The sequence below is a fragment of the Ambystoma mexicanum genome, chromosome 5q (assembly GCF_040938575.1).
Source record: "Ambystoma mexicanum isolate Mex_15411 chromosome 5q, UKY_AmexF1_1, whole genome shotgun sequence".
NCBI lineage: Eukaryota > Metazoa > Chordata > Amphibia > Caudata > Ambystomatidae > Ambystoma > Ambystoma mexicanum.
This window is the reverse complement of record NC_090933.1, coordinates 650798050-650870138: the sequence shown is the minus strand read 5'-3', so window position 1 is coordinate 650870138 and position 72089 is coordinate 650798050.

The window sequence follows — 72089 nt, the reverse complement described above, 5'->3', positions numbered from 1 at the left end:
ATTACATTATGCTCCCCAATTGTATTTTACAGAATGTAATGAATACGTGTTGATTGTAACCCAGTGAGGGGGATAATTTGTTGGAATTCCCTTTTGATCATGATGATATTTTGAGGATCATTATCAAACTGAATGCCTCTAGAGCACCGGGACCCGATGGACCGTTGAATGCAGTCCTAAAATGCAACTCAAACAAATAGGCAAAACTGGTATTGAAATTGTTCACCTCTATTTGTTTAAGTGGTGAAATACATGATAGTTGGCATGAAGCTATTTTAATCCCGATTTTTAAAAAGGGCACAGGATCAACCCCATCTAACTATTGATTATGGGCTACGTCAGATTCTTACTACAAGATATCACACTTTTATTGAAAATTATTAACGGGTGTATAAGGGATCACAAAAACTGTTGTCCTCTCAGCAAACCGTGTTTAGGTCTGGATTTAGCACCCTGGACACTATCTTCACTGTGAACTACATTATAGATGATACTCTCATTTGTAAGGATCGTAGTTTGTATGTGTGTTACATTGATTATGCTAGATCCTTAGACTTTGTTAATAGGAATAGACTCTGTGGTAAAATGCAGGGTTGGGGGATTTGTCCAAAAGTGTTGTACTTTATAAGAACAGTGTATATGAATTCATCTGTGACCATATGCTCGGATAGGGGCACTACTATCACACCCTCAGTTGTACCTAATAAGGGATTAAAACAGGGATGTTTCATCTCCCTTGTATGGTATAGTCTTTATATAACCGATATGAAGGATTCCCTAAGTAAGGTACATTACTAGCGATCTAAGATTGGAAATACAGGGATTAGAAATACAGGGATTAGATGGATTACATATGCAGATGATACTGTCATTATGTATAAGACGCCATTTGGTCTGCAGAGGTTGATAAATGCCCTGCATTCATTTGCCTTAGATAACAACCTGACTATTAATATTAAGAAAAATAAGGCCATGATAATAGGGGCCAAGGCATGAAGAAGAGAAAGAAGACATTGGGCCTCATTACACGGAAGGCGGTAATCCAGGGTGCTATTAGCACCCTGGACCATGCCGGTAAATTACCGGCACCGCCTTGGCGGAAAGGGGATTTACCGCCCCATTCCAAGGTTGGAGGGGCGGTAAATCCCCCTTCTGCCATTGCCCTTCCCCATTCCCATTTCTGCCCCATAGGGCTCTATGGGAATGGGGAAGGCGCTAATTACGGCACCGCAATTTTGCGGTGCCGTAATTAGCTCCGAGGTCCCTTAGCGGGTTGGTTTTTAACGCCTGCAAGAAGCAGGCGTTAATTCCTCCAACCCGCAAAGGGACCTCGTAGTACGGCGGTAAGGGTTAACGGTCACCGTTGCCATTAACGGTGACCGTTAACCCTTACCGCCGTCCGTGTAATGAGGCCCATTCTCCTGGAATGTCAATGATGAGGAATTGGAGTTGGCAGATATTTATCCCTATTTAGGCATTCCGATGGTGAATAATCCTTCTAAACTATTTTATGAAAACAGTTTAATTGATAAAATGGTTAACAATGGTTAACAAATGGAATGTTATTACGAGATACCTGGCAAAAGGTGGTGGATATTCCATTGAAGGCGTCTTGGAGATTTATAAAAGTAGCATTGTACCTGGAATATTATATGCTTTCGAAATCTTAGAGGCTAAATATGTGACTTGATTCAACAAATTGGAGGGAAAACTCTGGAGAACTGTCTTAAGAATACCCAAGGCTGTACCAGAAGAAGCCATTTGATGTGTCTTCCCTTACCACTTTGTGGGAGATACGATGTACTAAATTGTATGTTAACCCCTTAAGTGCTAGGGATGAGTATGCTCGTCCTAAGTGCATGGGAATCTCCATTAGCAGCATTTTCCTGAGCAGTTAACTGTTTAAGATAATGCATACCCAGAAGAACCAGGAACATCTCCTGGGCATTATCAGCAAGGCTGCTCATTGTAGGAAACAAAATCATCTTATGTGGAAACTGCAATCTACAGTACAAGATATCAGTCTGATCATGCACAGGATGAGACGGCTATCTCTAGCTTTCATGTCCAGATGAAAAGAAAGGCATTAGAGTGAGATATATTTAATACTTTGGAGATTTTAAGTGGAAAGAAACGATATGCACTTTATATTAGGCAAGGTATTAAGAAAGCGGATCCCCATACTTATTTATTGAAATTTTGAAATCAGGATTTTAATAGATTTCTTATGTGTCTTCGATTTAATATATTACCCTGCTATGAGTACACTGGGGCTTGGACTTCGGTACAATATGAAAATAGAATCTGTTGATTTAGTCAGCAAGAAATAGAAACAGCTACTGTTTACAGGAATTCTATCAAAGGGGATATAAGAACCTGGGCTGTGACATCAGAATGATTACTACGGACCCATTTGGGCTGTTATTTTTGCTGCAGAAACATTGATGCATGTCGGGGCAGCATATTATATTTGGAAAATAGTTTGCTTACCTGGACAATGATGTATTAAGATTAAGGATGATTGTATTTTAATTGGATGATTTTTATGAGATATAATCTTTGTATTAGGATCTCTGTGATGAATTTGTATAACTTTTTATGAACATTGTTGGCTTTATATGTTATGATTATGTGATTTTAATTATTGTGCATAAGGTTTTAATTAACCAATTGGCACGTTAAATAAATAAATATATATATATATATATATATATATATAGTTTTTCTAAAAGAGCTTGGCTGCTGCGGTTTGGTCTAACATGGCGACATGGTTAGATTTATTATCAATAATTATCAAGAAGAATCCGTTCAGTGTAGATGGTCACATCCCACCAGGTTTTAGGTTTGGACAAGAACAAACCCTCTTAGTCATATGAATAAAAGTTGAATAACGGGAATGAGACTGCGCCCAATGTGCAAGGGTGTAATTTATTTAACAAAATGCCCTTTTACAATTCCTTAGTTTTCTTAGTTTAACTTCATCCTGGTAATTCTTTAGGATATCATACATAGTATTATAATTTTTCTCTTTCGTCACTTCCTGTGATTTTTTCTCTCCAATTTCTTTTTTGGTTTTCTCTATTAGTTCTATTGTTCTTTTATGCTCTTGTGTTGCGTGTTCAATCAACAGTTCAACCATTTTGTTTGAGCTTCCATTCAGGTTTTTCTCCCACATCTCTGCCAAGTCATTGTCTAAGTCATTGTGAAAATTCGGGAAGATCAAGATACGCAACCCTCTGGGAATTAGATCATTTTTTAGATAGTTTTCTAGGGATACTATCTCCCAGTATTTGTCAATTTCTTTTTTGGAAAATCTTTCTAATTTGAAAAACAGTGCTCTCAGGTCCTCCTGCCTCCTGCTTTTGTATAGGGTTAAAGAATGCATGTTTGTTGTTTCCTTTTGGTGTGAATAGGTTGGCAGTTTCTTCCTGCCTGTTCCTTAGGTACTCTGCCATTTTCTCCTGTTGTATGTCTGCCGTTGACCACAACCAAAAATACATTTTTCTAAAAGAGCTTGGCTGCTGCGGTTTGGTCTAAAATGGCGACATGGTTAGATTGATTATCAATAATTATCAAGAAGAGTCCGTTCAGTGTAGATGGTCGCGCCCCACCAGGTTTTAGGTTTGGCCAAGAACAAACCCTCTTAGTCATATGGATAAAAGTTGAATAACCGGGAATGAGACTGCGCCCAATGTGCAAGGGTGTAATTTATTTAACAAAATGCCCTTTTACAATTCCTTAGTTTTCTTAGTTTAACTTCATCCTGGTAATTCTTTAGGATATCATACATAGTATTATAATTTTTCTCTTTCGTCGCTTCCTGTGATTTTTTCTCTCCAATTTCTTTTTTGGTTTTGTCTATTAGTTCTATTGTTCTTTTATGCTCTCGTGTTGCGTGTTCAATCAACAGTTCAACCATTTTGTTTGAGCTTCCATTCAGGTTTTTCTCCCACATCTCTGCTCGTAGTAGAATATTAACCATGTATGTCAGATTGAATTGCATTATCAGCAGAGGGTTGACCCCAGGAGGAGTTATTAGTTGTAGAAGAACCAATCATAAAATGGTTCACTTATAGATAACTATATGTTCTATTCTCTACTAACGAATCATGTATGACAATATGGGTTGATATGATTGTATTAACCATGAGATCAATTATGACGATTTCTTCCATTAAAAATGTATTGTTCCTAACGCCATTTTGAGATTGTCTTTTGTGCACTCTTCCAGCGACCGTCTGTATCCGGAATTAATCTGGATTTTCTCGTGCACCAGGGACTACTCCTTTTATCATGGTTTTTCTCTGGTTTATCTGGGCCTATCATAACATTTGGAGGTACTGCTGAGATACCCAGTGTCTGGCAAAGGGTCGCAGATGAGGACAGACTGAGATGGGAGAGCAACACAATAGAAGAGAGACATAGAGAGCGGGCTAAGTTGGTACAATAAATATTGTCAATGGTAACAATGGAATGAGCAGTGATAATGAACATTAAGGACAAAGATTATGAGCAAGAATATCAATGGCAAGGGACAAGCAAATATATGGGGGGAAGAGGAGAATGTAACTATTACCCCAGAGGGAGGCGATATGCACAGAGGGGAAGAGGATTTGGAGGAGAATATGGAGAAGGTTTTGGTGGGACAGGAGAGCATTTATCCACAAAAAGACAGCCCACAGAGACGCTTGATGGTCCAGTGCTATCAGTAACTCCCAACCCGGAAGAGAAACACCGGGTGGGGCTGACATTAGGGTATGTAAGAGAAGGAGGTTTTCCACTGTCACAAATAACGATGAATGTGCAAGGGTTCTCAGGGGATATGACAAAGGTTCCATTCACAGAAGAGATACCTATACAAGTGGGAGCAGATACAATGGCTGTGCCACTGTTGTATTCTCAAAAGACATTGTTTAACATATTGCGAAGAGACTGAATGAGTAAGTTAAACATCACAATTCCATTTACTGAGGAAATAATTCTATATTCAACACCAGGCATTCATTATGCAAATGCAAGTGAGTTCCTTTGGGAATTCTATGGCTGGAAAGCATTACAGGGGATACCCTTAAATTCAGAACTATTCGTTTAGCGTGGGGACAAGTGTTGTTAGGATGGCTTCTACGAATATAGTATGTTTTCCTTTTGGTTGACACCAGGGCGACAAGAGCGTGTGTAAGGGAAGGAGGTTTTCCACTGTCACAAATAACGATGGATGTGCAAGAGTTATCTGGGGATATGACAAAGGTTCCATTCACAGAAGAGCTACCTATACAAGTGGGAGCAGATACAATGGCTGCGCCATTGTCATATTCTCAAAAGGCATCGGTTAACATATTGCAAAAAGACTGAATGAGTAAGTTAAACATCACAATTCCATTTACTGAGGAACGAATTCTATGTTCAACACCAGGCATTCATTATGCAAATGCAAGTGAATTACTATGGGAATTATATGGCTGGAAAGCATTACAGGGGAGGGATACCCTTAAATTCAGAACTATTCCTTTAGGGGGACAAGTATTGTTAGGATGGCTAGAGCGAATACAGGGTAAATTGTCACGATTACCCACAGAATGGCAGGCAGAGAACTGGGGAGCAAGAGTGCAAGGCACAATGAACTACGGAGTGCATTCAGATGCATCCGTATGCTCTGAACCCAGCGGTTAAATGCACTGCGGTGTAAGCGTCATTGCCATTGTGCCACCTGATGCTGCCTTTACTGCGCATGTGCGAGTGACCAGCATTGGGTCCTCGCGCTCGCCCGCTAGCAGCAACATGGGTGTGCTCTGTATCAGGATGCTGAGGAAACGCCGGACAGCGTTCCGGACCTGGAGACTTGGTGCCCATCGAACTGCATATCGCCCCGTTATTCGGTGGCCGAAGAAAAAATGCATTGTTGCCAGGAAGAAGTATTATATTTGGGCCAGATAATATCAAAATAAGGGAGGAGAACCTGACAGAGAAGAGGCAATTGGAAACACGCCCTGCCCAGTGACAGCGAAAGGCCTATAGCAAATCCTGGGGCTATGTAACTATTGTGGCGTGTGGGTTTTCGACTACAGCACGTACATTCAGCATATTTTAGAAAGACTGAAGGAAGCACAGAAGGAGAAGAGCCCCACAATGTGGACAGACAAGATGATAAATGTATTTGAGGCTCTGAAGGAAGCAATAAGTACAGCCCCCATTTTGGGAGTACCAGATCACAAGGAACAATTGTATTTATTCTCACATTCAAATGGATAGGTGATGACGGCTATCCTCATGCAGAAAACGTCACTGGGGCACAAACGCTTGGCATATAACAGTGGAATTTTGGATCCGGTGATGAATGGACTTTTTCCATGTTACCAAGCATTGGCTGCATCAGGATTTGCAATAGAGAAGTCATAAGCAATAACCAGTGGTCGAAGTGTACGAAAAGAAGTAGTGGAACTATGTTCCCTGTTGGCCTGCCCCTGCTCTCCACAAACCCCATCGCCACACCCTCTCCGACACACAACCCAAACCCCCAAACAAACCTGCTCTTTATGAGAATGTTCAGTGCAGCGCACTGAAGTGCAAACTTCAACTTCTTCCTACACTTTTATTTTAAAACTAAACAATTCCAGAATGGTTTCTTTTTAAAATAAGAGTATAGGAACGGTGAAACTTAAAAATAAAAACTATAGGAGCACCGCTCCCGACCGCTCCCGCCCACTTCGACCTCTGGCAATAACAATGGACTGTGCAGTAATATTGTATGTGGAACACGCCCTGTTTGCAGTCCATGAGAAACTGAAGTCCACTCTCACTACTCAGTGGGCATCGCGATATGAGATTATATTGTCCAATCCATCAATACACATTGCTAGGTGTCGCACGGTGATCCCTGCAAGATTTATGGCTGAACCAGTAGAGGAATGGGAATGGGTTTACAACTGTTCTACATATACTGGCATATATGACAATGTTCCCCCAGTAAAAGAACCAAAGCTAGAGGGAGGAGAGGTGGTCTTTGTTAAAGGTTCATCACTGATTGATCAGAGCATGGGATTGAGGCATTCCGTAGCAGCAGTGATAAGGAGTAAGGGTGAGGCTTGTGAGATTGCGGCATGCATCAGATTACCAGCACCTTTTTCTGCATGGGCAGCTCAGTTAGTAGCGATGATATTCACATTTAAGGAGTATGAGGACCACGTAGGGATGATGTTTTATGACCCTGCCTATGTGACATCTACAGTACACTCAGGACTGTCACAGTGGAGTAGGCGGGACTTCCAGCACACAGATGGCACACCAGAACAGTGCAGTGAAGGTACTGATCCAACGCTGTCCAGGGGGGCCTACCTACCAGCTGTGGGAATGATGGGAGCGGGATGGGGCACCCCTAGACAGGACATTATCTCATTGACAGCTGTAATTAAGGTGTCTGAGGCACACATGCAGCTCGAGAAGTCTGGAGACAATATCAGGGTGGGGTGCTCAAGGGGGATATGACGGGGCATTGGGAGTGTGGGATAGGAGCACGAGATAAATATTGTAACATAATACAAGTGGAACCACCTAGCCACAATTATGAGGTCATAACCACAGGTAAATAAATCACTTCAGTTAAGCACTGACAGGCCCTGCATGGCAGGCAGACATAAAATTGCATGAGCGCTCTGAGGTAACGGGGTGCTGGAGGAATGATGACAGCTCATTGTTTCCAGGAGGCAGTAGTCGCTGGGAACAGGGACCAGCAGATACATACAAGGTCAGCGAGCCAGGCTCTTGGGCGCTCTCTGAGAACAGGGAGAATTACATTAATAAAAACATGTTTGGGGAGGCACAGCCACAGTCTGATCAGCAGTTTCAAATTGTCCCTTCGCAGGTGAGCCTGGGAAGAAGCATGTGGGACAAGGGGATGATATGAGAATGAGCCAATCAGAAGGTAAGTTTTGGTGTCACTGAAAGGCAACAAGTATATTGTGTTCTCTCTGATGTCTGCGAGGCATCTCATTGGTTGGATGCCGTGTGAATGTTTTGCTTCCCACAGACTTAGGATATCTCATGGTATGGTATGTGTGTTGACCAATGGCAGAATAATAAAGTCCCAAAGGTCAGCACAATTCAGTATTCCAAATAAACAATTATTCTTGGGGCAGAGTGGGAAAGAATGTGGCACCACAGGGAGGTGATGAATAGAGGGGTCAAGATTGTTTGCTCCAATTATCTTTCATTAAAATATGTCTAGCTATAGGGGACTGAGTCCTGCCAATCAGCTTAGTAGGATGTCTAATATTTTGCAACATTAATCACAACTATCTCACTATGCAAATAATGTTTCAACCATATTGAAGATCTGACCGCAGTGGGTGGTGTTGTCAGCTCCTATCAATCAGCTTTGTTCCACTGTGCTGTCTGATTTGTGTTTGCTAAACTGTAATAAACAGAATTACTTCTTGCCTGGTGCATGCTCCTTTTTCGATTACTACTAATATCATATTGACTACGTGATCGTGGCGGACCCCTGTTATTACAGCATGTCCCATTATTAGGAAGATTAGCATATCCCACAGTGGCTGCCTTGGTGAAGTGCACAGCCCACAGCAGGGGCACAGATTTAGTTTCTCGTGGTAACAATGCGGCAGGCACAGAAGCCAAAAGAGCATCATATTTCCCACAGATAGCAGAAATTACAATTGCCCCACACAAATGTATGCTCAATATGAAGATAACAGAGAGCTACATTGCATTACCATTAACATAATTAGTGGAAATACAGGGACGAGCACCACAGACAGAGCAGTATCTGTGGATACAAAGGGGGTTGTTCATTTTCTCCATCAGACCTGGTGTGGAGACAGAACAGCAGAGGGAAGCCTGTAATTCAATGCCCCTTGACTTGCTTATAGTTTTTTTTTAGAACAGCTGGACCATCCAGCGCAAACCACGAGAGAGTATGTGGCAGCCGATGTTTCAGAGAAGTGGTTGATTGCGAACCTGCATGAGCATGTTGTCAATTTTGTTGTCAATTATGCCACGTGGCAGCAATACCACTGACTTACTTTGAGAACGGTGAGAGGAGCAATATCCTGCCCTACAGGCCCATTTCAGCATTTGCGCATCAACTATGTTGATATGCTGGAACATTGGAATGGATACCAACATATGATAGTTGTGGTGTGTCCCTTCTCATGATGGATAGAAACAGGACCATGAACCCATGCAGATGCCAAGTCAGCTGTTATGTTCCTCGTACATGAGGTGTTCCCCCAATGGGGGTGTGCAAAGTGCTGCAATCAGATAATTGACCACAATTTGTAAACAAGCTATTTAATGAAGAAACATTCTTGCTCGACATCAAGCATAGGTTTTGTACTGTTTACCACCCACAGGTTATATGCTTATGGAACTCCTCAAGATCCTCTTAAAGGAATGCATTGCAGAATTGCAAGATACCCTGTAGAAAACACGTGCACAGCAAGAAAGCGGGGGTGCATATAGGTGATGTCAAGAAGTTTGTAGGCATGGCCCCCCTGCTGAACAAAGAGGAGTCAGAAGAAGAAGAGGTGACCAGACCACAGATGAGGGTGAGAATGAGAGCTGAACAACAACGCGAGAAGTGACACTGCACTACCAACATTGTATTTTTCCAGGGCTACAGACTCTATTGCTTTGATATCTCAACATGTAAAAAGAAGGAGATATCTGGAGAAGGTGGACTCCATGCCCATTATGATTGGCACTTTTTCTTTTCCTTTTGCTGCTTCTGGTTCGCGTACCAAATATCAGTACTTTGTTTTAGTGGTAATGCTATTAATGCCGCAGCTAATATGAGTGAAGGGATGGCAGGAGTTAAGCGAGCACTGGTCATTGACAAAAATCGCTTAAGACAAACATTCCAAGGTCCTACACAGAAAATAAATAATCTTTGGTATTGTCATATAACCATGGTGTGAAGGGAGATATTGGATGAAAACTGGTTTGTTTACTCACTTCTTCCGAATGCTTTGAGGGTCTCCAGATTGTTTGTGACCGAGGAAATACCAGAAACAGGGCACATTGTCCGACTCACATTGCATTATGCAGGACAAGGGGACAGTGCCAAGTAAGTTTGGCTTCCTTAAAATGGATTACAAATGCAGATTCCCTATATGAAGACAACTTTATTAAGTAAAAGACATTGGTGAATATGGTGATGGAAAGTACACTGTAAGGGCCACAAAGGGGAGCAGTAACAATAATTACCCATCCAATATTGCGTTTTACTAATGAGAAAGGACAGGAAATACCCTTTTGTTGGAAAAGAAAGCAGTTACACATAGCTGGGGAGGTATTTACCTCTCTGGGTTGGGTAGAAGGAATAATGGGATGTAGAGCAGAGGCGCTTATAGGATTCTCATGTTATTCTAAGGAAAATGCTAAAACAAAAGGTGTAGAAGAATGGAAACAATATGCCAGACTGTTGACATGGGTGGAGGATGAAGAAAAGCCAGTACACATAATAAAATTACAAAACCCATTTCTGTGTTTTAGAAATAATGGTACAATGCAGATTGGGCAACATGTGGTATTTAAATGCATCATGGACCTGCCAGGTATGAAAGTACTAATGAACCATTTTTGGGCCTGAGGTTTACAGGCTTTTATGCAGGTCCCACTGAATTGGGGTGGCATCTGCTCACTAGCAATATTACATGCACTGGCACTAGTGGTTCCCCAGTGTGACATGGTGCAAATAGTAGATTACCCTCTGCTAAAAAAATGATAGAGAGGAGTAAGAACACAAGAGGTCACAATGCCCAAAAGAGACAATTATCTTTCAAAAGCATCTAATGAACACAGGCTGTTTAGCAAAGCGCAGTGTTTGTTACGTCTTTCCTCGCCTCTGGTGTTCAAAAGGCTGCAAATGCCAAATGGTTGCAGATAAAAAGATGGGAGTTATTGCACACCATTCAAATAACAAGGGTGGGGTCCTGGGAGACTCTCTGCCAGACATTAGTCCTGGTTTCAAGAGTCTTACCCAGAGTCTTTAGCGCACTTCTCTTTTACAGAAGAGAAATATCCCAAACATATCAGTCTTTGTCCTGGCCTGGGGCAGTACAGCACCAAAATGCTAGGCAATTCTCTTTGAATAAGAGTACCAACAGCAACCCCAGACACTTGTTTTGGTCTGGTTGAACCTCATCAGTAGGGTGTAGCTGTGCCTTTCTAAGAATAGTGAGCAAGGGGTCCACGTCTGGATTACCCTAGTAACTTAGGGTGAGACCCAAAGTTAATTGAAATATGCAAATATCAAGGGGGGGTCCTGGGAGACTCTCTGCCAGACATACGTCCTGATTTCAAGAGTCTTACCCAGAGTCTTTAGCTCACTATCTTTTACAGAAGAGATATATTCCAAACATATCAGTCTTGTCCTACTCTGGAGCAGTCCATGCTAGGCAATTCTCTTCTGAACAAGAGTACCAACAGCAACCCCAGACACTTGTTTCGGTCTGGTTGAACCTCATTAGTAGGGTGTAGCTGTGCCTCTCTAAGAATAGTGAGCAAGGGGTCCACGTCTGGATTCCCCTAGTAACTTAGGGTGAAACCAAAAGTTACTTGAAATATGCAAATAACCAGGAGGGTCCTGGGAGACTCTCTGCCAGACACGAGTCCTGGTTACAAGAACCTTACCCAGAGTCTTTAGCTCACTGTCTTTCACAGAGGAGAAATATCCCAAACATACCAGTCTTTCTCCTGCCCTGGGACAATCCAGCACTGAAAGGCTAGGCAATTCTCCTCTGAACAAGAGTACCAACAGCAACCCCAGACACCTGTTTCGGTCTGGTTGAACCTCATCAGTAGGTGAGGTTAGCTGTGCCTCTCTAAGAATACTGAGCAAGGGATCCATGTCTGGATTCCCCTAGTAACTTAGGGTGAACCAAAAGTTACTTGAAATATGCAAATACCAAGGGGGTCCTGGGAGACTCTCTGCCAGACTTGAGTCCGGGTTACAAGAGCCTTACCCAGAATCTTTAGATCAAAGATACATCCATACCGGTCTTAGGCAAGGTTAAAACTCTCGGTATGCTGCTGGATGCCCAAGCACAATACATTAAGAAAAATTGTGCCTACCACCTCTGATTAATAAAAGCCATCAGACTCTTTATATCAGAGGACAACTGCACGACCATAGCAAGAGCCACCATCTTGTCGTGCCTCGACTATGGCAACGCCCTAGTCCTGGGTGCCTCCAAGCAGTGCCTCCAAAGTTACCAAGTGGTACAGAACAACGCTGTAAGAATTGTCAAGCTTAAATCTAGAACAGAGCATATCAGCAACTCCAGAAGGGTGCTTCACTGGCTGAAAATTGAAGATAGGGTGCACATTAAGTCCTTAACCATTGTTCATAGATGCATTCACGGAAAGGCACCAACGTACCTAAAAATGAGGATTAAATCATACGTTCCCAATAGAACACTGAGATCGTCCCAACTCGGCAAAATTGCAATGGCCCCACACAAACTCAAAAGCGGCCTAGGCAGAGCCTTCCCGACTTTTGCAGCCAGTCTCTGGAACAACCTTCCGGATCACCTAAGACTGGAACCCAACTATACCCGCTTTCGCAAAATGGTAAAAACCCACATCTTCAAATAAACTGCCACCTTTTCAACCCCCAGTCAGAGTAATTTTTGTGTTCGTCCCGTCCTATCTGTCCTACCACTTGTCTGTTCTGTCTTCATGTTCCTGTTTCTGCGCCCCGAGGCTCGCGAGCTACCGGCGCAATATAAATATTAAAATAAAGAAATAAATAAATAAATAAATAAATAAATAACCCATTCCTGAGTATGCACGCAGATACAAGCTTAGAACTGGTCTATCTACAGTTAGTAAAACACTAAGAGCTGTATAGCCATCACTAGGAGTAGATAAGGTTGTGCAACACAAGTAAGGCAACAGGTAGTTGCATGTACACAAGTAAGAGGCTGCTGCATACAGAGTCATGGAATAACTAAATGGTAACTCGCAATAGACATGAAGAACACTCGCAGTAGACACGAAGAACACTAACATGCAAGACATGAAGGAAACAGCATGGCAGAGAATGAAGTGTTGCCATTAGTTTAGGCCAAACTCTGCTAGGCTTCAATTCTGAAATACTAAAAACTGACAGAGAATTGTTTACAACAGGTTTCCATGCCTCACAATGCTCAGACGAGCCATAGACACCAAGGTCAGTGCACCGAGGGGAGTTCTGCTTAGCAAATTGAAACCATACCAGATAACGTTTCCCAGGACATGCAGCACTTAATTATTAGGCCTGTGTCATGCTGCACAACATGTGCATCCGGAGAAATGTACCACTGCCACCTGACATTGACTTGCATGCCCCGGGAGAGGATGATGAGGATGGAGACGGAGGTGAAGTAGCCCCCCTGCCAGTACGTGATGCATGGGATAGCCATGCTGTACACCAAGCACTAATTAACGAATACTTCTGAACCACAGGGACTATGATAGACATGTGTCAGTGACACACTGGCTCCATGTGGACATGCACACTTGGATTGTAGGGAGTTGGCCACTGAACACCATCACACATTAAATGGATATGCACAAAATGAACAATGACCAGCCATTGATTTTTTTGGCACACAACAGGTGTATTTTTTCTTAAACAGTGAGAAATGTGCACACTCCCCACAAGCCCCAGTGAACTCCCTAACCCACCCTACAAACCCCAATAAACCCCAGTGAACTCCCTAACCCACCCTACAAACCCCAAAAAACACCAGTGTACTCCCTAACCCACCCTACAAACCCCAAAAACCCAGTGAACTCCCTAACCCACCCTACAAACCCCAAATTCCCCCAAATGTACTCCAAGAAATAGTTCCCTTCACCCACAACCATGTGTCCCACTCCCATTGTCTGGGCACTCTACTTCCTGGCCTTTTTGTTGTCCGGGGGTGGCATCTCAGAGTGCGGTGAACTTCTCCGGGTCATCCGCACAGGGCTTGTGGGGACAGAGGATGCAGGTGTTGTACCAGTGGATGTGTCCGAGGTAGGTTCCACGCCTCCTCCAAGGTGTGGCCGCTGCATATGGAGCAGGATGGAGGTTAGCACTTGGGTGACTGCCCCCAGACAGTCCCTCATTAGGACAGCGGACGCATTCACGGCAGCAGTGTTTGCAGCAATGGCTGCTGTGGTCTCCCCAATGGCAGTAGCAAAGGCCCTCCTACTGTCCTCCCCATCGGCAATATACTGCCGCATGAGGTCCAGCATTGACTCCTGTCGTGCCTCCACCCTCGACAGGCGTGCCTCAAAGGTGTTAGTGGTAGCTGGAGTGGTAGGAGCTGGGGCGGTGGTAGCTGGAGTGGTGGATGGTGCATCCACGGGGCCTACATCCTGTGTGCTGTCCTCCTCGAAGGGGCACACGTCTGAATCATTGAGGTCAGAGTCATGGAGGCAGGGATCGTCACTGCTGTAGGAGTCCATATGGGGCAGGGGGGTGGCCAGGGGGCTTGGGGTGGGTGTAGTAGACACAACTGTGGCACCCTCGGGGTCCACATTGACATCCACAATGCCCGTGATGGTTGGTTGCGCAGGAAGGGACAACTCTCCATCTGTTGTGTGTGTGTGCTGCTGATCCTGATGTGTGTGGGCCACACTGGCAGAAGGTGTTGTCTGCTGGATTTCCACAGGGTCAGGCACACTGGCTGTGGGTCTGGCCTGTTTATCAGGCTGGGGGGTGGTGGTGGCGGTGGCCCTTCTCCCATGGCGTGATGTCGATGCCCTTGCACTCCGCTCCTGACTGGCATCTTCCTCATCGGTGCCTGGGGGTTAGAAGAGATGCAGGTCATCAGTGATGGTGTCACATGCCAGCGACTTACAATTGTGCTGTTCTGTATTCATACATTCATGCATCCATGTCTTACAGGTGTGTGGCACTTGGTGTTCTGAGGGGGCATATTGGAAATCAATGCATGGCAGGTGGCATGCCATTGATGTGGGGTTTGTGTGTTGGGTTACATGGGCACGGTCCTGGTATGCTGCCCGTGTGTTGATTATGGGATTGGCACTCAGTATGCATTTCTGTGTGGCACGGTTTGGGCGGCAATCTTGACTTGGATATGTTGATGTGGGTGTAGGGACATGCATTGCCTTGCCTAGTCTCACTTCCACGTCACTTGTACTACGTCATGGTTTCCCCTACAGGGATGTGCAGGGTCACTCGCCTCTTTCTGGGGATGATGCTGATCCCATCTCCATCTCTCCAAATCCCTCTATTGACTCAGGATCAATAAATGTGCTGGCAGTCTCCTCCCAGGGCATCAGCTTAGCATGTGAGTGGGGACCCCCGCCTGTCACCATGGCCGCCCTCCTGTTGCTTGACAGGATGTGTCTCACCCGCAAGCTGAGGTCGTTCCACGTCTTGCGGTAGTCACGCACAGTTCATGGGGTGGTCCCCACGGCTGACACCTTCTGGGCGACCTCCTGCCAGATTTGCTTTCTCCTCATCTGTGCTTCGCGCTTCATGCAGTGCTTTTCATTATGTCTGCATGTGCAGCCAGAGTGTCCGCAAGCATATTGAGCTCTGCGTCAGAGAAATGCTGTTTCCCCTCCCGGGGGTCGTCTTCCGGGTGGCCTTGGACATCTTCAGGGTTTTCCAGCACAGCAGTACACGAAAAGACTGGTGATTAGGGAGGATGGCAATGGATTGTGTTTTTAAAGATGGCCGCCATCCTATTTCCAGTTCCTGCGCGATGACATTATTTCCAGGTCTGGTTTTGCGAACCTGGTATTAGCATGGTGGTATTACCGGGCCGGTATTTAGGGGTTGCTCCGAGGCGGTGCCGGTATCGGCATCGGCTGGTCCTGTGATGCTGCTATCGGGGGGTTGGAGGGCCTTTAGCGGCATGCCGTTATTGCCATTACCGGCATGGGGGTTTGCACGTGCTCGCGCACTCGTAATCACCCGCTATTGGCGGGTTCATACGAGCACAGAACCCGCTCTTAACGGCATGCCAGTAATGAACCCGTTTTTACCGGGCTACTCGTAATTAGGCCCACAGAGTTTAAAGACGATTTTGGTGACCAAGGATGCATTGACTTCCTTGATAGTAGATAGTGGGCAAGGGTTATTTATGTATAAAGAAGCCCCCCTTTGGCATTATCCGGATCTACAAATCAATAACAAAGTATTGATTTGGAGGAGTTGGATTAGTAGAGGCATTTTAATGATTGGCAATGTTTGGGATGATGGAGGAGCAGTCCCGTTTGAGAGTCTGGTAGAGAAATTTGGTCTACAAATTAGGGAGTTAAGAAGGTACAATGAATTGGTAGATTTAATCGGCAAAAGGGTGCAGATGGTGAATGCCCCATTCTCAAAGAAACCAGAGGTCTTTCCTGTGTTGACTAGTGGATCAGAGAAAGTATCAAATATTTTGAAATGTATGCAGCCAGAACTGAAGTGATTAGCTTCATGGGAGAGATTACGATTGTTGTGGTTAGAGGAGTTGGGTAGAGAGCTTACGCAAGAGGAATGGGAAAAGGTATGGACAGCTCAGATAAAGGCTAAGGCAGATTTACAGCTACGCTATACACACACCTAAGAATATTGGGCAGAATCTATTGGACCCTGGAACGTATGTGTGCCTTGGGAATGATTGATGATGCCAATTGTTGGGGTTGTGTGAAGGAGAGGGGTAGCTTGCTCCATATGTTGTGGAGCTGGAAAGGGTGATACATTTTTGGAGGTATGTGCTTGACAGAATCAACCAGGTCTGGAAAATTGCTTACCCACGTACTACCTTAGCAGTCATTCTACAACTACATGGCTGTGGACATAATATTAGCTGGGTAACATCATGCTGGATTAATAAAGTCTTATTGGTGGCGAATAAACAGATATTAAAGGTCTCGAAGACAAGGAAGAAACCATCAATAGAGGATTTGATTTTAGATGTACAAGTTCTGTCAAGATATGAGAAAACTATGTATTACAAACAGCACAAGGAAGCACTTTATGATGAACTCTGGGGAAGCTTGATGGGTGATCCTGGATTGTACTGTGTGATAAATTAGTGTTGATTTAAATTCTAATAAGTGTGTTAGGGTGGGAGGGTGGTTTTGTATGTTATGTGTTTGTGTGATGTTGTCCTGCTTGTTTGTGGTTGTCGGTTCTTTAATTATGGTTATGTTTTAGGTTAGGTCATGGTCAGTTTGTTGAGGGCAGGATTAATGTTCGCTGTACTCATACTCCTTAAATTCTGTTATATGCTGTGGCGTTGTTTAATACCATTATGATCTAAAATGTAATTTTCATTGCATTTGATGTATTCCTATTTTTTTTATTCATAATAAGAAATTAAAAAAAAAATATATGATATCTGTAAAAACATCAAATGAATAAAATCATCACATAGGGCCTCATTACGGCTTTGGAGGTAGCCATGCCACTATTGGCGGCATGGCTGACTCCAAAACCGGGTCCGGGTCTGGGTTCCCTGAATGGGGAATTACCGGGCCATTTTGAGTTAGGAGGGCCCGGTAATTCCTCCCTCAGGGAACCCGGGCCCGGACCTTCCCCATTCCCATTCGAGCCCCCATAGGGCTCAATGGGAATGGATCAAGGAGCTAACAACAGGCCGATTACGACCGGCCCATTGTTAGCTCCCTGGTCCCCTCGCGGGACCTGGTAATGACGCCTGGTTTTAGGGGAGGGGACCTCGTAATCAGGCGAATGGGAATAACAGGTCTGCATCCATTAGCGGCCCCCGTTAACCCATTCCGCATGACTCGTAATGAGGCCCATAGACTTAAAAACAGAACTCTAAAATCATGAACAGTCAAGCCTTCATAAATATTCTCTTAATAACAAAGCACACTCAGAACAGCCCACCACACTTGGATGGAATCAACCCGTAACAAATAATGCATTGCAGGCTCGTAGTGTCGCAGACTACGGCCCTGCAAAACAGGTTTTAATTTTTGTCAGCACTGGTAAAGCTACAACCAAATCACCCAAGAACCGATAACCATGCTCTCGGTGTACTGGAATATTAGGAGCAGACCCAGGTAGCCCCAGAATGCTCCTAAATGTCATTCTCGGCCACCTGGATGGGTTCCAATTTGCCAAAGCCCCACAGCTCCATACCATATCTTGCCACAGATGTGGCTTTTCTATGGTAGACTTTCAATACCAGTTCTAACGGTTTTGCTTTAAATGAGCCCAGAGTACTGGATACCCCGAACCCTGATTGCCTGCTTAAACCTTTGTGACTGCTTATCTGTATGTGCCTCTGGCGCAAAATCTGCAGAGAATCTAACCCCAAAATAATCAAAATGGTTCCCTCTTGGGATTAGCTCTCCTTTACAAAAGATAACTAAAGACTTAGGGGGGAATTTCCTTCTGCAACAGGCCATATCTTGAGCCCGAGATTTTCCATGAAACCAGAGTAGTCATCCACCAAACAATGTAATGATCTGGGGGTTTGGGAAAGTAAGACTACATCATCAGCATAGGGAAGTACTAGCAGATGTCTATTGCCCAGCCTGGGGAAGTCAGATGATGATTTCAATAGGTTTTTGTATAGGCTGTTCGCGTAGAGACAAAAAAGCAGGGGGGTCAGGACACACCTTTTGCCCATCTGACACAACACCAGGACAGAGGGGGTGCGTTGTCCATCTACTCCACTTCTCAGTTGGGACATTTTAGAGAGATGCAATCTCCCCATCAAATCCACCAGTGGGCATGGGAAATTCATGGATCTGAGCACCCACCACAGCCTAGCACGATTGACCTTATCGAATGCCGTGCTCCTCCGTAACAAACAGCGAATGTGCTGCAATCAAATAAAGATTGAGAAGCTGCTCTGCTGTTCCCAGACCCGGTTTAAAGCGCAGTTAAAAAGGGGAGAAGATATTTGCATTCTCATCCCAGGACACAAGTCTCCCTAAAATGAGCCATCCCAAGATCTTAAAAGCTGAATCTAGCAGGAAGATCGGTCTATAAGACCCTGGCTGCTCCCTTCATCCCTTTTCATATATTGGGCAAATCAGCGCCCAAGACCAGGAGGTGGGAAGAGGGCCTCCAGCATAGACAGCGTTAAATCCCAGGGTCAAAACATGAGCCCACAAGTCCGCCTGTGCCATGAACAGGTCTGCTGGAACATTATCTGGGCCAGGGGCCCTGTTCCTGCCTTGATTTATGATAGCCAGAAAAACTTCTTCCACTCTGTAGACAACACTAGCTATTGTGTTACAAATTTCAATATGGGGCCTCGGACAGACAACCTGTCCCTATGTATACTCAAGCAGTTGCTGCCAAATAGGGAGGAGTAATGAGCCACCCATGACTGTTCTGAAACCACCACAGGTTTCCCACATTTCCTAAATTCATAGAAAGGTCCCTTACTAACAATTTGCCAGAACAGCTTAGCATTGTTAGTGGCTGAGGAATTAATACAATCCTCCCTTGTCTCTCTTTAAATTTCTTGTTTCCTGCAAGCAATGGCTTTCTTGTTTCTTGCTGCACGAGCCCCATTTATGTTCAGCTTTGTGGATAAAGGATTCTTTACAATTCTTAGCAGAGAGGACTTCAATTTTGCCCATTCTGAATTGAACCACCCAGGATGAGGATTAGCCCTCCCCCAAAGTAAATGTGGTCAAAAGGTTAGACAGAAGTATCAAAGAATCTGCCCCAATAGACCTTGTTCCATACACCCACAGACTAGTGTTTCAAAAATCTGCCAGTTAATTCTAACGATACCACTCTGCAGGTGCCGCGGATCCACTGATTGCCATTTCACCCTACTGTACAGAGCAGGAGAAGGTACTCCCTGAGAGCCAACCAGGCCCACAGGGGGCGGCCCATTCTAAAGTCTCATTTTGAGCCGGATAGGACAATGATCACTACCTAAATCAGCAAGTACTCTAAACCTGCTGATACAGCTTCAAAACCTGTCTGGGACACAAAAGTAATCAATGGTCGAATGTCCCAATGTGGAAAATTAGTACAATTCCCTGGGATGTCCTCTATTAAACAGCCATTGACTTAACACATTCAGCACACATAAAGAAATAGCCCCCTCTCGAAAATGTGATCATCTTTCATTACAGGCGGTGGCACACAGGCCAGAACGTCTTTAGATGGATCAAACAAAGTGTTGCCTACTTCACTGCTCAGTTTAGCATTAAAATACCGCATTTATGGCCGTCTAGCTCACCAAACCCTCCATCGCTAGTGTTAAAGTTGAAAGGCACGTTTTACCAAATTGAGCATCGGGGCTGTTGTCAAAATTCACCACCAGCATGTCTTGGCCGCCCCTCCTACATATTCTCACCCCTTACAAGAAGGGGTGAGAAGACTCAAAATGGAAAACTTTGCTCACAAGGGGGAGCTTGACCAATATACATAACCCACCATGGTGTCACCCCCTCGGGCCCTTCAGGGCCGGGACAGAGTGGGTCGTGAATTCCTCTACATCTATGTCCTCCATAGCCCAGGATTCCTGTATTAAAACAATATCAATTCCTTTATGCGATAACAAAGATTTCAAATATCCTAGTTTGGAATTGATACCCGGCACATTCCAAGACATAAATACCAAGGTTTCCATAGACTTAAGGCAGGAAGATGATGCAAACACTTCATCAGCTGAGCGGAGGGCCATGTTGATCAGGCCATTGCCGGGACAGTACGAGGGCTCACTTGCAGCAAGGACCCTAAACACCCCACTGTTGCTTGGTCCACAGAGCCCAGGTGGCACAGGCATACACCCTATCCTATGCCTGCTGTGAAACTTGGAAGGATCTCACCTCCAGTTCAGATCTTGTCAGGTCGATGATAAGACGAGTATGATCAACAAGAGGCTCAGGATGGGTAATGCGGTTAAGAAATTGATGATCCACAACTGTGGGCCCAAATCAAAAAGGACCACCCCTATGCCCCCCCTATCCTGCCAGTGCCATGAGAGTTCCAAATGTAGGTGCGAACGCTGAAATTGGTGAAAGAAAAACAAATTTTGTGACCCTTACAAAACATGCAGTCTGATAGAATGGAGACAACCAGGAACAGTTTAAAAGAAATGTCAATCATTCACCCCCATCACTTCTGTCGAACCCTGTACTAATAATCTTTTATAATCATTTTTATTGCCATGTGTCAGGCCCTTAAAACAATAGATCAAGGCCCTCATTATGACCCAGGTGGTAAGTTACCGCCTGGGTCGTACCCTTACCACCATGGTGTAAACTATGTTTACACCATGGTGGATGGCGGATTTACCGCCCCATTCCAAGGTGAGTGGGGCGGTAAATCCCCATTTCCCATTTTACCCTTCCCCATTCCCATTTTTGCCCCATAGGGCATAATGGGAATGGGGAAAGGCGCTAATTACGCCACCGTAAATTACGGTGGCGTAATTAGCACCAAGGTCCCTTTGCGGCATGGGTTTTTTAACGCCTGCAAAAAGCAGGTGTTAAAATCACCATCCCACAAAGGGACCTTGGAATCAGGCGTTAAGGGTCGGCGCCGTTTACGGCGCCGTAAACCCCTTAACGCCTGGGTCCTAATGAGGGCCCAAATGTTGGTCTTGCCAGGAGGACCTTGATTTTCTGGTGATTAGAGCCTCCAGGGCCCTGCAGCATTCCATTAGGTCTGGCCTGAGTCTCAGTGACAGATTGTACAGTCACTGCGTCAGTATTGAAAATGGGCAGGAGGCCTATAAAGTTTGTCACTAAGCTATAGGACTGCATTGAGATTGACTTTGTTCCTCTAAGGGGTATAGGAATCATTGAGGTCATTGCTCCACCAAGACCAGGCCTACAATTCAGAGCTTTCATATCTGAGTGCACTGGACCAGAGCCAGGCCCCATGAGCTTCTTGCTGCGATTGCAAATAGCACCCAAGTCAGAATGATCAGGATGACCAGACACGGCCTCCAAGGCCACAGAAGCTTTAGGCACTGCAGATCGAACAACCATCAACTTTGCTAGCACACTTATCACCTCCAGATAGGAGTACAGTCTCCCCAGGCCTTTGTCATACCGGTCTTTGAGAGACCTACATTTCACCTTCAATTCCAAAAAAGCTGCGGTAAGACTGTTAAGATAGCGAACAAGAAGAGATGCTTGGGCTGTGTTTGAGCTTGATAAAGGTTCCACAGCTCCAGGATCCGAGAACATGTTGTCTGCTGAATGTCCGTCTGTTGTTCTGGCAGTCAAGGTTCCGGGAGCTCAGTTTGCAGACTGCCACAGTCCCTCATCACTGTAGAAATGCACCGAAGCTCGCTGAAATGACAGCTCTCCCACATTCTAGGGTTGTCAACGCGGCCTGGCAAACACCCCCATCGGGACTAGATGACAAGAGTCCTGAGTAAAGTTACAGTCCACAATGTCCCCCTAAGCCTCCCCATTCAGAAAATCAGCATTCATAGAATCTGCATCAGTTGACCGGAGTAAAGGAACAATAGGCTCTATTGGTTCTCTTATGGCCTGTTCGATCAGTCCCGAAAAGCAATTCTCTGCATAATAGCGGTCAATGGAGCATTCGAGCGCCTCCCAAGACGCTCTGGACAAACAGTCAACATTGACACTTCTACTAATTGTGGTCATAGATCCATTGTCAACTCTGGGCCTGTGTTCAAGCAATTCCTGAGAGCCCAGAACAGGAGTGTAAGTGTAAACAATTGGAGTCACCAAATGGAGTCGCCCCCCATGTGTCCCAGGCTCCTGTCTATCGCTGGGGGCCATGTGGCCAATGCTGTCTTTCTAAATCCAGAGGACAGCAGCGGCATGGAGGCTCTGTCTGCTGATAACATGAACAATATGGACATGCTAGAGGAACCGCTGATTAGGCTTCAGCAGTGTGAACAAGGTGCTTGTCAAGGGCAGAGAGCTCTGGGCACATGGGCCCTAGCGATAGACTGCTATCAGGCTTCTCCCCTCTTCCTCTGCTAGGTTTACTGGAATTGTCAGAGCTAGTCCCATAGCCAAACCGCTAAGGGACACCCAAGATGGTAGATTGCTTGGACTGCCTTAATGGCTTACAGGGCACAGTGTCATTTTTAGCTTTAACAACCTTTAAGGCACCTGCCTCAGGACCTTGCTAGTGCAAGGTTTGGCCACAATTGGAGACCTTTATAAACAGCTAGACTGCAGTAACTTGCAGTACCTTGGAGTAACTTTAGCTCCTTTAGTGACGTCAATATGCTTGGGCACCCACTGTCTCCAATGCACGAGCGTGCCAAAATTAGAGAACACTGGGCCTCACTGAGCATCCTATACTGGTTTAGTATGCCAACACCCACACTGATTTAAAGGTCTTTGTCTGTGTTTAGGGGTTCCTAAATACCCCACAAGGTGTACTAAATGTGGGCCCACCAGCGACTCCCAACTCGTAGCTCCTGGCTCACATGGAGCACCGGGGGTACAGCATGATGCAACACCTTGTCACCCTTGAGCACTGGTTGTAATTGATTACAGACTGCGCTCACCGAGCTTGGCACTGGGCATAATATAAAACGCCTCATTGTGCAAGGCAGCTAAACATCTCGAACACCTCGGACACCTCCCTGCGCCCGATTTACTTCATACTTGGACTAATAACTGGGACTGCTGCGATATTCAATGTTGTGGGGTCAGTCACAGAGCGCTAAAGCACAAGGCTACAGCTCCAGACTCCAGCACCAGGCCCCAACGTTCTCCTAAGGATTAGAGGAAAGCACCTTATATTCATATGCTTTGCTTTAACATTAGGCAATTCTTTTTGCTTTCTTCATAATCATAACAGACTGTTTAATTTTCCTTTTGTCAATAGTGTGTCTAAGTGGTATATGTGGTTCATAATATTGTTTGTGGTTATGTACTTTTATTACACTTTAACTATTGTGAATTGTTTATAACTATGTGAGAAAGTTTAGTTTGTAAGAGTGCTCCTTTACTTAACTGTGTTTTTAAAATGGTGTGTTTCATTCAAGCTTTTTTTTATTCCATTAAAAGCAATACTGGAGCTAAATTTACCGATTTTCCAACGTAGCACATCCAATTTTGCTGATCAGAACCAGAAATAGGACTACATTGCCTTGTAAAGCTACATCAAAAGTCATTTCAGTCCGTCATCTCGTTACCTGTACTCGTCTTTCAGAAATAAGAATATTACTTGTAAAAGCCACAACTGTGCAGCGGAAGCCCTGTCAGCGCATATAAAGTGAGGAGTCATCTCCCAAAAATTCCTCTGCCCACCCCCCTTAAACCACAGGCATACATTAGGTGCATAATCTTTTCTCTGTGCCATGGTGTTTTGTGATGCACATGGAAATATCAGTTCTAGTCGCCTAATCATTTGAGATCTTGATGTTCAAGCTGGTGGACCACAAAGGTATCGTCAGCATTTGTGCTGGCATGAAAATCCACGCCGGCACAAATGCTGGCGCATTTGTATGGTGGAGAGGAAGGAAGGTGGCGGAAATGCAAGTTGCGTTCTGCCCCTCCTCTCTGCCACACAAACAATTGAACATGTGGTGTAGAATGCATAAAAAGGCATAAAAGCCTTATGCAAGGCATTTACGCCATTCATTCACGTTACGCCAATTTGAACAATGAGCTCCATATTCCCCAGGCAGTTGCAGGAGGGAAGGTCTAACCGGTTGCGTGATCTTTGTATCCATATGACATCAGAGATTGAACATTAGAAATGAACAGATGCTCTGTGAGACCATTTTCCAAATGTCCCAAACAAGCATCTCACACACACAGCATATAGAGGTCTGAGGTGACAGTTTTGTTTATTAGGAAGAACATTCAATAACCTATGGTTTACATCAGGCTTAACCTCACTTTTTCCATGTAAAAACAAAATTAAATTTGATTTTAAGTCCAACATCTCATGAAACAGAGAAATTAGCTGTTTTCGACCACTTATCGGGACCCCCAACTCAGTGGTTATAGAGCAGCATATATTTAACATTTTGATTTTTCACAAGCTTATTATTCCAGTAATTGTCTAAGATTGACCTTACTGCTGCCTTACTAATGTATGAAAGGGCAGCACGTTTCAAATGCTTTTGTAAAATTCAGTCAACAAATTATACACATGTATCATTGCGAAGCCTTAAACACATATGTTGCTATAAAATAATGTATTGGTTTTTACATTAGGTGGCCTATTCATTCTAGGCAGAAAGATTTAAAGAGTCTGCATTACATTGTATAAGTGTTTCTGCTCAACACCTCGGTTTACCAACAAGCAAACACATGAACGCACCCTTTGTTATGTGGTTTAATTTATTTTCATTTAATAGGAATTTCTTTAATAAATATAAACATTGTAACAAAACAATGTGTTTCTTGTCTTAGAGTGCAGGGGTTGGATCGTTGTATGTTTGAACCATTAAACTGAAGTTACTCTCATCCATTCAGGAATCTGAAACATTAACTTTTGAAAATCGTGTTGAATATTTGACATCTTGAGATCACAGCACCCATATTAGGTTTGCAGCTATTCAAATCATGACTACCTACCAGAAACATATGTTTACAAACTTACCCAGGGGAGAGCACCTCAAAATTCTACTCCAAGAGAGAACATGCAACTGAGAGCTTTGAAAGATGGCCCTACCCATATCTGAGTTACCATTAGCCACATGGTTCATCTTTGAAAATCTAACTTGACATACAACAAAACAATGAATATACACAAAGGTCAAAAATGATATGCAAGAAGGTGACCCCAGGCCTGGACTTCATGAAACTGCTTTCAAAACTCTCTCTATGTCCCTTGGTTTTAGTTAGCATTGGGAACTAGACTCCATCAGTGTGTGCCAACTGCTTTCTTCTGTGGACTCAATATGTGGGGGCTCAAGCTGGGCTGGTAATACACCTAATGCACTGAAGATCCTCTACGTTCAACCTCTTTTGGTGTTGTGATGGTTCAGTTTTTCGGAACTACTGGAAATCTCAGTAGAATCTATCCATCCTTACCAGCCCACAAGACCGATGAGAAGATATACCAACCAACAATCCTTGCCTGTCTCAGAATTCATGCATTCAGTCAACTCTTCGAGGGATCCCACTCAGCACCTCTATGGGACAGACAGTGATGGCAGCAATGGCATTCTAGAACTTGGGGTACCGTAAGAGTCTTGCCTTCTGTCCATCTCTTAATAAGGAATGGAGAGCTTTGAGGTTGCTTGAGATCCAACTCCAGGTGTGGCTCCCTGCTGTTCTCTGCACTTTTCCCAGTAGTTCTAGGCTCCAGCTCCACTTCCAACCTTTGCTCCTATTCCAGACACTTTGCCTCTATGTGTCTGAGCTCCAGCCGAGTCTCCTGATATTGCCCCTACCACTTCTGCAATTTATGGGTATGTTCTATATGCACACAGCCATTTCTAAATGAGATTATGAAAATGCATATTTTAGTAAAGGACACAGAGTCAGATACTGCCAAACAAGGACATAGACAGGAATGAGCTCTGAAACGTCCTCCAAAAAGCAGCCACAGGTATGTAATTGTAGTGAAAACACTCTGCACATCATACAAAGGTCAATTATTAGCAATGCCTATCTAATCCGAGAGTGTTACGAGAGTCATCAAGACCTAAGTGACAACCTTTCTTCCCACGTCCCCCACCAGCCCATGAAATATCAGCCTACAAACCTGTCATGCCAATACTAGCAGGTCCTACACTAGATAGCCCATTCTTGCCCAAGGATTCAGTAAAGGGACAGTGTGGTCTTAGCTTGCACAACTACAACCACAAGAAATACCGAACTACTGTTCTCCGCCATCTAGGCTAAAGTGGAAGACCTGCGCCAGCCTACGCGAGTAACTGCAACATCATGCAATATCAGAAAACCCATGAGTTTCTCCTTGCAGAACCTAGAGATAACTCCTCCTGCAAAGGTTCCAGTTGTCAAATGTACCCGGAGAAAGCCATGGTTCCAATGGGCTGCCTCCATTTTGGCTCTTTTTCTCCACAGAAACCCCAAAGAAGAAGAAATAAGAAATTAATACAAGCAAGCACTTTCAAAGAAATGAGGAAAAGGAACATACAACCGCTTACCCAGAGTTGGAATCATTGCCAGGATGTTTGGATACAGCTCCACTCTATTTCTCAACCACCACTCCCCTCTGCTCCTCCTAAGCCGCAAAGCACCTAAGTGGGAAGGGAACGAAGGTTAGTCCTAAAGGACTGCATGATGCGAAGATAACATACTCACTTGCAGAGGCATTGCTATGGTGGGGGCTGAGTGGGCTATAGCCCAAGGTCTTTTGGTTGTAGCCCCGAATAGAAGCTCAGGGGCTATAACCAAAAGGCTAGCTTGCCCAGAGTCCTGACAGTCCCGACATTAGCCAAGCCCTGGATCTTTTCCAGACCTAGGAACACCCCTGCTCACTTGCCCAAGGCTGCAAGATTACTCAACACCTATAGGGAAGCAACCATCCAACTGATAGTTATCTAAGACATTCATTTTTCCAAAAGTACTCGAGAGTGAAGGTACCATCTATCCTTAAAAACGACACCCCCATATTTGTGAGTGAAGGAACCCACAAAAGCCAAGAGCAATGCCTCCATATACTTGAGTGAAGGAATTAATGAATGCCAAAGAACAGTGAAACTATTGCGCTGGCACAAGCCACTGTTGTGGACTACGATGTTTAACCACTCACCTCATCCACAAGCACCATTCCAGGTACCTAGCATATGCAAAAGGTTTTGGGGAAGGAGCAAGGGGGAGACAAGGTGCAGCAGAACACTGAATGCTCCACTTTTTGTTCAGGCCATCATGCGGCAATCCTTGGGAAGAGATACACAGAACATGTGACCTCCAGGATTCAGCTGCCACAAGCCCTCCATAAACCCCCACACCTGTTGGAACACTTATGAGGCTGTATCACACATCTAGAGGAGTATTGGACAGGGGAGGACAGGTGTTAGTGCAGTAACACTGTGGGATCGCCTTGCTGCTCTCAGAAGGCAATGAATCAGGTAGGTTATTACAAAACCCACCATCACCTTGAAAACTACGTGCCTGAAAATGTGTGGGGGAACTGAGTAAATTATGCTCACAAAGTTGATATCGCTGAAATGTTTTTAAAAGAATGTGCAGATGTTTTTGATCCTTGGGCAATTCCTCTTAATGGATTTTACTCTGTGGTTTCTATCACCCGTTTCTCCTAGGACTACATTGCTTAGTTCTGTTATGAAGGATGGACAAACACAATGTCCCACTAAACCATATGTATTCTTTTATTGTTGTTACAGACACGTTTTCTCTGCATATTGTTGCTCAGACACTTCAGGGTGTCATATTTTTGTATTTTAATTTATCTTACATAATGTTCTCTGCGAATTAATTCTTGATATTTGTCAATTGATGTCAACATAGGTATAGGTGTTAGCGTCTAGCGAGTCAGGTGGCACGAGAGGTGATGTGATGGCCTAGGTGTTAAGGTGGAGAGATTTCTTGAAGAGGTGGGTCTTGAGTTCTTTTCTGAATTGTAGGAGCATGGGGGCAAATCTAATGCTGATTGGGAGGAGGATCCATACTCTTGGGCGTAGGCAGAGAAGGCTTGTTTTCTGGTCCTTTCCTCTTTTGCAGCAGTGGATTTCAAGTCTGCACGTGTCCTGGCATCTGGTGGTGTGCTCTCTGCCAGAAATGCTGAGTTTCTCCGCAAGGTAGCTAGGTGACTTCAGGGTGACTGCCTTACAGATAATGCATCAAGACTTGAAGGTGATTTTTGCATGCAATGTGAGCCAGTGAAGGTTGATTAGGGTCAGCGTGATAATGTAGTATCTGCCTAGTCCATTGATGAGGTGTGCAGCCGTGTGTAGGACACTTCTCAGGGGCACAAGGCAGGACAATGGGAGGCCTTCGGGGAGTGCATTGCCCCCATCCAGGTGGGATAGGACCAGTGCTTGAATGGTGGATCTAAAGCTGTCCGGAAGGAGGAAGGGCTTGACTTTTCACTGGAGGGAGAGCTGTGAGTGTCTTGAAGGAGATGTGTTTGTCGATGTGGAACCTGAAGGACTTGGCGCAGGAGGTGCGCTCAGGTGTCAATCCCTCAGAGTTCATGGTTGATAGCCAGGTCGGTATGTCTGGGTGGTCAGTGTTGTTGTTGAGGAGTAGGAATTCGGTCTTGGAGGGGTTGAGCTTCATGCTTGCACTGGACATCCAAGATTAGAACTGTGAGAGGAAGATTTTGACCCTATTGATGTCCTTGATGGAGTCGATCTTGAGGTATTGCTGTGTGTCATCAGTGTATTGGTGGATGTAGATGTTGTGTGTGGCTACGAGGGCTCCCAGCGGCCCCTTGTACAGGTTGAAGATCACTGGGGAGAGGAAGGAACCCTGCAGGACTCTCCAGGTGACTGGTAGCATTGGTGATCTAAAGGAGTCCATCTGAACAAACTGCTAGCGGCTGGTGAGGTAGGACTTGAACCAGCGTAGGATAAGGTTGCTGATCCCCATGTGCCGATATAGGGTGTCTGTAAGTGCCTGGTGTCTACTGTGTTGAAAACAGCTTGGACATCAAATAAAACCAGGAGGCACGGGTGGCCTTCATCACGGGCGGCGTCAATGACCTGTTTGGTTGCTGTCTCCGTGCTACATCTGGGTCTGAACCCAGACTGGTAGGTTTGCAGGAGATTGCTGGTGTTGAGGTGTTGCTGCAGTTGCGCGGCTACTGTTTTCTCGATGATCTTAGCTAGGAAGGGAAGATAGGTGATGGGGCGATAGTTACCTAGGTTGTCGGGGCCCAGTGTGGGTTCTTTAGTAGATGGAAGATTTGTCCTGTTTTAGGGTCGATGGGAAGGTTCCTTGAGTTAGGGAACTGTTGATGATCTACAGGTAGGGAAGGAGAGCTTCTTCAGAGAGGGGCTTGAGGATGGATGCTGGGAGGATGTCGTCTGTATACAATGTGGCTTTGAGTGTGGCTAGGGTTTCTACCAAGTCCTCTGTAGAGAGTGTCTTGAATGTTGTCCAGGATGTGGAGATTTCACTAGGAGGGATGTGAGTTGGGTCTGTAAATGCAGTGCTGGTGTCTATGTGCTGGAAAAATATGCTGATTATGTTGATGAAGAAGGTCTTGATTGCGGTGGATTTTTCAATGGAGTGTGGTATCGCACGGCGGGTAGCGGGTTGATGCAGTGCTTGACCACTTTGAAGAGGGCTCTGCTTTTGTTGTCAGTTTCTGCTATGGTGTACTGATAGTATTAGGCCTTGGCTGTGTTGATGAGTTGTCAGTGGGTTGCTCTGAGATCCTTGAGGAGAGCTAGGTTGGATGTGGTCCTGGAGCGGCACCAGGTTTTCTCTTGTTTCCTGATGACTCTTTTGCTGAGGTTGAGTTCTTGCATGTACCAATATGTTGTTGATTTTTGTTTTGCAGGTGCCCTGTTTCAGAGGTGTGTGTCGTTCGATGGGGGCTGAAAGGGTGCTGTTGAGTGCTTCCAGTAGAGAGTCACAGTTCAGTTGGGGTGTTCGGTCCATGTAAGGTGGAGGCTGGCGAAGACTTCCATGAGGGCTTCCACTGGGAAGTTCTTGAAGGACCTCAAGGTTTGTTAGATGAGTTTCTACTTGGAGTGCTTGACTGGGTTGGTGTTCAGGATGTTGAAAGTCACAGCTAGGTGGTCAAACCAAGCGGGAGAGAAGAGCTGTAGTGGAGGTAAGACAGTGCAGTGATGATTTGGTCAAGGACATTACCTTTCTCGTGTGTTGGGTCTTTTGTGTGCTGTGACATGGCTGAGGGTGTCAAGAAGACCGTGGAGAGCTTCCTTCATCGGTTTGATGGCCTTGTTGTCTGGGATGTTGACGTCACCTAGGAAGATATTGTTGGCATGCGTGGGGGACATTGTTACGCCTCTGAATTATTATACTTCTATACTCCAATAGATAGCAAAATTAGTGGGTATCACTAACCTGGGCAGCTGGCAGGTTCCGACGACGGCAACACTGTTGAATTGAAAGGTCTCCCGGGAAACCTTGTTCCCTCCCTGCCGAAGAGAAATCTTGGCAAAGGAGGAAACACAACTCCCAGGGAAAACCCTCCGGGGAAGAAAAACCCTGCTTTGACGCGTAGGTGGATCAGTTGGGTAGTCGACTTCCTGGGGTCTGTCCTGCTGTAGTCTGGAAACCGGCTGTGGGCGTGATTCGTCCTGAGCAGGAGATAAGAGAGGTAAGTATCCGTACACAGAATGAAAGTTATGAGTTCAGATTGAATAGAAAACTACACTTACTCCTGAGACGGAGATAATAGCAATTCAGCAATACTCGGGGTATATTCGATTAGGAGCGGTTCGCTATACCTAACAAAGAGGAATACCGTTTCCGGAAACAGAAGCCAGAGATTAGTAATGAGCCGTGGAGTCAGGGAAAGCAAAGGGAATAGATCAATGGGAGCCCCCAGGACACTTACTTCCCGACGATTGTACAGGGTTCAGCAAAGGGACACAGCGAATTGAAGAGTGGATCGATAGGTGGTCTGAAGAAGAGAAAGGTTCTAAGGAGCAAACGATAGAAGAAAAGAGGGTTATAGACGGAATCAGACTCAAGGGAAAGTATAGTTAGGAATAAAGCATTTGTTCCTAGGAACGAATTTACGAAGCGCCGTGCTGGAGAGTAGCGATGCAATTGCTTGACTTCCTGGTTGCACTATATGGAGTCACATGATCGTGTCGGTACGAATGCAAGAAGCGTACGACATCTGTACCGTTGCTTGCAAAGTTGGCTTCAGAGCAGTCGGCCATGTTAGGTGAGTGAGATGCATTACATTACACACTCGTCGTTGTTGCCAAAGCGACTATCAGCGCAAAGGTGTAACAGACATGGTGGTGACCAGGTCGGTCAAGTTTCTGATGAAGGCTGTGTTGGGTTTGGCTGGTCTGTAGATGAGATGGAAGGTGACCATGTTTGTCGGGGAGAGTGGGGAGTGGCAGGAGAGGGACTTAAAAAGGAGCCAATGTTGTCGATGTCAAGACTGGTGCAGTGCCACAAGGTCTTGTGGACAACTGCGAGGCCTCCACCTGTCTTTTTCAGTCAGTCTCTGTGTTGGATGCTGTAGCCGTTGGGGACAAGGACGTCTAGGATGCAGGTGGTGTTGGGTGTCAGCTAGGTCTTGGTGATGAAAACGGCATCAAGTTTGTGTGTGGTGATGAGGTCAGTAATATATGTTGCATGGGTGATAGCTGAGCGGATGTTGGCAAGCATCAACATCCATGTTGTGAAGGGTGAGGGGGTGCTGATGGGCTTGGGGCTGATGTGGGGGAGGTTGCTGCATTGTGGAGCCAATGCCTTAGAGGAGGGGCTATGTCATTGATGTTGGCATTGACTGATGATGATGGGAAGGGCCTCTGCAAACAGAGGGAGGAAACACATGTTGGTGTGTGCTTACCTGTTGTCTGAGCAACGGGCCCAGTCTAGGTCTGAACAGGTCTGAATAGGTCTGGACAGGAATTTTCCTTTTCTCCGTCTGCCCTTTACTTCAGATTCCCAGACGGGAAACGTCCTTGATCTTAGAGTTAAGAGCAGCAAGGAAAAGGATGGTCTAAGAAGGTGGGTGGGGCTTAGGCCGGGTGACCTATATCCACTTGCACCTGTTCACCAACTGCAAAGGAAAAGATGCTGGAGGGTTGCTTAAGTAGGGAAAAGGAGCAGCAAACCAGAAAGGCACCAACAGTTTAAAGTGATTGACAGGTGGGCAGGGCTTAGTCCAGGTGACCTAGATCCACTTGCCCCTGCTTACAAACTGCAAAGGAAAAGAGGCTGGAGGGTTGCTTAAGTAGGGAAAAGGGGTGGCAAACCAGGAAGGCACCAACAGTTTAAAGTGAATGTCAAGTGCGCGGGGCTTAGGCCAGGTGACCTAGATCCACTTCCACTTGCTCAATAACTGTATTTGCTAGTGGTGTTTTATTCATTCAACACCCTTCAGCCATCACTCTACTTTGTTGCATTTACAGAACACAGGACAGCGTTATATCCTTGATGGCCAGATTTGAGCAATATGACTGCAGATGATGACCTGGAAAAAATATTGTGTCTCAAATCTTGACACATAGATAAATTCAGAGCAACAATATAAAGCATTATGATACACTAACTCTTGATGAAGCATAGAGAAATCATAATCTAACACTCTAATTTCTGATTTCACCCATCTGGTCAACATTAAAAAATCTTAACTGAAGAAGCTTTTCCAGACTGCATTACAGAGGAAAATTAAAAAAACTGGTATCTGATTATAGTCCAATGTAGATTAACATTCCTCAAACTACTTTTAATAAGGAATCGAGACAAGTGACCTTTGACTGAGCTACATTATAAGATGAAGCGTTCATTACATCATCTCGAGGCTGAATTTGCAAACCTCGCCCTAATTTTTTGGGCTGCTTCCGAAAAATGGTTGCTGAGATTATTAGGATCATTTCCAGGGACCCCTTCCCTCTTTCCTTTTGAGCTCACTTTTTTTTCGGAAGTCACGGTGGAGGTGGGTCTTCAGTGCAAGTGTTTGTAAAGTATTCGAGGGTTTGACTAGCATTTGCGTGGATTATGGGTGATATGATATCTCTGTATTCTATGTCAACAGTGATGTGAGGAACAAATACGGGACTGATCGTTCAACTCTCACCTCTTTGGTTCAATATGACTCATCTTCCTAGTCCTAGTCATCATGAGTGGTTCATTTCAGAGAATAGGTGAACTATGCTCTCATTCACATTCTTCAGTTATTTCTCTCCTGTGAACACTTTGTTTTGGAGATTGTGCCTTATTGGGTTCCAGTCGGATATTATTATTCCAGTTTCCTGAAAGGAGCTTCTCATTGTTTGCTCTGTTCAATTCTTTTTGGGTATTGTTGATATTGAGGCTGGTTGGTACAATGCATGGTGAGGCGGGTGTCTTCTTCTCATTCAGCATACTTTCTTCCAAATTACCATGTATTTCATACGTAATAAGGGGAATTTATTGACATCAGTACTTTGGATAGTGCACATGTATCATTTTTATTCAATTGGTTTGTAAGAATTTATGGATGTGATAGAGGTGTGGGTAGAGACTGTGCTGAACAAGGCACAACACTCCACTATGAATTAATTCTAGTGGTTACAGGTTCAGCCTTCTGTGTGGAAAGGATTAGAATTGGAACAAAGGGGCAATTAGTTAAAGTAATGTGCTATTCACTTTATTCTATTTGTGTGGATGAGATATAATCAGGCCAGGGAACTAGAGCCACTTCCCTACACTTTCCCAATCACGTCCATGTTAACAAGCTATCAAATGTTTGCTTTAATGGTTTGGCAGGAATATTCCAAAGAGCATGTGTTTAAGCTCTTCTGAAGAGCATATGATCAGGTTCTTCTAAAGAGCATGCAGTTGGGTCCTACACCCCAAGTGGGACCCTAAAAAGCAATGGCAAACCTTCATAGTTAAGCTTCCTAAGCTTTGGGTGGTAGTTTGTGCATCTGCTCACTGCAGATGCTTTGCTTAGTTTGGTGGTTTTGGGGGGACATATATTCCAGTGATATATTCCAGAACCTCATTGTATTTGTTTCAGAAGGTGTTTTGTATTGTGCATTAGCAGCCAAGCAGGGGGAGCCAGCCAATCAGGGGGCTAGGAATGCAAGCTGTAACCTACAATATGAGTAGAGTCTCTCCCAGGGGTTATTCGCCCAAGAACAGGTCATTGGGCTGTGTTTGTGCTGGTAGAGAGATTCCTAGACCCCCCTTTGTTTTGAATAAATTAACTTTGGGTTTCACCCTAAGTTAACAGGGCAATCCAGACGTGGACCCCTTGCTCACTGTTCTTAGAGAGGCAACAGTTTCACCTCACTGATGATGCCCAACAAGGCTGAAACACGTGTATGGGGTTACTGATGGCACTCTTGTTCAGAGGAGAATTGCCTAGCATTTCGGTGCTGGACTGCCCCTGGGCAGGACAAAGGCTGATATGCGGGGACATTTCTTCTCTGTGAAAGGGACAGTGAGCTAAAGACGTGGTAGAGTCTCTCCCAGGGGTTATTCACCCAAGAACAGGTCATTGGGCTGTGTTCGTGCTGGTAGAGAGATTCCCAGACCCCCCTTTGTTTTGAATAAATTAACTTTGGGTTTCACCCTAAGTTAACAGGGCGATCCAGACGTGGACCCCTTGCTCACTGTTCTTAGAGAGGCAACAGTTTCACCTCACTGATGATGCCCAACAAGGCTGAAACACGTGTATGGGGTTACTGATGGTACTCTTGTTCAGAGGAGAATTGCCTAGCATTTCGGCGCTGGACTGCCCCTGGGCAGGACAAAGGCTGATATGCGGGGAAATTTCTTCTCTGTGAAAGGGACAGTGAGCTAAAGACGTGGTAGAGTCTCTCCCAGGGGTTATTCACCCAAGAACAGGTCATTGGGCTGTGTTCGTGCTGGTAGAGAGATTCCCAGACCCCCCTTTGTTTTGAATAAATTAACTTTGGGTTTCACCCTAAGTTAACAGGGCGATCCAGACGTGAACCCCTTGCTCACTGTTCTTAGAGAGACAACAGTTTCACCTCACTGATGATGCCCAACAAGGCTGAAACACGTGAATGGGGTTACTGATGGTACTCTTGTTCAGAGGAGAATTGCCTAGCATTTCGGTGCTGGACTGCCCCTGGGCAGGACAAAGGCTGATATGCGGGGAAATTTCTTCTCTGTGAAAGGGACAGTGAGCTAAAGATGTGGTAGAGTCTCTCCCAGGGGTTATTCACCCAAGAACAGGTCATTGGGATGTGTTCGTGCTGGTAGAGAGATTCCCAGACCCCCCTTTGTTTACAAAAGGAGCCCACCTTCTAAGCTACCTGATGGCTGGTTCCCCGGCCGCCATCTTCCCCCACCCTCTGTCCCCTTTTCTTCCATTTCCCACTCCCTGCCCAACCTCACTTATCTTCGTGTCGCGGCAGCGCAGGCTGCTTCCGCCGCAAGCAGCTTGCCAGCTTCTATGGCCGGTATGGAAAGGGAACAGGGGCTCCATACGGAGTCCCCCTTCGCTTTCCAGGGTGGCCATCTTAAGACAGTATTTTCAATCATTGAACGGGATGCTCTAGGCCTCCTGTTCAATGACTAAAAATACTTATTTTTTCAGCACCCCAGCATACCGCTTTGTTAGCCTGGGGTGCTAATAGCCTTAAGCCCACGTTCCAACTGCTGGAACAGGGGGTAACGGCCCAGAGCCCTCACTGTTAACTTGGTCTGCTGGGACGTTCCAGCCCTTGGAACGAGGACTTAACTTAACGCCACATAGAACTTCGAATATAAGCCTAGATTGCTCAGCTTGTTGGAGCTCTTTATTTGCAATACATTACACATACAATCAGCTGGGCAACTATTTCTAAATATGAATCCTGGTGTCCTCACTGTGTGGTCCCTGCTGCTGCTGCTTCCCTGGTCCCCTCTCTCTTTCACTCTGACTAGCAATGCCTTTTTTTATTTCCCTATCTAATTTAGATTGGTGGCTGATGAATTTTTCAGTTGGAGGGGGTTGATGTTTCCCACGAATATACAAATTAGCATAGGGTCATGGTGGTGTTATGAATAATGGGAACATTTGAAAAATAATGGGTTTAAATGGTGAATTTTACAGAACCACTTTCTGTGAAAAGCTGGGTAAGAAGACACAGTTTGCAATTAGTTGTGCAGGGTCACAAATGAAGAACTCCAATAGATGCCAAGTTACTAACAGTGCACATGAGCATTTTCCAGTGCATTTTTATGGTGTGTTTGTCTACAATATATGAAAAACATTTGCATGCAATCTGTGTCCATACATGTCCATACTTGGTGCACCAATAAATGCTAATATTCCAGTATAAGAACATACTCATAGGTACTTGGCTCATCACGGCAATAAAGATACTATAACAAATAATGTCCATGCTGGCTCTGCCAATATATGCCAGTATTCTCACATAAGAACATACTCCTGTTTTTTCTTTGCGAGTATAAATGCAGGTCACAAAAAGGATAGGCTACAAAACAAAGTGCTCACAGCAAAGAAATAAATGAATCTAAATGGGAGTATCTTTCACCCATCTAACATAAACCACTCATGTATCCTCACATGCCTAAGAAGATGCGTTAACAAAAGAAAACATATCCAGACTGTCTTTCCCATTGTAGGACTGTTTGGCCATATAAGAACACTGAGGAAGGCTTTTCACTTGATACCAGTAGAAAATGTCATGCAACAGTAGGAAAACATGTACAGACTGGCTGCAACAGTTTATGCAAGTATGGCCACATAAGAACACTGACTCTGTTGGCATTACCCTTGTTGCCAGTAATAATGTCATGCCACAATAGGAAAATTATGTCCAAACTGACTGCATCAATGTAGTCCAGAATGGCCATGTATGAACATTCATCCTTTTGTCTTTGCCAATGATAACAGCATAAAATGCCATGCAACGGTAAGAAAATATATCCAGATAGCCTGCACCAATGTAGGCTGGTATGGCCACATAAAAACAATCATTATGTTGGCTTTAGTCTTAATGAAAGTAAAACATGTCATATAACAGTTAGAAAACATTTACGTACTGGCTGCACCAAGGTAGGCCAGCATGTAAGAACTGTTAGCATTTTGGCATTAAATTTGATGCCAGTCAAATTGCCATGCCACAGTAACAAACCATGTTCTTGCTGGATGTACAAGGCACAAACACCCCCCATGGAAGAACACCTATCATGCTGCTTTTGTTAATAATGCAAGTAAAATTCAAAGCAACAGTAAAAAACAAAGTCCTTAGTGGCTGTAAAAATGTGTCCCTTTATGTATGAACACTCATCATGTTGTCTTTGCCCTTCATGCCAGTCAAAGAATGCCATAACCCATGCAACGTTAAGAAATTATGTACAGATGGCCTGCACCAACCTAGGCCGGTATGGCCACATAAAACCAATCATTATATTGGTTTTAGTCTTAATGGAAGTAAAACATGGCATACAACAGTGAGAAAACATGTACGGACTGGCTGCACCAATGTAGGCCAGCATTTAAGAACAGTTGTCCTTTTGGCGTTACCTGTGATGCCAGTCAAATTGCCATGCAACAGTAACAAACCATGTTCTTGCTGGATGTACAAAGGCACAAACATCCCCCATGGAAGAACACCCATCATAATGCTTTTGTTATTAATGCAAGTAAAATTCAAAGCAACAGTAAGAAAACATGTCCTTAGTGGCTGTAAAAATGTGTCCCTTTATGTATGAACACTCATCATGTTGTCTTTGCCCTTCATGCCAGTCAAAGAATGCCATAACACAGTAAGAACACATGTCCTTGTTGGCTCACCCCACAATCAAAGCCCCACTCTTTGGCCCAGCAAACACACAAGCACACACAATTATGCAGCACATACACTCAATCACTCACACTTACACCCAACATTAACATGCACATCCAAACAACATGCATACTCTCTTGAATAATGTATGCACATATTTACAGGAACAAATCTACATTCATAAATACATGACAGTGTTTTTCTTAAATGCAGTCCCAGTCTTTGCTCTAGATGTTGCATTACACAATTGCCCTCTCGCTCCAATGCAGCACACAACAGAAACCAGGATGCATGGAGAGTTTTCAGCTTCCGGGACATGTGCAGTGGAGTCAGGGTGCCTCCATCTGGTGGCCCCAGGGCTTCTGAATTAACGGGTTGGTTCAGGAATGCGCCCTGCAATACTCATGCCTGCATCCCCAATGAGTCATGCAAGGCTGGGAGGGTAAACATCCCCGGCCTTGCATGGTTTATTGTGCATGCTTGCTGTTGTTCCAGTGCTGTGAAAATAAAACACAAACATGTTCTCAGCTACAGCAAAGATGTGATGAGTGATTACACCGCGCTAGCTTTGTTAATGTCTGACTCCTCCATAATGAGTGAATGGTTGGCATACCATTGCCCATTATGGACAGGCCACTGCAGCAATATTGTCCTCACCACTCCACCTTTTACATGCTACTACATATGAATCACATTTCACTTGTATGTATTCTTAAATGCAATGGTAAATGGGCCACCATCTCCTATCCAAGGTGTAGGATGTTTTTACCAATGCATCGAAGCCCTGCTACAAATGGCAATGCTGATTGCCAAAAGCAACCCAGAGCTGTTGGGAATTCATTTTCTTAATGTCAAGAATTTGCTAAAATCATGGGCACAAGACCACTCAAAGATTCAACCTTCTTATGGGGGGTTCCACATCACCACTCTACTGTAAGGATGCCCATCAAAACAATAGCAAAATTCTCCTGTAAAAATTCAAGACAACTCCCAAAAATGGGTGCAGTACCGGCTTTGGACACAAGCCGGTGCTAGCGGTCTAAACTCTGACAGGAGTGAAGCCTGGCTTAAAGAGAGTGAATTCTGCCCGGCAACAACCCCCGACAGGAGTTGAAACTTGATCAAACTGCATTCCCAGGCCTGGCTGCCTCCTGCTTCCCCACCAAAAGGAGATGACACCTCTCTGATTAGATTAGGGGAGGGGCAGAGACACAGAACAATGCACTGTCCTGGGCTCAGGCAAATGTTATATTGGTGGGGTCGTAAAATAGCTTCCTCTTGGGAGAAGTGGGAGGAGAAGTGCCTCTGGGAGCCACCTGAGCTGGAGGCGGGGACAGACAGAAGCTTCCCTCATGTGTTTTGGAACCTAAACCACACCCATCTGGGCCAGAGCATAATTTTAAAAAAGATGGATAATTCATAGTACGGACTTGTCAGAATTATATAAGTAATATCATTATTCTTGTGATTTTTCTGTGCACGTTTTAAGAGGTGTTAGGACCCTGTGGTGTATTCTGGGGGTTGCTAGCAGAAAATAGGGTCTTACTCCAAATGTCTGCATGTTAAAAATCTGACACTTCGTCAATTAATGTCCATACTCCTTGCGCACATTTGTGTAATTTTTGGTAAATGGCCGATATTGGTAAACCGACCAAAAAGCGCATAATGTTGTCATTTCTGAATCCCAGCTCGCAGGAACATGGGGCTTGAACAGAGATCGGTCTTAATTCATCTGTAATATGTACATGTAATGTCAACCACTTGTGTATCTGGGAAATATGTATTTGAATCAAATATAGATTTGTGTGCAATTTGGAGAGGTTCCTCTGACCATAAAACCTACAGCATCACTCTGACACTCCATTTCTTTCCCCCAATCAAGGGAGAGAGGAAAGCTTGGCCAATGATAAGTGAGAGGGGCAGGCTTAGTGATGCTACGCACACACCCACTTTCAAAACACATAAAAGGAACATTGAAATCCAGGTAGAGAGATTCAATTCCATTTGCTGCGGAGCGTGCTGACCGACGACTTCACATCCAGAGATCCAATACTTAGACTTCCAAGCTGAACAGAGACTACAGAACTTTGAACCAAGAAGGCCCACTGCAAGCAAAAGTATTTCTCAGCAGGCCTCAGCATCCTTAAAATCATTTGCAAACTATCCCACAGCTGGGCGAGCTGTCTGAATTCTTTGCCAAGAACTTTTGCCAGTACCCAGAAAGCAGTGTTACATCCAGTATCCACTTGATCCGGACCGGAAAGCAGAGCAGTATCCAGAACCAGAGGCAGCTGTATCCAGAGAGGCTAGACCAGCAGAGCAGAGCTGACCCAGACGCTGTGAGCAGAACCGCCCGAAGTCCAGTCCAGTTGACCAGATCCGTGATGAGGCTCATTCATTTCAAAAATAGGAGTGAGTATCCGCCAGAACTGTGCAGATCCCAAGCTCTTAGTTAAAATAATCTAATCCAAACTATGTTAACCTAAGTAGAACTGCCTCCTAGAAATCATAAAGTCAGCAGCTCCTTGCTTTCCTTTGCTAAAATTCGTTTAACCTGCTAGTTACTCATAGAGCATTGCTAAAGTGAGCCTGAACTAATATAAAGTAGCCATCACCTACCCTGAACCTCTAGAGGGAATTAAAAGCAAGTTTAGCACCTTTTCACTTCTTTGCAAACCACATTAAAGTAATTCGCCTGTGTTTCAAACTTCTACCTGTTTTCCTCTAAGCTTGCTGGAGGGAACTGAATTTCGTATTGTATTTGATTGCATTCCTGAGAACTGTATGCTCCTCCTTCCATTTCTTACATTGCATAGGGGGGGGGGGTGAATTGCCAGAGAAAAAGTGATTATATTAGCTTTTGCTAAAATCATATCAAGTTATTTCTGTACTGCATTTCATTCCTCATTGCTTTTCCCTTGAAACCATAAAAGTATTTTCGCTGCCTTATCCATCCTATACCAACTCCTCATTGATTGTAAAGAGGTGTGCTAGTGTCAGATTACCCATTGTTGATCAACATTATATTCATAAGTGTGATATCAATTATTAATTTATTATAAAAGTGTGATATATATATATATATATATATATATATATATATATATATATTGTTTAATTTTTCAAATAACCCTTTTAAGTTTGCAAGACAAGCCTACTTCTTGGCTCAGTGGGGTCAAGGGGGATTCGAAGAGAGGGGTGTTATACAAGGGTTCATCATCCAGATTATAACTTGCCATAAAAATACAAAAATAAGGGCTTCCCTTGGGCATCCCAGACAAGGCACTGACTTAGTGGGATTGCTTGATCGGAGTCACTTACAGAGTGGGGGCTCGTAGCCGGGATCTTCTGGGATAGATTTAGCACTTGTGCAGCTTAATACAGTGTGCTAACTGACGGGATACATACATCCGGTCGGATCACCACGCTGTGGTACACTGTAAAGCACTCCTCTAAGGAACGCTCTAAGGAAACGGTCTGTTTTGCAAAATAAAATACAAACTTCTGTAAGTCAGGAAGGAACTCAAATTCCAGAATAACGACCTTGGTAGATATGAAGATAGCTAGGGAGCACCTCTTACATAAACTGTTTGCGAGAGGTGAATGGTTGCATGGTTGCAGGCGATCACACAACAGGTCACTACAACTGGGTCATATATGTGGAGAGATCAGGGTCCCTTACATGTGGCCCTGAGTGAACTATATATGGCTTCTAAGGCCAAAGATGAACACAATAAGATTGCCAGGATAGCGGCATATTTGTATCTATATATGGGAGCCATGCAGGACAAATGTGCTGAAGGCCAAGATCTGGCAAATAGGCAACAGATGGCGTTAGAGAAGGCCCAATCTGATCTGGACTCTTCTAAGCAGAGGCTGCTCAGGAGCAAGTAGTCAGAAAAGGACAGCAGACAGTACATCACTAAAATAAAGGAGGATATGGATGTGCTACAGCAGGAAAAGGCTGACCAGAATACCAGATTTCTGGCCTTGCAGAAGGAGTGCCAAGAATGTTTGGACTCCCTACTGCAGAGCCAGAAAAAGCTGGAGCAACAGTTAGACTTCAATAGGGCATGTGCTGAGCAGGAGGACACCCTGCAAAGCCACCTAGATAGGGAGAAGGCAGAGAGCAATAAACTGATTTTGAAAGACCTGGATACCCAGGCAGAGTTTGACCAGGAGCGCCAGAAAGCTGGTGCTTTCCAAAGGCAAAGGGACGACCTGGCGGCACAGATGCAGGCTCTTAGTCAGGAAAGGGATACCTTAGGCCAGCAAGTCTGCCACTTAAAAAGAAAAATGGAAGAAAATCACCTGGCCCTCCAGGGACTGGGTGACCTCCAAAAAGAACACCAGAACTTGTTAGAGCACACCAGGAGGGTGGAGGATGCTCTGGCAAGAAAGGAGCAGGCCAATAGGGACACAGCTCAGGAGGTAACCCTCCTGCAGCAAAGACTGGCCCAGTACTCCAGGACCAATCAGGAGGCACAGAGAGAGAATGAGGCTCTCTGCCAGCACAATGATAGGCACCAGCAACAGGTAGCGATGCAGGAGAGACTGATAGAGTCTAGTAAGGCCTTAACTGAGGAACTGAAAGCGCAGGCTCTTGCATTGCAACAGGGAGCAGGGGCGGATAGAGATGAGGTTCGCTGGGAAAAAGAAACTCCTGAGCATAACCTCAGGAGCCCTAGTACCAGAGGCCTTCATCTCTCCCAGTCCCTGGACTCTGCCATCCCCATGTCCCCTCGCGCACATGAGCCCAGGGCCACAGGGATGGCAGATTACTATCCAGCTAGAAGTATGGGGCTCATAGGCCAGTACCTCCCAGGAATGGATGGGTGGTCATCCGGGTATGGGCACCCAAGCACAGTGCAATTTAGTGGGGAACCCCAGGAGAGTAGGCCCACTAAGGGCATCCTGAAAACCTCTGCCCAGTTAGGTCAGTAGGGGGGGGGTACCCATCGAATCCTGGTAGCAAGGAGGGATCTGAAGACTCCTCTGAGCATCACAGGACACAGGAGACCAGGTCCCCACATTCTGCCAGCTATTCCCAGGCTCGCAGAATCCGGGAAAACCTGGAAGATCAGACGGGCACCTCTGGGAGCAGTGCTTCGGAGTCAGAGGACGAATGGACCAGGGTGACCCGAACCAAAAAGGCCAATAAGGCAAAAAGGGCCTTGCTTAAGGACCCATTGAAACAAATAAAGGCAATAAGGAGTGTCATCATGCCTTATCATAAGAACGCTAAGTATTCTGTTTGGGAACACTTGGAGCTCTATGAGCAAATGATGGAGACTTTCCAGTTGAAGGACAGCAGTAGCTGCATCCAGTACGTCAAATGGACAATCTCCCCAGAATACTCCAGTTTCTTTGCAGGGCTGGAGGACCAAAACCATTCAAGATGGTCCGCATATAGCGCGGCCATCTTGAAACATTTTTCTGTTCATAGAAATCCTCAAGAGGCTCGCAAGGCAGCCTACAATTTGCAATGTGGGGAGGATCAGGCCCCACAAGAATTCGTGCAAGAATTGAAGCGTGCCTTTGCGCAGACCACCAGAAGGCTGCGCACGGACAGCAGAGAATTTGTCAATACTTTTTTCCCTGCCTTGCCCAAATACATCATGACCCAGCTAGTGAGAGATTTTCACGAGAAGAGGTCACTAGACTGGGTCATTGAACAGGCTACCCGGATCTATGAGGTGCAGAAGCCCATAGAAAATAAAAGTAATGCGCAGAAAAACCCCAAAATCAACAGCACCCCTGCTGCTGCCAAGGTGGCGGAGGTAAAGGTTGCCCCCGTTTTAGATTTGGAGATGGGGCGGCCTAAAAACCTGCCTGCACCAAATAATTCACAGCCCAGGAGGCCCTCGGACCAGTCACAGACAGGGAGTCGAGGAGGTAGTCCCACAAATGGGGTCCCCCGCTCCCCTGACTATGTAAGTCCCCGCTACAAGGGAAACCGACCAATCCTGGGTTATGTGTAGACTCCTCCAGCCCAAGGGGGGGGGGTCCAGCCAAGCACCTGACCCAGGGAACTTCCCTCCCAACTTCCCTCAGGAGGGCAGAAATTCACCAAATCCTGGGCAGAACTTTTTCCCCAGGTATCCACCCAATTCCAGCCCCAAAATCATCCATCCTTCTTTCCCCAATTCCCTGAGCCCAGACAACCTAATCCGGGAGAGGAGAGGCCAAGGGTGGAGGGGTACCAAAATCTTCCCAACCAGGGGTACTACCAGAGAAGGGATAGCTACCCTTCCCGGGATCAGCCCAGGGGAGAAAATAGAGCCCCGTATCAGCCTGAGCGGGTTTCACAACTTGAGCGCCAGGTCCAAAATATGGCACGGGATCTGGGTCACATACTGAGGGCTCAACAGAACCCTCAGATGAGCATGCCACCGCAGAATGCCCCAAACTCTGGGCCTGGTGCTCCAGAACAATGAGGGGGGCAGCACCCCGATAACCCACCGGTTCCCAGGGAGGAGGCACAAGGGGAAGAGGGGTGTAAAGCCTTGGAGGAAGCTTCCTTCCTCACTTGTAAACAGCCCCTGGAAACCCAGGAACCGGAAACGAAATCTCCTGCCCCTGAAAGTCTGCCTCCAAAGGAGCAGAGGGGGGTAGGAGAAACAAAGTACCCAAACAGGCCCAGTTTGTGGAGGACGTATAGATCTTCCAATTTGAGGGAGAGGAATCCTCAGAGGATCCTGGGAATAGGATCTTCTCCTTTAGAGATGGGGGAACTCCCCCCAAAGAAAAATGGGTCCCAAGGGATTCCAATCCAGACTCGGGAGATATGGAGACTGAGCTACCGCCGCCCATCATCTCATCCCAGAACCCACAATACCGAAATCCCCTGGTTCAAACCCATCCTGGTGACTGCCTCCAAAAAGGGGGGTGGTGTCACGATGCCCGCTCCCGGGGAGCCGGCTCAGGCCCTGCGTCCCCGAAAGCGGACAACAAGTCCCCGGGGAAGGTCCCAGCAACCCCTTATAGGGGCCCTTTGGACAGCGTCCTGGCGCCTATGGCGCCAGGCTCATAGAAAATGTCAGTCCTGGCGCCATAGGCGCCAGGCTCATTATGAAAGTGTTTGGGTGCACTTACCTGATGCAGACCATGCTGCAGAACCCCGGCCTCCTTGAGGCCTGAAAGGAACTACTTTACCTGTGGGACTCATTTACCACCCGACGTGGTCGGGGAAGGATACATACCTGATTGGTGGAAGGACACATTCTAGGAACTTCTTCCAAGGCTATTTAAACCACACCCGATCAGCCACACGTGCTTCACGTTGTTCTGCAGCTGGACGCTCACCGTGTCTGCTCCTGCATCCTGACTTCTGCCACGCCTGCCAGCATCCTGAATCACCTGCAAAGGAAGGGAACAAGAGAACAGAAGAAGGAAAAGGCCTTACCTGCTAAATCTGCATCCCGGAGACATTTCGCTGACGATCCTTCACTTCATCAATAAAAGGAAGACATTTATTTTTAAAAGCACATCGCATCGATCGCTGCATCGCCTCATTCTACTCACCTTACAGGGCGCTTCCATGTTCTGCAGCGACCATCCGGCTCCGCAGTCGCGCCCCAGCGCCTAGGAGAAAAAGACAATAAAGAAGGTGAGAGAAAGAAGGGAAAAGGGAAGCTAAATCTCCATGTTAAGCATTACCTGCTGGGTCATTCCCTTTTCATTTCGGGTCCGCTCCGCATCCAGGCATTTTCGGACCACGGCCCCTAAGGGGAAAAAGACATCAGCTTTAATGAGCGAATGAAAAGACATTACCAAGACGCTCATTAAAGACTTACCTGATTTCCACAAGGATTTCACCTCTCATCTCGGGTCGGTGCCTGTTCCCCGGCATTCCGTATCCCGGCCCCTATGGGGAAAAAGACACTAGCATTAGAACATTAATGCATGGACACAAGGGGAACCACTTATCAAAAACTTACCTGGAAGCCAAGCAAGTTTGGTTCTCACCAATCTGAAAATCCAGTGAAGTAACTTGATACCAACGCGCCCCCGCATCAGAAACCACCAATCCGAATATCCAGTGAAGTAACTGGATACCAACGCGCCCCTGCATCAGAAGCAGGATGGAGAGCTCGTCCTTCCAGACCCCAAGGTGAGACGCTACGGGGAAGCACAGAAGGGTTTTGAGGAGGGTGAGAGGGGTAAGTGGGAGGCCGATTGCATTACCCCGCAGACAGTTAACCCCCTATTTTCACCTACAGAAGGATACTTCTGCGAGTCAAACAAGCCAGATTTGGGGCCCGGTCCAGTCCGTCTTCCGACCCCTGCGCATCACCTTAGACGAGGTCACAACAGCGCGAACCAGGCCAGCGCCTCCGTGGGAGTCAGGTGAGCGTTACAGGGGGCGGCCCAGAACCGGAACCAGAGGAACCCACAATGGCTCTGATCTCCAGTTGCCAACTTTTTCTTTCAGATTCCCCAGGCTCTCCACAGAATTCTGCCCAAATCTCTTCTCGCCATGTCCAAAACCAGAAAGTTAGCCCACCAGATGTCCAGAAAATGTGCATTATCTGTGCCCCCTTGAGGAAAAGGAGGGAAGATATTATGCCCGGTACAAGTACAGGTGCAGGGTACAATTATGGCACTGGTAGACACTGGATCCCAAGCTACCCTTCTGTCCAAAAGGGCCTTTGATGAACTGAATGCAGGAAGGGGGAGAATTACCGTATCCCTCTCACCTCTCTTCCTGGACAACTGCAGAACTTTGACGGGAAGGAATTTCCCGTCGAGGGGACTGCAGACTTGGACATCAAGATTGGGTGACACAAGGTGAAACACCCGGTCATAGTAGTGACTCCAGAGGGCACCCCTTGTTTACTAGGGAACGACCTCCTGAGAAGGTTGTCACCCCTAATAGATTGTGTAAACAAGGTCCTCTGGACCCAGACTAGCCAACCAATAAAATTAAAAGTGTCAACCATGTTAGTTTAAATGGCACCTGCCACATGGTTAAACAAAAATCTGACCAAGTAGAATTTCACTTCCAGAACAACCAAATTCCAGACGTGACAGTAATAGCAGCAGGACAACAGACTGGTGATGGGGGGTCATCTCTATTTCTGAAAATCAACCTTCCTTCCAGTTTAAGGTGGTATTCCACCTGGAAGGAAACACTCTGAAATTCTTTACCAATCCACAATCAGACACTCCCACTCCTATAGTCCAGAAAGATGTGAAACCAGCTCAGAGCCTCGCTGATATTCAGCAAATTGGAGAGCAGTTGTTCATCCCTGTTCACTTAAATGATGGGAAGGACTCTGTTCTCGCTCGAGTGTGTGTGAACAACGGTAAGAGCTTCATCAGCGAAGCCATGTTCCGCCAACTCCCAAAAGATCCAGCCATTCCCACATTCAAACTGATAGACAAATGGGAAATGGATCTGGAAACACCCAATTCCAAACATCTCCTGCCAAGCAGGTGTATGCTCAACATCTCCATTGGCACCAAGAGCATAGTCCATAATTGTTGGGTCGTGCGAGACGTCACTGCCGTCTTTTACTTAGGCAGTGACATTCTCAATCGCTTCGCCATTATTTTGGACCTAATAAACTTCAAAGCTTGGTCCTGTTTAGCGGATAATCCCATGGGCTTTGATGATTCAGAAAAAGCATTTAGGTCAGCTCAATTGCTACCTTATGCAGTTGAAATTCAGATTAAAGAGGAAGTCACCATCCCAGAAAGGACCCAACTATTTTCCCTGAAAGTGAAAGTTAAAAGAGGACAAAAATTGAAAAACCCTGATGCTTATATTCATCTAAATGCTTCTCTCCAACAGCAAGCGTTAGGGGTAAACCCAAAACCATTAGTCAACATGGAACATGACACCATTCCAATAGAGGTGGATAAGAGCGACTTAAAGAGTATTACTCTAGCCGCAGGCACCATTATTGGAATGGCGGTTGATGACCGACATTTCTCCATTGATTTAGGAAATGAACTGTTAGGAGCGATCCCCAAGGACTGTTTTGACAGTGACAGTGAGGACAATACAACACCAGACAGGATTTTTACCCGGTGTGTGAACAACGGTAAGAGCTTCATCAGCGAAGCCATGTTCCGCCAACTCCCAAAAGATCCAGCCATTCCCACATTCAAACTGATAGACAAATGGGAAATGGATCTGGAAACACCCCATTCCAAACATCTCCTGCCAAGCAGGTGTATGCTCAACATCTCCATTGGCACCAAGAGCATAGTCCATAATTGTTGGGTCGTGCGAGACGTCACTGCCGTCTTTTACTTAGGCAGTGACATTCTCAATCGCTTCGCCATTATTTTGGACCTAATAAACTTCAAAGCTTGGTCCTGTTTAGCGGATAATCCCATGGGCTTTGATGATTCAGAAAAAGCATTTAGGTCAGCTCAATTGCAACCTTATGCAGTTGAAATTCAGATTAAAGAGGAAGTCACCATCCCAGAAAGGACCCAACTATTTTCCCTGAAAGTGAAAGTTAAAAGAGGACAAAAATTGAAAAACCCTGATGCTTATATTCATCTAAATGCTTCTCTCCAACAGCAAGCGTTAAGGGTAAACCCAAAACCATTAGTCAACATGGAACATGACACCATTCCAATAGAGGTGGATAACAGCGACTTAAAGAGTATTACTCTAGCCGCAGGCACCATTATTGGAATGGCGGTTGATGACCGACATTTCTCCATTGATTTAGGAAATGAACTGTTAGGAGCGATCCCCAAGGACTGTTTTGACAGTGACAGTGAGGACAATACAACACCAGACAGGATTTTTACCCGGCATGGGGGGAACTTCCTGGTGTACACTTCTTGCCCTTATGGTAAGGAAGATGTGACTTGTGACTTCAGGAGGGATGAGGTGATTTTCCAGGTCCATGAGGGCTGCCTTTCCCACCTGAAGCCTCCAGTCCAAATCAGCACTCTGAAGGGACTTCTCCACCCAGCTGGAGGAGGCCGCTGAGATAGCCAAACCAGAAGTCTTTCCAGGCTTCAGGCAGATGATGGAAGAGAGAGTCAACCTAGCTGATGCCTGCGTGACTCTGGAACTGAAGCAAAAGTTGAAACAAGTTTTCTTGGATTTCCAAGATCTCTTTGAGGTAGACTCATATGACTGTGGTCGCACCGACATCCACACCACAACAATTCCCACGGACCCTGGAATGACTCCAGTGTTTGTGAAGCAATATCATTTGCCTCTCGCATCCATGGAGTCCCTTACTGAAATAATTAAGAACCTTGAGTCCCGGGGAATAATCCGTCCAGTCCACAGCACTTTCAATAATCCGGTGCTGGGAATATTGAAGCCAAACGGCCAGTGGAGACTCTGTGCCGACCTTAGGTAGCTCAACAAACGGGTCCATACGTCCCGATGGCCTCTGCCCTACATTGACCAAGGGCTGGCCCAGATTCAGGGGTCACAGGTATTCACAGCAATAGACCTGACCAATGGATACTGGACCATGCCTGTCAGTAGGGAGGACCAATACAAACTGGCTTTTACCTTTGGGGGCCAGCAGTACACATGGAACCGGACTCCCTTCGGATACCTCAACTCCGGCAATGAATTCAACATTTTGCTACATAAGGCCATGCCCGTCCTGGGTGCGAGGGGAGACCTGGCTCATGTAGATGATGTCCTCATCAAAAGTTCATCTGTGGAAGAACACATAGCGGGGATCCATTATGTTCTGACACAGTTGAGGGCCGCCAGAGCAAAACTTTCCTTTCAGAAAGCACAGTGGTGTAGAACCCGTGTTAATTTCTTGGGGCATGAGATTAATCCTCATGGTCTATGTCCCCAAGAAAAGAAAGTGAAAGCATTCCAGAAACTGAAGGATCCCACAACTCTGCGGGAACTAAGGAGCCTCCTTGGACTGACTAATTACAGCAGAAAGTTCATTGAGGGCTACGCAGAGATCACCGGACCCCTGATTCATCTCTTGAAGGGGGGGTAAAGTGGGAATGGGGTCCAGAACAATCCGAGGCAGTAAGACAACTCAAGAGAAGCCTCTCACAAGCGCCTTGCCTAGCTAACCCTGTCAGAAACAAGGAGTTCTTCCTGGACACAGGGTTCTCTAATATGTGCTTGACGGCAGTATTATACCAAAAGCATGACAAGGTCAATAAGGTATTCTCCTATGCGAGGAAAACTTTATCCTCTGTGGAGGAAAAATTCAACGATTGTGAGAAGGCATTCCTGGCAACGGTGTGGGCATTGAAGAATTACCGCCCGTTCATCCAGGGGGAACACATCATATTGGAGACTCGACACCAGCCTCTGCAATATCTCCAAAGTGACAGAATCCGGGCCGGAAATGTGAGTAATTCCCGAATTACTTCCTGGATTCTGTCAATGCAAGGCTTTCCTGTAGAGGTCAGATATGGCCAAAACAAGAAGAGTCCCCTCGCGCAAGGTCTGGCTGACTTGCATGATTGTGCCAGAGAAAACTGTCTCGAGGACGAAAGTCTAAATATCAAGGACAACATGGAGACATAATGCCCACTGTCTATGTGGATGGATGCTCTTACCATGTTGACAACAACGGGGAGATAGAACTGGTGGCCGGCGTAGGGAATGCCTGGGTGAAGGAGTTTCCAGAACCCTCAGCTGGATACAAAATAAGTCCCGAAGTAGTCAGGTGGCAGAGTTGATGGCTGTGCATCAGGCCATCCTCACTGCTGTCCAACATCGACTCCACAAACTGGTCATAATCACCGATTCGGATTATGTACGGAACAGGTTCGTGGAGCACATGGTTAATTGGAAAACCATAGGCATGTTATGTGCTAATAACAAACCCCTGAAACATGGGAAGCTAATCCAAAATATTGATGAACTGGTGACATCGAATGGGATGACAATCTTCTGGAAAAAGATCAAGGGTCATTCCAAAGTAAATGGACCAGACAAAACTGGAAATGACTTAGCTGATCAGCTGGCCAAAACCGGGGCCATCCAAGGGGATCTAATAGAAATAGAGTCCCTGTTGGGGGAAATCCAGGTCACTGCTATCACTAGGTCCCAGACAAATGCTCACAATGATGTTTCAACTGCACAATGGAGTAAGGAGAACCCTGTTGCTGATTTAATCACAGCTCAGAAGGGGGATCCAATAATTGGTAAGTTTTACCAACACATTGAGGACCCTGAGAACTTTCCCTTGACGGATACCGATTACATCGGGAAAGAGGACCTAAGAGTGTTGATGAAATGTCCAAAAATGTTCCGAATCCAAGACGGTTTGTTGGTAAGGAAATCCCAAGCTGGCCATGATCAGTGGGTGGTCCCTTCCTCATTCCGAAGCCTGATGTTAAGTCACGCCCATGATGCGGCCACCGCCGGTCATAGGGGGTTTCACACAACACTGGAAATCTTAAGAGAGGTTGCATACTGGCCACACATGGGGCAGGACCTCGACCAATACTTGAAGGGGTGTCTGGTGTGTGCACAATTTCAGCCAACATCCCTCACACACCGGGCGCCTGTCCAAAAGAGGGGGATGACACTGCCATGGTCAGATTTGCAAATCGACTTTGTAGGCTCTGTAATTCGCTCATCTAGAGGAAACAAGTACATGTTGACCGTTACATGCTTGTTTACCAAGTGGGTGGAATGTCTCCCGGCCCCAAATTGCAAGGCAGAAACAGAAGCTGCCCTGATGATTAACCACATCTTCTCTCGGTTTGGTCTACCTCAAAGGATTGAGTCAGACAGAGGTAGCCATTTCACCAGCGAAGTAATGACTAAGATGTGGGAGATACTGGGGGTCAAAAGAAAGCTACACATTGCTTACCGACCAGCTTCTTCTGGGGCAGTAGAACGCTACAACAAAACCATTGTGAGCATCTTAAAGAAGTTTGTGGCAGATTCTGGGCCATGTTGGGATATCCGATTACCTCTGGTCCTAATGGCCATCAGATCTATCCCTTCATCTGCAACCAAAATGTCACCATTTGAGTTGATGACTGGACGCAAGATGGTGCTTCCTCAACATTTGCTCTACAGGACCCAAGAGCAGACATTGATAAATGCCTCCACAACTCATGAATATGTGGAGAATGTGAGGAAACACCTCCAACATGCTTTTGCGTATGCTCAGCGGAATCTAGAAAGATCAGCTGATAGCATGAAAACCCACTACGACCTGAAAACCACCAGGAAAGTATACGAGGTGGGGGACCGGGTCTATCTATTCAATTTCCAAAGGAACCAGGCCAAACAGCGAAAATGTCTGCCTACATGGAAGGGACCATTTGAAATTATAGACAAAATCTCCCCTGTAGCCTATAAGATCCGCATCCCTAAAGGTAGTCTGGCGGAAGGGGAAGACAAGTGGGTACATATAAATCAGCTAAAGTGTTGCCATCCCAGGCACACTCTGCAGCAACTGGAGGAGTCCTCTGCAATACCAGAGGGGACCGCTCCAGATTAATTCAGTTCCCATCTTAAAATATCCCACATATAGGGCCTCATTACACGGTAGGCGGTAGGGATTTACCGGCACCGGTAAAATACCGGTACCGGTAAATCCCTGCCGCCTTACTACGAGGTCCCTTAGCGGGTTGGAGTTTTAACGCCTGCTTTTTGCAGGCGTTAAATACCAACCCGCTAAGGGACCTCGGAGCTAATTACGGCACCGCAAAATTGCGGTGCCGTAATTAGCGCCTTCCCCATTCCCATAGAGCCCTATGGGGCAGAAATGGGAATGGGGAAGGGCAATGGCGGAAGGGGGATTTACCGCCCCTCCAACCTTGGGATGGGGCGGTAAATCCCCTTTCCGCCAAGGCGGTGCCAGTATTTTACCGGCATGAGCCATGGCGCTAATAGCGCCATGGCTCACCGCCTACCGTGTAATGAGGCCCATAGTCTCTAAAATATTATGATTGGAAAAAAAATATTTCATGATGATATCTTGTTTTTCAAAATAAGAATGCTATGATCTATTCTCGTGATTTATAAAATGTATATGTCACCCCACTATATCAATAGTGGTGGAAAAATGTCTAGGAATGTGTATTGCCGCTTTTGCTTTATCATCCTAGGAGAGATGAAACCATGGAGACTGGCCAAGGAGAACGACCCGGGAACCGGGAGCAAGGATCCGAGGGGCCCGGGGTACCGCCCAATACTCCCATCAGGACCGGCGAGGAGAACCGATCGATCCACCCTGATGGAGGAGAAGATGCTGAACTCGCCATCTATGAATCGGAAGAAGAAGAGGCGAACATCCCAGATCTTATGAGTTCCATCAGTGAAAGGTCAGAATGGCCATCGCAAGAAGGGGGGCTTGTGGGATGTTTTTACCCATGCATCCAAGCCCTGCTACAAATGGCAATGCTGATTGCCAAAAGCAACCCAGAGCTGTTGGGAATTCATTTTCTTAATGTCAAGAATTTGCTAAAATCATGGGCACAAGACCACTCAAAGATTCAACCTTCTTGTGGGGGGTTCCACATCACCACTCTACTGTAAGGATGCCCATATAAACAATAGCAAAATTCTCCTGTTAAATTCAAGACAACTCCCAAAAATGGGTGCAGTACCGGTTTTGGACACAAGCCGGCGCTAGCGGTCTAAACTCTGACAGGAGTAAAGCCTGGCTTAAAGAGAGTGAATTCTGCCCGGCAACAACCCCCGACAGGAGTTGAAACTTGATCAAACTGCATTCCCAGGCCTGGCTGCCTCCTGCTTCCCCACCAAAAGGAGATGACACCTCTCTGATTAGATTAGGGGAGGGGCAGAGACACAGAACAATGCACTGTCCTGGGCTCAGGCAAATGTTATATTGGTGGGGTCATAAAATAGCTTCCTCTTGGGAGAAGTGGGAGGAGAAGTGCCTCTGGGAGCCACCTGAGCTGGAGGCGGGGACAGACAGAAGCTTCCCCCATGTGCTTTGGAACCTAAACCACACCCATCTGGGCCAGAGCATAATTTTAAAAAAGATTGATAATTCATAGTACGGACTTGTCAGAATTATATAAGTAATATCATTATTCTTGTGATTTTTCTGTGCATGTTTTAAGAGGTTTTAGGACCCTGTGGTGTATTCTGGGGGGTTGCTAGCGGAAAATAGGGTCTTACTCCAAATGTCTGCATGTTAAAAATCTGACACTTCATCAATTAATGTCCATACTCCTTGCGCACATTTGTGTAATTTTTGGTAAATGTCCGATATTGGTAAACCGACCAAAAAGTGCAAAATGTTGTCATTTCTGAATCCCAGCTCGCAGGAACATGGGGCTTGAACAGAGACCAGTCTTAATTCATCTGTAATATGTACATGTAATGTCAACCACTTGTGTATCTGGGAAATACGTATTTGAATCAAATATAGATTTGTGTGCAATTTGACAAGGGGAGGTTCCTCTGACCATAAAACCTACAGCATCACTCTGACACTCCATTTCTTTCCCCCAATCAAGGGAGAGAGGAAAGCTTGGCCAATGATAAGTGAGAGGGGCAGGCTTAGTGATGCTATGCACACACCCACTTTCAAAACACATAAAAGGAACATTGAAACCCAGGTAGATAGATTCAATTCCATTTGCTGCGGAGCGTGCTGACCGACAACTTCACATCCAGAGATCCAATACTTAGACTTCCAAGCTAAACAGAGACTACAGAACTTTGAACCAAGAAGGCCCACTGCAAGAAAAAGTATTTCACAGCAGGCCTCAGCATCCTTAAGATCATTTGCAAACTATCCCACAGCTGGGCGAGCTGTCTGAATTCTTTGCCAAGAACTTTTGCCAGTACCCAGAAAGCAGTGTTACATCCAGAATCCACTTGATCCGGACCGGAAAGCAGAGCAGTATCCAGAACTAGAGGCCGCTGTATACAGAGAGGCTAGACCAGCAGAGCAGAGCTGACCCAGACGCTGTGAGCAGAACCGCCCGAAGTCCAGTCCAGTTGACCAGATCCGTGACGAGGCCCATTCATTTCAAAAATCGGAGTGAGTATCCGCCAGAACTGTGCAGAACCCAAGCTCTTAGTTAAAATAATCTAATCCAAACTATGTTAACCTAAGTAGAACTGCCTCCTAGAAATCGTGTCATCTGTCATTCTACAGCTGCGAGCTGTCATCTATCATTCTAAAGCTGCAAGCTGTCACCTGTCATTCTGAGTTTTACTTTAAATCCGAAAAACTACCTTTACTAAATTGTCCGTATCTTTGGAACCGTTTGTCCTAGGAACGTGGTTTAACTTTCATTTAAAAGCTAGATTCTAGGCTTTCCAACGAACCTAAAACTGACTTGCTACTCCTTATAGTTTTGCCGTAATCACGATTCACGCACTCGTGAATTTTAACGCGATTTGCAATTTGGCCTGATTTATTATCCAGTAAAAAAGTCAGCAGCTCCTTGCTTTCCTTTGCTAAAATTCGTTTAACCTGATAGTTACTCATAGAGCATTGCTAAAGTGAGCCTGAACTAATATAAAGTAGCCATCACCTACCCTGAACCTCTAGAGTGAATTAAAAGCAATTTTAGCACCTTTTCACTTCCTTGCAAACCACATTAAAGTAATTTGCCTGTGTTTCAAACTTCTACCTGTTTTCCTCTAAGCTTGCTGGGTGGGAACTGAATTTCGTATTGTATTTGATTGCATTCCTGAGAACTGTGTGCTCCTCCTTCCATTTCTTACATTGCATAGGGGGGTGAATTGCCAGAGAAAAAGTGATTATATTATATTTTGCTAAAATCATATCAAGTTATTTCTGTACTGCATTTCATTCCTCATTGCTTTTCCCTTGAAACCATAAAAGTATTTTCGCTGCCTTATCCATCCTATACCAACTCCTCATTGATTGTAAAGAGGTGTGCTAGTGTCAGATTACCCATTGTTGATCCACATTATATTCATAAGTGTGATATCAATTATTAATTTATTATAAAAGTGTTATATATATATATATATATATATATATATATATATATATAGTTTAATTTTTCAAATAAACCTTTTAAGTTTGCAAGACAAGCCTACTTCTTGGCTCAGTGGGGTCAAGGGGGATTCTAAGAGAGGGGTGTTATACAAGGGTTCATCATCCAGATTATAACTTGCCATAAAAATACATAAATAAGGGCTTCCCTTGGGCATTCCAGACAAGGCACTGACTTAGTGGGATTGCTTGATGGGAGTCACTTACAAAGGGCTACTGAATACATACAAACTGATAAACAGGTAGGGGCTGTTTTAAGTGCCCTGTCAACAGGGGTGGCTCATCCATAATGGGTGAGGAGTGCCATTCCACTAGTAGCCTTGCCCACCACAGAGGAGCAGCGCTAGCCCCCTGTAAAGACTGAGCACTCCCACAGCTGCTTGGGCTAGCTAAAACTGTCCCTTTGTCAGTTCTTTTTTTGAGTGTTCTTTTCCAAAGGGTCATACAAGCCTGGGGGAATGTTGCTTCCCCAGCTTTGCATGTGCCATTAGTGATGCAGGCTGGGGAACAGCACATCTGAATGTGAGTAGGGGCACTTCTGCACCTTCCTCCACATTCAAATGGCCTGGGACTGTAAGGTGGGAGCACTCCAGCACCTCAGCTTATGTACAGAAACCAAGAAGCACTTTTTTGGTGCATTTTGGTGCAGCCAGTCTAGCTATTTCTTACTCTGGCATGGCATTTTTTTCTGAGCATCAATATATAAAGCTTGCATTATAAGTACTATTACGTGGCTAGACTGGAATTCTGGTGCATACTGTCTATATATCATTTACTATTGTGGCATGGCATTTATTACTGAGCATCTATGATAAAGAAAGTATGTTAAGCACTATTACATTATTAGACTGGCATTTAGCTGCAGCCAGTCTAGCTATTACTTACTTTGGCATGGCATTTTTTACTGGGCATCCATGATGAAGCAATCATGATATGTGTTATTAGACGGCTAGACTGACATTTTGGTGCATCCAGTCTAGCCATTTCTTACTGTGGCATTACATGTTTTACTGGGCATCTATGATAAAGCAAGCTTGATATGTCATATTTTCTGACTAGACTAGCATATTTTAGTGCTGCCAGACTAGTTATCATTTTTTAATGTGCCGTGGCATGTTTTACTGCGCATTTATGATAAAGTAAGCATGATTAGCATTTTTAAGTGGCTATACTGGCATTTTGGTGCAACCAGTCTAGCTGTATTATATTACTGTGGCATGTCATTTTTTTACTGGGCATTTAAAGATAAAGCAAGTAAGATAAGTGTTATTACTTGGCTAGACTGGAATTTTGGTGCAGCCAGTGTAGCTATAATTTCTTACTTTGCATCTTTATATGTAAAGCTGGATGTATGTGTGTATGTTTGTCCGGCTGTACAAATCCACACCGTTGAACCCACATCTACCACATTTTTCATGGATTCCTCTTTTGTCTGGGACAAGATCATATCTATGTTTGGATGCAAAAATCTTATATGACAAAATAGTTTCGGAAAAAACAAAAAATGTTACATTTTATTTTATCCAGCCACTCCGGATATGGGAAATGGCAAAGTTACAGTTCACTTAAATTCATTCACAAGAAGAGAGCACAATCAATCTTTCTTGGACATTTTCTCAAATGTGCTGAAGCCATTGAGTGACTGAAACATGCCGCACAAAAAATGAACATCACTTGGAAAAGCTCCATCTGATGCAAAGCTAAAATCAATATCACAAGCTTCTGAAACACAACAACAAACAGCAGCATGACTTGCCGACGAGAGTAGAAGAGCAACTTTCTAGAGAGCAAATGAGATGCCAGAGCAAACTGAAGCAAGACCTGCTGACATGAGGACAAGAGCAACATCCTCCAGGACACAAGACACCAGAGCAAACTGAAGCAAGACTTGCAGACAAGTGAACAAGAGCAAAATCCTACAGGGCACATGAGACACCACTTGATGAGGACACGGGCAACAAACCACAAGTAAGAGTATGTGTTTATCTGCAAATACTGGCATTGATTAAAGCAGCAGGAGATACAATGTTTTTGTACTGGCATATATTGTGAGCAAACGCATTATGAAAAAGCATTGGAAAATGCTTCTTTGCACTATTGGTGACTTGCATCTATTGGATTTTTTCAATTGATTGCAAACTGTCTGTCTTTTCACCCAATTTTTCACATAAAATGTGCTATATCGAACACCATTTTAACCCATTATCCCCAAAAATTCCTCGCTGGAGAATCCCCACCAAACCCACCTCAGTGGGTTTAGGGTCCCTCGCTACGTTCGGTTTCTTTGACATATATCGGGGAAATATGTATGCCCCTCCAATTAAAAAAATCACAAGCCACCATTGTCTGTCAATGAATAAAAGCAATAAGAACCAATGCACTTTCCCACTCGGTTTAAAAACTCACCATCTCAGCTAGCCTTCTCAGAACTAAAAGTCGAAATATTGGAAGAATGCAAATCCAGAAATACCAAAAAAGTTAAGGACTAGGTTCTTTAGCTATGTGGTGAAATTCTGTTACTGCTTCACTCCACACCTCCTTATCCTCCAAAGCAACAACTTGTGATCTAGCCTTGATGCGCCTTTCAGGTCAGACTATCCCTGCCCCCCACATCCCCATAGCTCACCCCTGTCTGGTGTGATTGTCCACAATCATGAATGATCCTTCCTCCGTGTGCATTGTTGCACTGATGCTCTAGCCTTCCCCGGAATGATAGTACATCAGTGTTGATCATCAGTCATTCTCTCACTCTGCACTTCTTGCACAGTGGTATGCTGCATCGTATACACTTTCAGGGTACAGATGCCCCTTTAGATGCATACATATGTAATCTATGCATACATACATATGCATACATATGTGATCTATCATGGGCTGGTCGCTAGTCACCTAACTCCTCAAAAGGTGCACACATCCCATGTATGTATATGTGCTGAGTACTTTGAAAATAATGGTGCATTGATTCAGTGTGCCCGACGTGATAACACGGTTGGTCAAAACACATATCTTTCTTTTCATATAGCTTGCAAAATCTATTGTTTGCGCTTGTTTACTTTCTCCCAGAAAATCCTCATATACTCGCATGTCACATCGGTGTTATATCTGTAAAGACCTTCCAGAAATGATCAGGCTAACAGTATTCAACACTAACACCATGAACATGTTTTGCCACAGGAATGTGCTTAATGACAGACTACTTGTAATTCAGAAAAAAATCCTAAACTGTGTCCCTCCTCTCCTTCACTCATCTACCCAGGGCAGGTCAGCGGGTAGATTATCTAACATCTGCACCAGCATTTCAGCAAATGCTTAGATAATACGCAATGGAGAAAACACGTTTTGTCACAATCCATTATTATTAAAAAAAACATTTGCACTAGGACAAAAATGAATTCGACTGTTTTTTTTTGTTCTAGGTTTTCCATATAACAAAAAGAAATGTATGTTTACTCCGTTCTTCATGATCCGCAACAAGATTTTTAAATAAAGTGCGCCGCTTCATTTTCCCCCCAGTGAATACCTTTTTAGTACAGATTGGGACTGAGGCTATTTTGCTTCATTCCATGTCATCGAAGCAGCAAATTAGTGCTAAATTAATGCGTTCCATTTGTTTGCAAAAGGGAGACTTCTGAACATCTCTGCCCAGATGGTTATTTTTGCATCGTCCTGTTTATTGCTGTTTTTAAATGCGAAATATATGTCTTGCTTTATTCCCTTAACCAATTAGAAACAACATTATTTTGAAAAAAGTAGATCAAAACATGTTTAAATAACCAAATATTCATAATATACATACATATTACAAGATGCCACTCAGCTCGGCACACTCTATGAGATGATAGTAACAGAGATGTCTCCTGGACAAAAAGTAGACGTTGTCAATGCCTTCGGCCTTCGAAAGGAGCATGTTACTCACAGAAGGACAAAAAATACCCTACGGCAAATAAAGTATTATTCCATGCATTTTTGCACTAGGCACAGTCTTTGCCGTAGTGTTATTGCCCTTCCATATTAGCACTCGTGCAATCACTGATATTGTTCAAAGCTGCATTAGTGCATTTTTTACCCCGAGTTCTAGCTAATACAGTGCAAACTTGCACTAGCTATGCTGCAACATTTCTGTAATATGCCGCATATACAGTATGTGTCTATCTACATCGTGGGGTGCGCAATATAATAATTAGGTTTTAATTGTGGCAAAAATGATGTACTGGAATTTGGCAGAAGTTGGTACCATCAAGTCCCTTGCAAAATATTTTTCCCTGCATCTTGTCTTGGGAAGTTCTGCACCAAAGGTACTTAAATGGCACTACCATGGCAAATCTCGTGCCACATTCCAGAGCAAAAGCGAATGTTAATCGTTCAACCTTGAGCACAAATTAACTAATTTTCAAGGGACAAGTCCACCATCTATTCCAGTATGGCCACAACGCCTCGGCCGAGAGCGCCATTACAGCTGCTCGTGCAGTTGTCCAGCATCTATGTAACTCAACTACATCTGGAGATCCACAAGAATGTTCTCAAGTGATGCCCAACTGTCGTTGTTAAATTCACTTGTCAAAGGCTGTTTATTGTTGATCTTCCATATACTTTCATGTTTTCATGGCAAGGGAGGTGTGTGAACTAGTGTTGCAAAAATCTGTGCTTTATACATCGAACACGCCATCACCATATTCATTCAGAATAAAAATATTTGCACTCAATGCACTTTGCTGCAAACTGCGTTTTCTGCAGAATTGTGTGTACATTACATCAATTTAAAAATTGGTTTACCTGCTTGCCGTACTCCTCTTTTTCATTAGTTGATTTTGTAGCTCAAGTCCTGTAACGTAAATGTAATATAACCTTGTACTATATAGTGCCATGTCTGCCATTTCGGTGGCCATGATCCATGTGGCCCTGTGAGAAGAGGGAACGTAGGCATTTATTAGTGGTACAGGTGGAGGGTCTGTTTCAGGACCAATGTTGTTGATGGGTGCAGGTTAGAAGTAACAAGTTCTTGAGGGCCTGTTTGAGTCTGTGTTTGGTGCTGGCATTTGGGAATATGGTGATATTAGCATTTGGAAATGGTTTTTGACCTCCTCTCAGGAATCAGAAGGTGTAGAGTGCAGTCGATAACTAATGATAATGACTGCATTCTGAACACTCTCCTTACAAGCAGACACCGAAACAACCATGACATTTTCAGGCACTATTTTATTTCAACAAGGCAATTCCTCTCTGGGAGTACCTTTTTTGCTACAACATATTTAGTACAGGAAAGAGAAAGAGAGCCATGCTTTCACTTTCTTGTAGTGAAACTGTTTACTGTTACATGACATATAATGCATGCTAATGTTAAACCTGTCCCATGTCAACCAAGTTGAAATTAAAATGCTTAACTTAGGAACACAACCATGTTATTTAAATACTACAGAACAAAACCATGTTTAATTTACTAACTAAATGTGTTTATTTACCTTCGTTCGATTAGCTTTATTTCAACAATTATCATAACAGCACATAAAATCACAAATCAACAATTCATCATAATCTTATTTTTTGTTTGTTTGTTTATTTTATTTATATAGCGCGCCTGACCCAGAGGTATCTGGGCGCTTTAGGTAATGGAGGTGGTTACAAATACAAATTATACAGAGATTACATGATATAGTTGTGAAAGACAGATTACAGATAATACGTTCAAATATCATGGCTGCATGATACAAATAATACAGAGGTTACATGATAAGGTATAAAGGACAGACCGATAATGAGTTCAAGTATCAAATGAAGAAGCAATGGTAGGTGGGGAGCATGTGAGAGTGAGTGACATGAAGTAGGGAGAGAAGTATTCATAAGGTAAGGGGAGTAAAGAGAAGTTGCAGGTGTAAGGTGAGTGGTGTTAGTTTTTATTCAGTAACCAAGTGATGATGTGACTTCTGAATTGTACAAAGGTTTGAATACATTTGAAGTCCTGTGGAAGAGTGTTCCATAATTGGGCGGCAAGATCCAGGAAGCTAGTTCCACCAGCTCTCTTTCAGTTGTACCTGGGCACCACCAGGCAGGATGTGTTGGTAGATCTTGTGATTCTAGTTGACACTTTGATAGTGAATTTGTCAGCGAGGTATGGATGGGGCTTGGTGGTTCAAGGCCTTGTGGGTAAGGAATATGGTTTTTAAGTACATTTTTTCTTGTATGGAGAGCCATTTGTAAGACTTTCTGGTTGCTGATATGTGCTCTCTTCTTTGTATGTTTAGTGCGGCTCTGAGCACATTATTTTGCAGAACCTGTAGTTTATTGTAAAGCTCTGACTTTTCTGATTTGTATTGAATAATAAAATGATGTGGGCAATTCCATTTCAGAAAGAGTAATCTGCTGATCAGATTCTCCTTTCTCCAGCTCGATGCAAAAAACATAGTATGTATCTGTAGCCTGCTGGATCAGTAGCCTAAGTCGCAGTGCCTGCTCTACCAGTGGCACCAAGTAGGTCCATAGGTCACAGATGCCCATGTGACTGCGACAGTGATAGAAAAGTCTCTATGCTCCCTTTACCCAAACAACGATGATCATATGTAGCCCAGGATGGTGGCAGGAAAATCTCTAAAATAAAGTTGTGTCTGAGTTTAGGCATAGTGCATGATACTACTTATGATCAGAGCCCACACATTCCATTTAATATCGCTCCTGTGATTCAGCTCTGGTGAGGAAGGTGATGTGTATTCTGGTCAGCCGGGTGTAGCCCACCAAATGGCAGGGCAGGAACCTGGAGTGCTGGATCTCCTCTTTGATCCCTTTGTGAGGGCAGGTAACACCCTCCGCCTGAGACAGCTGCAAAGCAGGCAGGGGTCCTGGTTCAGGGCATCAAAAGAGTGCACCCTTTCAAAGCGAGTGGCCTCAACCCCGGGTGCTACTTCTCTAAAGGTCTTTGTGCTCAGAGAGAATGGAAGGGTGAGTGATTATGATAGGCAGGAGGGCTCTAGTCAGTAGAAGAAGACTTCCACCATCTTTATTCTCACTGTCCCTCTCTCTCTTTCCTATCCCCTCCACTTCCCCTGGAGCAAAACACTTTGGGTGTGACATCAGAATGGCAATGCCCACTCTGTTCAAGAGCGGGGTTTGGACCACTAAAGCAGGCTAGCTTTAGTCTAATCACCTGAGGACTTTGGCCTTTAAAAGAAGGGATTTCCCACCCATTCTGCAGATTCACTCAGATGCCCTTGGATTTGTTCTGAAGATATTACTGGTGGCACTTTCCAAAGCCCTTAGCCTGATGTGAAGAAGGAATCATCCAAGACAGAAGAAAGACTTGTTCCCTACCCACTCACAATACACATCAGAAATGACCCCTGCTGGGGATCCGGACCTACCACTCTTCACAAGAATCTCCTGAGCTGGGAAAGCACACCCTGAATGGAACCACCCTATCGTCAAGTCCCCCTGAGGTGGCCTCACAGCAACCGGAGGACCAGACCAGCCAAATCTCCCTGTTCTACCACACTAAAGTGGTCACTTTGTGTTCACCGCATCCGTAACAAAATGGAAAAAGCTAGCACTGGTTGCTGCGCTCTTCCACCACTTCAAACTTGCTTGCACTTTTAACCAGCTTGACACTGTATTGTGTCCTAGCTAGAGCTCATCACATGCTAAACCCAAAGTGACTGCTCAATGCTGGGACCCAAACTGAATCACTGGAGAGTCACACACAGACTCTAACTGGGTGTTACAACCATGGCTCGACCCAGCTAGTCCTTGAGCTGCTGCCTCATTCATTGCACATTAATGCACCCAAGATGATCATATTGATGACCATCCCTGCCGACTTGAACCACTGGAGTGTCACTCATCGACCCCTCCTGGCAGCAAGAGCCTGACTTGGCCTGGCCAACTGAAAAGTGTTCCTTGGACTGCCCTGACCTGCATCTTTGAGAGCTGTCACCGACTGCACCAAGCACTCACATTTAACCCTACTCGATGTCCACTTTCTGCTTGAGCCCACATGATCCAACGTGCCGAACTAAGCTTGACCCACTTGCATCTACGTTTGACAATAGGCCTGACTTTCTCAGCCCACCAAGAACTGAATCCAATTACTCTTGACTCTGAACTGCCCCCTCGGTTCACTTGGACCCTAGAGGCTGGTTAGGTCACGATCGCTTCAGTTGTCAAACAATGTATCTACCACCCTTGGAACTTCGCTCAGCGTGCTACTTTCTCGAGTCTGTTGCATCTTCTCTGTTCTTCATTGTGGTGGGTTTTGGTACAGTATTACTTGTTTTGATGGTGTGTTTGATTAAAGTGTATTTATTTTTATAGAACTTGATTGGACATTCCTTTTATTTTGGACTGTGATACTGTGTTGTTTGGCTCACCACTGGTTCATCTTCATTTCCTTCTTGAGAACGTAGCCTTGCTCAGACCACATTACCACAAATGGCAAATGAGGTATATCTCTTACCTGTCTTTCTTTTACCTTGTGTTGTATTTTGGTTTGTAGAAGTGAGAGGTCTGAGTGAGCCAATTTACCCCTACTCATCCGTGCACTCCTACAAAGCAGAATCCAGTTAGTCGCAGCTAGTTTTTACATGTCTGAAGCAGAAAATCTGGGACATTCCACTTTGGTTGAGAAGCTCAGTCAGTCCGCCTCTGTGGATAATATGTGTAATAAATGTAAGCCAGTATATGACTGGCTTCATCACAACGAGTGGTTCAATTGTTAGCCACGCCGATTCATCATATACAGCAAAATTAGATGCAGATATGGGGAGCCCTAGCAATTGCTTTAGAAATATGTTTTAGTTCAGTCTCAGTGATTTATTATTTGGACAACCCCATATTTCTGAGCCATTGATGCAGGCCTTTGTAGCTTTTGCTTTATAAATAGATAAAGCTGGCTTGATCAGCCTGCCCCCCCTTTCACATGAAAATCTCAATACTGCTCCCGCATTTGTAAATGTAAAGAATAGATTAGATTTAGTACATCGGTCATGTCATGTTCCTTTTCTGCTGAGTCTAAGACCCAAATAGTCAAAACATGGGACTTCATCTATACGAAAGGCAATGATGCTCAAACTGAAAGATTTAACTTTCTTCTTGTCCCTACAACAGACCCAGGACTACGCTTTGTTGTAGTTTATGACAAGGCCATCAGAGTTACATAATTCTGTGAAGCACTCTATTTGCTTAATGAGGCAAATTCTATTTTTTGAAATTAAAATCGCATGGCCAGTGAAAAGCAGGATGCCCAAAGATTGGAGGGTGATTGAGGGTAGAGGGTTCGACAAATGTACCTGTGCGCTTAATTATCCACCTATAAAGTAACTAAGGTGATGGCCTGCTGCGTTCACCCTTCTACAAAGCCCACCCTAAAAGGGCTCTGATTTAGTGAAAATATCCAATGTGTTAGAAGGATGGTGACTTCCGCACTGCCAAAAGAGATGTCGATGAGAGGTTTCCAAACAGATACTGTGATAACAAATAGAAATATGGTAATTCCACAAATATGTTTAATTGGTTTCTGAACAGCTGAGAAATCCAGAAATCAGGTCGCTATGATTGCTCATAAGTGAAAAAGTTACGTGCACTAATCGTGTGCATGATTAATGTAGTTGGCAAAATAGAGCCTGAGAAGCGAAGAAGTACAATTGCAAATGGAAGTTTCAAAAACACCACACTTGGCATATTCTCGTGTAAGAATACGTGCACTACCTGTGTGCATGTATAATATGGATAGTGAAATATTGCCCGAAAAGCAAGGAGGTACAATGCCAACGCTACATCTCAAAATGCTTACCACAAATGGCTTATTCCTGTATCTTGTAGTCACAGGGATAGATCACAATAGTAAAGCTTGTACAACGCCAAACAGCAAACTGATGAACGTACCGTGCTGAAGCTGGCCGCAAAGAAAACGTCACAAAGAATAACGTGCGGTATGTTACCCTCTCTTTTGCTTTATTTTATTTTATTTTACAATCTTTGTAAATATTGAATCACATGATCAACTCCCCTCTTATCAACATTCTTTTTCGTGTTTCTGATGAATATTGTATATGTCTTGGATACTTTTTCATCTAAAACCAATTTATTTTCCTTTTTGTCCTTTGACATGTTTACAATCTGACATTAATATTTTGTTTATCATGTTTGCATAAAACAGCCTTGAGGACGACCAGTGTAGTCAAAACACGTGTCGGCTGTTCAGAATCCAATTAAACTTACTTGTGGATTACCATATTTCCGTTTTTATCACAGTATCTGTTTGGAAACCTTTCATCGACATCTCTTTTGGCACTGTGCAAGTCACGATCCTTCTAACACAATTAGATATTTGCCCATAGATTGTCCATTCAAAAAAGAGGCATCAGCCACCATGCTTGATACCTCTACAGCAATATATTGATAAATAAGTGAAATAAGGGAGGAGCAAAAGCACACCCCTGCTTCACCTCCTTTTCAATTTGGAAAGCTTTGCCCCCCAATCTAAAACACATTTTACCCTATATCTGAACAGAGAGCATTATAACCGTCAAGAGGTCAGGTGGTATATTTTGTTTTCCCAAGGTGGGCAAGCAGGTGCTTCTTTAAACAGAATCAAAGACTGTTTTGGGATTGATGAAACTGAAGTAGAGATTATTTAAAAAAAATAAAAATTGAACAATGAGCAGTGACAGCCTAAAAGTCTGATGTACTATGCCCACTCCCTTGTGTGGGGTTGAAATGATGTTATTAAACCCAATCCCTTCATCTTGGTGGTTGAGGACAATTTTCCCAAAGATTTTTCCTGCCGTGTCCTAAAGGGAAATCGGGTGGTAATTTTGAGGGCCTTTCCTACTGCCTTTTTTTGTAGAGGGGGATGATTTCTTCATCTCTCCATGAAGATGGTATTGTATTGGTGGTAGCGATTGAGATGATCACTTTCATTAGGCAAAGAGCTGAAAGTGGTCTTTCCCCGCAGTTACAGTAAAACAATAGAATACATGGGGGGTCATTACGAGGTTGGAGGTAGCCATGGTGCTATTATCACCATGGCTACCCCCTTACCGCATACCGGGTCCAGGTTCCCTGAATGGGGAATTACAGGGCCATTCCAACCTTGGAGGACCCGGTATTTCCCCATTAAGGGAACCCATCCCGATTCCCATTCGAGTCCTCATAGGGATCAATGGGAATGGGGACCATGCTAACAACGGGCCCGTTAACAACGGGCCCGTTGTTAGCATGCTGGTCCTTTACCGGCTCCCACTAATGGCGCCTGGTAAAACCAGCCGCCCTTAGCAGGACCCGCTAAAGGACCTTGTAATGCAGCGGTAAGGGGTTAATGGCACCAGCACCTTTACTGGCACCGTTAGCCCCTTACCGCCAACCTTGTAATGACCCCCATGGACACCAATGGACACACCCTAGTAGGGAATGATACCAGGAGAGATTGCAAGTGAGTAAAAGGTATTCTTTATATAAAGATAAAGTGGGGCACAAGTAAAACTCTGCTACTCCGAGAGCGCTCTGCCCATCATACAAAATCTTCACATTTTATGTAAAAAAAATGTCATCTGTGACGTGTGCTATACGGGTTGCACGAATACATTTCATTGGTTCAATAGAAGAAGACAGTATACAATGTTTACGAATACTGGTACAGGATTGGCTGAGGATGTACTTGTTGCTTCTTGAGGCATGTGCGGCGGCTGGGCTCATCAGGGAGGGGTGAAGGGTCACGCTGTGTCCACAGAGCTATAACTCTAGCTAAGCTAAGCTTCACAGTAATCATGGGCATGCAAGATTTAATACGAAATTTAAGATTCTTCACAACACATTGTTGTCTAAAAATTGTTGCAGTAGGTATGCAGTCTTGACATGGGCCAAAGTGGGGCAGAGGTGTGGTGGTTCAGGTGCCTTATCTTGGAGGGTACTGTCGGGGTACATTTATCAAATGCCTCAAGGATCAAACAGGGGTGTCAGGGTTTGTTAGTACATGGGTAATATATGTTTGCTCAAGATTAGTTATACAGAGGCAATCAAGGGTGGCCCATGGGCAGGGTTCTTACTCCTGCTACATCAAAGAAGCAAGGGGTTTTAAGGTTCATGCAGGCAGTAACTCTTAAGGTAGGGGTTGTTGGGGCAGGGGCAAGTTTGTGGAGACGGATGGTTTCAATGAGCCTGGCTCTGGCCCGGTCCCACACATGGCAGTGATCTCAGAGGAAGAACAGAGATACAGCCCCTGATTCATGGAACTATTTGTGCGTAAAATGCAGATGTGCGCTCCATTCTGGCTGAAAATCCCCATACCTCAAACAGGGATTTTCGTGCAGAATGATGCGCAAATCTGCGTTTTACACGCAGATAATTCCATGAATCAGGCTGGCGGTGTCAGCTTGCAACAATTCACGACCAAGCTTCCGTGAGAACAAGACAGCCACAGCGCAGACAGTGGGGAGGAGGTGGGGGGTTGCTGGGCTGCTCGATCATGGCTCTGGACAGGGGAGAGATGCAGGCTTGCTGCTGAGGGTTGGTTTCATGTGTGACCTAGTTAAAGATGGAGTGTGGTTAATACAAAATGGAGTCTCTGGGGTCCTGAAGAGGCATTGGATATGTGTCATTCAGTGGCTGCCTTGCACCCATCATTGGGGTTAGGCCAAGGGTACATTGCCAACTGTTGAATAAGCAAAATATACACTTATCCGGAATGTAGGGGGGTCCAAACGATCTACCTCCCTTACATTCCCCCCTTTCGTTACTTAAGTAACGAAGATGCCAAGGCTTGCAAACGCTGCCGTTCTTCTGCCTCAGCCACTGCTTCATCCCAGGCTGGTGTTCCCTTTATTCGCATCCATGCCTTGCACACAGATCTAAGACGTTCACCTCTCTGTGCATATTCATCGGCAGTGTATGTCATGTAAATGCACCCCCATCCCCATCAAGATCCACCCATACCTCTTCATACCATTCTAATTCAAGGGGTTCTTTTATTGTGGTGTGGTAAGGGTTATCTACCCTATATACAATTTTGTACACTGCAGTCATTCGATGTTTAGGTTCTGGGCTCTCTCCGGTTTGCACATGGGAATCTCGTGCAACCTGAAGTACCTTTGCTGGGTTGCCCATTGTCACCATCATCATTGCACTGTTAGGAATGGATTGTGCACAGCATCTGATTCCTACCTGGCACACAAAAAAATCAGCAGAAGATGATGACGGGGATCAGAAGCTTCAAGGCCATCCCTAGCCACAATGGGACCCACTCAAACAGGTTGTCAAACCATGTGCTGGGCTGCACGCCATCCTCTTCCTTCATTCTTTCACCAAGACTGTGCACCGCTGCTATCACATGCAACAGTGTCCCATTATCTGCGTTGGCAGAAGGCACGAATGTGCAACATGCACTCCTGATTTTTCAGCAAACACCACCATCCATTGCTGTGAGTAGGTCTAGCACATATCTGTTCTGCATCGTCATCAGCTGCAGGGCCTTGAGTTCCACTTTGATGACGTTGAACCCTTCTTCGGTGTCATTGGACAACTGGATCAGCTCCCAGCGTAATATTTGCAGCCATTTGGCATTCGCTCGAGTCTGGATGCTTAGTATGAGTGAGGCAAAGAATGTCTCTGCTGAGTTGAACAGTTTGTATTTGTTAGGGATTTGTGCCAAGAGTTTTGAGGATTCTGTGGAAATGTAATTTGATGCTCTCCGTTTTCTTGACACCAAGTCTAGTAGTTTTTCCTCCGACAACACATCATATGTTCAGGGTTCTTCGGTTGTTGACTGGGTTGCCTGGAACCTCTCGGCTGGCACCCTCTCCCCTTGGAATCACCATTAGGGCACAGTGCAGTGTTGCTAGGGCACACGTACCTCTCCATGATGGCAGGAGGTGCAAGTACGCCTGTTTGCCACACACCCAGTAAGTGTCCATTAGGGCTGCTGTTCCTTTCTTCATGTCGGGCAAGATGAGTGTCTTGTTACAGTGTTTGTTTGCGCCCAGGGGCACCTTCCCTTCACCATGAAAGCAAAGTTCATATTGTATTTCACGTTGGATCTTGATCAGCTTTTCGAGAGCTGTTACCCACGTTAGCTTGGCGATGTGCTGAGACCAGATTGGAGAGCATGTCTTTTCGATCTATTGTAATTTTTCATTCAACAATCCTCGCAATGCTTCTGCTTTGTACATTACTTGCTCGTCTTACCACCTGTTGCTAGTGAACACTGTCCCTTTAATAACAAAAAATGGCTCCTTCATACAGAGCACTCCTTGTGGCTTGCTGTGGCAGGTTTTTTAATTTTGCAGTAATTGTAACGAAATGGTGTGCACTTGGTAGGTGCATCTAATTCTACACAGTGCAAGATGAATTAGACATTGAGCCTCAGCAATGGGCGCTTCTTGTGGTAATAAAACTTTGGGGGTCCCCGAGGCATGGGGATTTAAGGCGCACACATAGTAACTCTCATTAGTTGCTTGTTTTGCCATTGTGCTTAAATCTGCACACCATTTGTTTGATTGGTCTGGGTGGCGTGGGTCTTCTACTGCATCTAAACCCAGGCCATGATATGCATCGTACCTTTTCTGCTCCACCCCCCTTTTCATTTTGCTGTTCCCCCCTAAACCAGTCTGTGCTTTCAGTAACTTCTGATACCCAATGGGGAATATTCCTGTTGCTGCTTTTACACCTCTTTCATTATTCGGCTGCAGGTACATTATGTCAGTTGATGGAGTAGAGGTCTGAGTTTCATCGTACAAATAATAATCACTTGAGGTAGGTTGTGAGGTTGTATTACATTAACATGTGGCATCATTACTGCATCTGTGCTAGGATCGTTCATATCATACACATTGAATTCATGAGGGGTGTCAATTACCAAGTATTCAACCAATGGGAGTCTGATGGTTTTGTTTTTGTGTAAAGTAGTAAGGTTTGGGGATACATTGTGGGCCCATATTAGTTTAAAACCATCCCATACTAGGTAGGTACCTTCTTCTATCATTTTCACTCCCTCCCCCCTTTTTGCTATGCCGATAGAAATAGAAGACACTGCCCGGTACAGAGACAGAGAGAGTGAGAGAGGGAGAGAGAGAGAGAGAAAGTGAGAGAGAGAGAGAGAGAGAGAGAGAGAGAGAGAGAGAGAGTAAACAAGCTGTCGAGTGATATTGTAGCAAATAATAATCTTGTACATTTATAAACATTTCTACCCTACAGTATTTTTCATTATGTTCACTACTTCTCTTGTTGCCACCTCATATTTTTGCTGTACTCTGTTACCCCTATCCAGAAGCATATTTACTTTTGGTGCATCTCAATAACCTCATGGCACAGCCATCACCTGTTCATCATGTTGCTCTCCTGGTGTCATTACACTATCATGTGCTTTTCGTATTTCCTGAGATGTATCCAGTATTTTAGGCCTTTTACTTTCACTGCAGTCGGTGTGCAATATACTGCTTGATATGGGCCATGAAATCTTGGAGCATTCCATCGCCTCCCGAAACTGCACATGTACATCATCTCCCCAGGCATTAGTTGTGTGTGGGGCTGTCTGCTGTGACTGTTACTGTATCAGTTTCATTTTCTCATGTAAATGGTGGTGCAATTTGTTTTGCTATACTCCTTAATGCTCTTGTCAACTGTGTCAAGTATTCTTGGAATTCATCCCCTAGTATTGTAGCTGTTTTGTGAGCGTCTGATGCTCTTCTAATTGGAGATATTGGCGTGTGCATGCATCTTTCTGTCACTATCTCGTGTGGGGACAAGTGGTGGTCTTTGCTTAGCTGTGTTCTCAATTGGAATAATGCTAGCGATAAGCAATATACCCAATTTTTCTTTAGGGAGTGGCACAATTTTGACAATTTGCTTTTGAGAAGGCCGGTTATTTTTTCTACCACTCCATTCGCTTGCAGGTAGTAAATTGAACACAATTTGTGCTTGA